General features: G+C 39.3%; 3 protein-coding genes, 1 non-coding gene and 1 pseudogene across 4 annotated transcripts; 3 read left to right on the forward strand and 2 right to left on the reverse strand.

Annotated features, from left to right (window-relative positions):
• Positions 1-17,396: 17,396 nt before the first annotated feature.
• On the forward strand, positions 17,397-19,899 carry LOC133832421 (psbP domain-containing protein 3, chloroplastic-like; annotated as a pseudogene).
• A 9,138-nt stretch (positions 19,900-29,037) lies between these two features.
• On the forward strand, positions 29,038-29,144 carry LOC133813623 (small nucleolar RNA R71). The gene has a single exon (XR_009884631.1). It is a non-coding gene; the product is annotated as a small nucleolar RNA R71 (small nucleolar RNA).
• A 24,970-nt stretch (positions 29,145-54,114) lies between these two features.
• On the forward strand, positions 54,115-62,061 carry LOC133805603 (uncharacterized). Its single transcript, XM_062243785.1, has 4 exons — positions 54,115-54,922; positions 56,136-56,228; positions 56,378-56,445; positions 61,746-62,061. The coding sequence occupies exons 1-4, from the start codon at positions 54,299-54,301 to the stop codon at positions 61,912-61,914; spliced, it is 954 nt and encodes a 317-aa protein (XP_062099769.1). The 5' UTR covers positions 54,115-54,298; the 3' UTR covers positions 61,915-62,061.
• A 309-nt stretch (positions 62,062-62,370) lies between these two features.
• On the reverse strand, positions 62,371-64,074 carry LOC133805611 (wall-associated receptor kinase-like 15). Its single transcript, XM_062243788.1, has 2 exons — positions 63,086-64,074; positions 62,371-62,691 (listed from the first exon to the last, which is right to left on the reverse strand). The coding sequence occupies exons 1-2, from the start codon at positions 63,984-63,986 to the stop codon at positions 62,639-62,641; spliced, it is 954 nt and encodes a 317-aa protein (XP_062099772.1). The 5' UTR covers positions 63,987-64,074; the 3' UTR covers positions 62,371-62,638.
• A 1,542-nt stretch (positions 64,075-65,616) lies between these two features.
• On the reverse strand, positions 65,617-72,042 carry LOC133832427 (uncharacterized). Its single transcript, XM_062262772.1, has 6 exons — positions 71,918-72,042; positions 71,483-71,573; positions 68,031-68,129; positions 67,602-67,832; positions 65,877-65,999; positions 65,617-65,694 (listed from the first exon to the last, which is right to left on the reverse strand). The coding sequence occupies exons 1-6, from the start codon at positions 72,040-72,042 to the stop codon at positions 65,617-65,619; spliced, it is 747 nt and encodes a 248-aa protein (XP_062118756.1).
• Between the last annotated feature and the right edge of the window lie 47 nt (positions 72,043-72,089).

Consider the following 72,089-nt stretch of genomic DNA (forward strand, 5'->3'; position numbering starts at 1 on the left):
GTGCCTAGGTCCCCCGCACCGTCTCGTGAGCCATGCCTCGCAGGCCACACCATGACCGTGCCTAGGTGCCCAGGACCGCGCATCATCTCACAAGGCCACGCCTCTATGGTATAAGCATATGCCCCACTAATCAGGCCCTTTTCTATTTTCTAAGGAAGGTGTCACGAGCAGGGTGCAACTCCCACATGCTTATCTCACTTGAGGCTACAAGTCCTCTTATACTTAGAAAAATAAAAAGGGGCTTGGAACAAGGGTGTATCTTGGATATACGAGAGTAACCTTCAGGTACAAGGCACACGTATGGGAATAGGTTGTACGACTATGAAGAGCACAGAGGCGTAACCCTTACATCCATCCCTGGCAAGTAGTGGAAGTACGAGGAGTGGTGACATGGTCTGCATGTCTCTGACCATATATCAGAGCCGACACCACAACCACCTGTGCCACTACGTCTGATGCCACTTCATTGACACTCATACTAAATAAGTAGTGGAGGCATATTCAGGTACTAAAGTGGAGGTGTTCCCACAGACCCTGACCATGTACCAGAGCCGACACCATGACCTTCTACACTACTACTACCTGTGCCACCACACTGACGATGTACCCATGTACCATATGGTCCCCTGGGACCACAATGTATCATGAGCCATTAGAGCTGTACTATAAATTGATCCTGACCCCTCAAACAAAGGGGTTGGGAAAAATTCTTTTAAGATCAGATTAATCTAAGGGCAATATACGAGTTTTCTTTCTATTTTCTACTTGCAATTTTCCTTCAAGTTTTTATAAGCTCATTTGTGTTCATTAGATATTGATTGAAGTTTCTGAGTTTTCCATCCATATTTCGTTGACAAGTTCTTACCGTCAACATAACGTTTTAGTCATTATGTTTTTAGTCAAAAATTAACGGAGCTTTGACTTATCAAGATATCCATGCCATTAAGACAATGAAAAGGATTAGAGAGCCAAGGGATACAATAGGAGTGCTAGAAATAGTCACTCAAAGATTGGTCAAATTTCACAAGGAGATAATTCACCTTCAAATCACTAGGCAAATTATGATGAGAGCCATGGAACAATATGTCCTAGTAATTAGACTTTTTAAAGATATTCTTTTTGTGGTTTCAAATTTGGAAGCATTATGGGAAACTATAGATGATGAAGATGACTTACCGGTAGCCATGAGATATTATTTTCTTATACTTAGGTTTATCAATAGGTTTGAGATTCAATTCACCAATGAACAAAAGAATAATATCCTAATGAATATTCCCCGTGGTAGTTTCGAGGCTTATGATACTGATGATTATGAGGAAATAACTGATGATATGCTAGAACATCCTGATTTTTAGAAATTTTACCCTAGTAATTATTAGTATAGTTTATTTATTTATTTTGAATTTATGATTGTAATAAGTGAAAATCTTTTTCCAAATGAATAAAGTTGTTATTTTTAATGGCATGTCTGAGTTTGATTTTTTTTACAATCATAATTAATTTAGAAATAAATTCAATAAATAATGACTGAGTTCGATGAGGGTGGATACAAATCAATGAACCCAGTTCTGTATTGAGAGTTTAGGGGGCCATAGTAGTGGGAAATTTTTACTGATCCCAGCCATCCCTCAATATGGTTAACTTTGGAACAACGACAAGTTTCGAGCCTGAGAAATAAGTCATATAGGGTTGTTAGAAACAGACTTAGAAAATAATAAAGATGGCTTAATAGTCTAAGTATAGAAACACACCTTAATTTATAAAGATGGCTTATATAATTTTTTATAATAAATCATAACTGATAGGTCTAAGTTATGTTTCCTTAGACTAAGTTTTGCCTTAGAAACTATTAGGGTAAGTTCTAACGTGTTTTCTCAACTGTTAGAACTTTGCTGAAGATGTCGCTACGAAGGTATGCACGCACGAAGGACAATGCTCCCAGCACCGCCAACGAGACTCACAAAGCCCCTCCAGTCCGAAGAAGGGGAACACGTGGTACTACTGTTGCTGCCAATAGAAATGCACTAACACCAATTGATAGCACCGCTGAGATTATCCGATTACGACAACAAGTAGAAGAACTATTGCAGCAACAACGTCAACTGCCTCAGCTACAGCCTTAGCCGCAACCTCAACCAACGTCTCAAGCACCCCAACAAGGGCAGAATGTAGGATGTCTGTATGGGGGATGGCTGGTGGCAAACAACGCACCTTATCTAGATCAGTACATAAAGCCAGTCTATGAACATTTTCGTAAGCAGCACACTCCAAATTTTGAAGGGACAACCGACCCCTTTGAGGCTGAAGAATGGCTTAGGAATGTAGAGCCTATTCTAGCACACATGAACCTCGGCAACGCGGATCGCATATCCTTCGTTTCCTCTCTACTGAAAAAAGATGCTAGAATCTGGTGGGATTTGGTACATTAGACTCATGATATCACCACCATGACTTGGGTCGGATTTGTGGAGCTGTTTCACAAAAAGTACTACAACTCGGCAGTCATTGCTATGAGGGTGGAAGAGTTTTCCAGTCTGAAGCAGGGAAATTTGACTGTAGTTGAGTACGCTCGACAATTTGATTGTCTAGCCAAGTTCGCACCAGAGTTGGTCCCAACCAATTACTTGAGGGTTACCAAGTTCACCAGGGGACTCAGACCCAAAATTGAGTTAGGAGTCAAGCTTGCAAACCCTGGAACCACTTCTTATGCTGATGTCTTAGAAACGACTATAGAGGTGGAGAGGCTCCAAGAAAATGTTAGTAAGGAGGAGGCCAGCAAGTCTAAACCCAAGCAGCAGAATCAGACTCAAAATGGTCGAAACCACAACAACAACCAGCAAAGCAATAATGGGCGGAAAAGAAAGCATCCTGATAATAAACAAGCCGACGCTGACAAAAGAGCACAGACTAAAAAGGGTAATAATAGGTAGGGTTATGTAGAATACCCCCAATGCTCAAAATGCCAGAAAAGAGATCCTTGGGAGTGTCATGCAAACACCAAAGGTTGTTAGAACTATGGCCAAGAAGGTCATCGAAAAAAGGATTGTCCACAAACAATAAGAAAAGAAGGAGAACAAGATGGTTCAATCCAGAGTCTTCGCCTTGACCCAGGGAGAAGCCGAAGCTAGTAACAAGGTGTCCACAGGTCAGCTTTCTATCCTTAATAATATATGTTGAGCATTGTTTGATTCGGGAGCAACACAATCATATATATATATCTCTTTAGGAATGGTAGAGAAATTAGACAAACCTTGTGAAAGATTTAGAACTAGGTTTGCTACGGAACTGCCTTAGGGCGAAGTAGTTCTATCATCACGAATAGTACGAGGAGTACCGACAAAGTTGAAGGCACGAAGCTAGGAGGAGATCTGATAGAGCTAGAGATCAAGGACTTTGACGTAATACTGGGCATGGACTGGCTAGCGAGGCATGGCGCAACCATCGACTGTAGATGCAAGCAAGTGACGTTCGAAACTCCTGACGGTCAGAAACTATGTTTTATGGGAAAGGTTTCAAGACTGCGGACACCGCTTATCTCATCTCTCAAAGCTCAGAGGATGATAGAGAAAGGATGTCACACATTCTTAGCAAGCGTCATAGATGTGGCACAGGAAATACCATTAAAGGTTGGAGACGTCCGCATTATAAAGAAATTTCCAGAGATATTTCCTAAAGACTTACAAGGGTTACCCCTATCTCAAAGGCACCATACTGGATGGCACCTACCAAACTCAAGGAGTTGAAAATGCAGTTACAAAAGCTCTTAGATTTGGGTTTCATCATACCGAGCCATTCTCCATGGGGAGCACCGATTCTATTTGTGAAGAAGAAGGATGGAAGCATGCGTATGTGTATCGATTACCGCGAGCTGAACAAGGTGAAAATTAAGAACAAGTACCCGCTACCCCGGATCGACGACTTGTTTAATCAACTCTGAGGAGCGACTGTATTTTCAAAGATTGATCTACGGTCCGGTTATCACTAGCTCAAGGTAAAGGAATAGGATATACCAAAGACAACTTTTAAGACTCAATACAGACATTACGAGTTCCTAGTTATGTCTTTTGGTCTTACCAATGCTCCAGCCGCATTTATGGACTTAATGAATCAGGTCTTCAATGATTTCTTGGACAAATTCATCGTGGTATTCATTGATGATATATTGGTGTACTCCAAGGACGAAGTCGAGCACAAGGAACATTTAAGACTGACCATGCTACGACTAAAGGAGCATAAACTTTACGCTAAGTTTAAGAAATGTTAATTTTGGCTATAGCGTTCCTCAGGTAGATAGTATCCAAGGATGGAATCGCAGTAGACCCAACTAAAGTAGAGGCTGTGAAGGATTGGCCAAGACCTAAGAATGCGTCAGATGTTAGAAGTTTTCTCGGGCTAGCAGGTTATTACTAGAGATTTGTAGAAGGATTTTCTAAGATAGCCACTCCGCTTACCAACTTGTCCCGGAAACAAAAAAAGCTCAACTGGACAGATAAATGTCAAGAAAGCTTCCAATTGCTCAAAGATAAATTATGCTCAGCACCAGTACTTTGCGTACCGACACCCAATGACAAGTTTGTAGTATACTGTGATGCGTCCAAGCAAGGTTTAGGCTGTGTGCTGATGCAAAATGAAAAGGTGATAGCCTACGCCTCAAGGCAGCTAAAGGAATACGAGCAATGCTATCCAACACATGATATGGAGTTGGCAGCGGTGGTCTTCGCATTGAAAATCTGGCGCCACTATCTTTATGGAGAATGGTGTGAGATTTTTGTGGACCACAAGAGCTTAAAATATTTCTTCACACAAAAGGAGCTCAACATGAGGCAGCGCAGGTGGTTGGAACTAGTAAAGGACTATGACTACAAAATCCTATACCACCCAGGAAAGGCAAATGTAGTTGCAGATGCGTTAAGCCGAAAGAGTTATGGAAATCTAGCAGCATTATTCGAAATTGAAAAGCCACTTCAGCAAGAGCTGATTAATGCCGGGATAGAAATAGTCATGGGTCAACTAGCTAACTTGTCCAACCAGTCGAGTTTACTAGATGATATACGGATCGAGCAAGGGCATGATGACACGTTAGTATCGCATATGGCTGCAGTAAAAGAAGGCAAGACTACAGATTTCTCTATATCAAGACAAGGGTTCTTGAAATATAAAGGCCGGGTATACGTGCCGAATGACCATGGGATTAAGATGAAGATATTAGAAGAGGCACACACTACCCCATACTCAGTTCATCCGGGGTCGACCAAGATGACTTATGACCTTAAATCACTTTATTGGTGGTCGGGAATGAAGAAAGACGTAGCAGAGTATGTGTCCAAATGCCTAATATGCCAGCAAGTAAAGGTAGAACATCAATGCCCCGCAGGCTTATTGCAACCGCTTAGTATTCCGGAATGGAAGTGGGAAGACATAGCCATGGACTTCGTGACAGGATTACCACGAACAAATAAGCAACACGACTCGGCTTGGGTTGTGGTAGATAGAATCACCAAGTTAACTCACTTCCTGCTTATCAAGACTACGTACATTGCGAACTAGTACGCAGACATTTATGTCCGAGAAATTGTACGACTGCATGGAATCCCTAAGACCATAGTATCTGATAGGGGATCAGTGTTTACATCGAGATTTTAGGGAAGCTTGCAGCAATCCATGGGTACCAAGCTAAGTCTCAGTACGACATTTCATCCTCAAACCGATGGACAGTCCGAGCGTACCATACATATTTTAGAAGATATGTTGCGCGCTTGTGTACTAGACTTCGGAGGATCAAGGAGTAAGTATTTTCCACTTATAGAGTTCTCCTACAATAATAGCTACCAAACAACTATCGGTATGGCACCTTATGAGCTACTTTATGGAAGGAAATGTCGGTCACCGCTACATTGGGACGAAGTAGGAGAAGGGAAACATCTTGGACCCGAGGTTGTTAGATAGGCTCAAGACGCAGTGGAACTGATTAGAAAGCGTATGCTCGCTGCTCAGAGTCGACAAAAAAGTTATGTGGATGCCAAGCGATGACATGTGGATTTCAAAGTCGGAGATCAAGTCTTCTTAAGAATATCTCCTATGAAAGGAGTGAAGCGGTTTGGGAAGAAAGGAAAACTTAGTCCCCGATTTATAGGTCCTTTTGAGATATTGGACAAGGTGGGACTAGTAGTATATAGATTAGCCCTACCGCTAGCTCTAGTAGATAGCCATAATGTGTTTCACATCTCAATGTTTAGTAGATATGTGTCAGACCCATACCACATTCTCAAGTACGATATGTTAGCACTCCAGAAAGACCTCAGTTATGAGGAACGACTGGTTCGCATCCTGGAGAAGGGGGTGAAGGAATTACGGTCGAAGAGTATTTCGATAGTCAAGGTATTATGGAGTAATAACACAGAACGGGGGGCAACGTGGGAATTGGAGGAAGACATTCTAGCACGGTATCCGAAATTGTTTGGTAAGTAAAATTTCGAGGACAGAATTTCTTTAAGGGGGGAAGATTGTAATAATTAAGGTTATTATTTTCTTATAAGCTCCTTAAATATGATCTTAGGTTAGATTTAGTTATGACTTGAGTTGTGGAATAAAGATTGCTTTAAGCTTAAATTATTTAAGTTATGATTTTATGACTTGGAAAAAATTATATTTTGGGTAATTATAATTATTTTAGCATATGATTAAATTAGTGTATAATTTTATTAAGTATTAAATGTACATGTTATTTGATGTATTAAGAAATGAACATGTGGCATTAAACTAAGTCCAAGTATTAGAATTAAAATGAAAACCAAAATAGCTTTGTCTTAGGCTTGGCTCAAAAATAGGAAGGATTTGAATTTTTTTTTTTTAATTTTAAAGATAGGCAAGATTAGATCTATCTGAATTAAGTGACTATGTGTGAAGAAGAGTTAGATAAGTAAATGCAGTTTTCGTAACTTTGGGGTGCTGTAATTTTGGATCTAGTTTTGACATATTTATATTACGCTTTTGGAAAAATAGTATTTCTAAAAATTTGTAGATAATTTAATTAGCTATTCAACGATATACAAATGGTATAAATCGAAATTTCACAGCTCTAGTTACGTTAATTTTACTACAGAAGGGTCCAGAGTTACGAGATATAGGATAGTAGTTTGGACTTTGACTAAAGTTTGAACCAAATGGAGACTGTGGCATACTTGGAGATGATGTAGCAACAAGAAGGGAGTAAGACTAGGCTGGCCAAAACCATATAGTGGAGGGAAGGCTTGATTTTTAAAATTTAAGTTGAATAGTGTGGAGAAAATCAAGGAAGGGAGTTGGGGTTTGAAGCCTATAAATAGAGACTTACCCTTCACCATTTTTCTCACACTCAAAAGCTCTCAAAAACATCTCATATAAAAATCCATAGTCCCAAAATCTCTCTCCATTTTTCCATAAACACTCTACATAGCCATAGCCGAAACACTAGACCTTATAGTGCTCGTGATCTTTTTCTTTTATTTTCTTTATTTTTCCTTAAACACTATTGCCTTTCTAAACCCTATTATAGCCGAAATATTGAACCCCATCAAGCCAATATATATATCCAAAATCTACCCAAGTATCCAAACTGTTGGTGTTGTTGTTGGAGATAGACATTAGAGAGAAGACTCGGGATTTCATCATTTTGGTTCTAGGTTGAAGGTATGAATTTATGAGGTTTAGAAAATTCTTGAAAGTATAGTTTTATTATAAGACTCTAATATAAATATCTTATGTTGTATTTAAGGTTGATTGGACGTTTTCAATAGCAAGCAAACTCTTCTCTTTCTTTTTCTCTCCACACTCAAGGTAAGGAAAATAAGTTAGAATTTATGTGTTATGATTATGTATGTATGTATGTATGTATGTATGTATGTATGTATGTATGTATGCATGTGTTTTATGTTTGTAGTCGCTTGGGAAATATGGTTGCTTAGATAGCAAATAAGTAAATCCAAAGATTTTTATCATTTTCGTAGATTATAGTTATGTCTAAACCTACCTCTAAATAGTAGCAAGAGGACCTAGATGGTTTATCATATACTATATTTGTGTTTAAACCTACCTCTAAATAGTAGCAAGAGGACCTTGATGGTTTCTATCACATACTACGGTAATGAGTTAATGGCCATTAATTTGTAGTCTTATGTTTTATGATTTACATTTTAACGTCATACATTTTATGATTTATGTTTTTATGCCTTATGATTTATGATATGCTTTTAGTAGTTTTCCTTACTGGGCATTAGGCTCATTATTTTTTTTTAGATGTTGTAGGTAAATGAACATGGAAGGTGGGACATATTCTAGGTGGCTTTGGCATGTGTATTGGGCAAGAACTGAATGAATGGACTACTGGGAAAGATCGAGGATGACGTTTTGTTTCAATTATTTTGAATTATATATTTATGTTTTTCCGCATTTAGTATTTGAACAATTAATTAAAGGTTTTGTTTTCCTTTTGATTTTATGTAATAACAATGGGATCCCGTATTTTGGGATTTTCTAATAAAGTTCTATTATTTTATGTATGTATTCGAAAATAATAGTTATGTCTTAGTAGTTTTAATGGTCTGAGGTCTTTAAGTTAGTCAGGTCATTACACAGCTTGAGGTCGTGGTCTCAGTAAGGTAAGAGTTATGCCCTGGTTTTGAGAGAATTTTGTTATGGTTTAAGTGTATTTTTAGGTTTAAACTTTAGTTCAAATTTTGAGTTTTGGTAAGGATATGCATTAGTTTCTAGGGTAATTTTGTTGCTTATGTTGCGTTATTGAGAGTCCTAGAGGGTGAATTCTGATGAGTTTGGCTCAGAGAAAACACAAGAGAAGTGTTGGGAATTCTAAGTTCGCAAGGTCGCGTCGCGGCGCTTTTCTTAGAGCACCACTACATGCATGAACTCAGAGGCCTAGGGGGGTTCGCTGAACCGCCTTAGCACCGTGATGCTGGGTAGGTCATGTCACGACGCGTGTCCGTTAAATTGACTTGGGAGGCTCTTTGACTTGTAAAGGGTCGCGGAGCCTCTGAGGAGCGACGCGACTTAAATAGAGAGTTTGGGCCAATTTGGAATTTTAAGCTCGGGAAGGGTTCTACTACCCGGTTTAGTAGAATTCGAGATCCCGAAGGCTATAAATTTACCTTGAACCTCTTAAATATTCTAAATGATTGATGATTATCCATTATTGCATTGTGACTAGGTTATACCACTAGGGCTCGGGAATAGGGATCGTGTTCGGAATAGCAAACTTGGGATGCCTTCAGAGGACACCGCGCCCGAGGAGTAGGCTCAAGTCCAAAGGCCTCGAATGTTATAGCGCCAAGAATTCCATGACATGGGGAGCTTGGCTAGTCGACGAGTGAAGCACCCTTGGTGTCGCGAGATCCCATAGCCAAACTGGAGAAAACCCAGCGTAAAAAGTCTGGTAACGCGAATTTAGAGATTCAAGTTACCTCCCGAGGACAGCGCACGCCCTTGGATTAATAACAAAATCCTAATATTCGAGATGTGAATGGATACCTGAGTCATTGGTACTTGGACACCCCATTAACATCACCTCTCGAGGACATCGAGCCCGAGGAGCAGGGTTAAAGTCCCTCACTGACTTCTCGAGTAGTGCATACTCGGGGGGTAGGCAATCAATGTGCAAGAACTCCTGAAAGCCTGAGTCTTTGGACTACAGAGGCACAAGGGGGACGACATACCAACTCCACCTCGAGCCGAAGGAGCTTGGAGATGCTGAACCATGTTAGATTAATGCTAAACTTCGCGTTAAAATCACTTCTAGGACTACGAGCCTATAAGTGACTAAACACTTTGAGTTCTTGTTCTCGTGGCATTCGTGTTACGTTGAATTTATAGAACCAAATCAAGTGCTTAAAATTATTTGAGTTCTTTTTCTCGTGACAGTCGTGCTACGTTGAATTTATAGAACCAAATCAGGCATCTAAAATGGTTTGAGTTCTTGTTCTCGTGACAGTCGTGTTACGTTGAATTCATAGAACCAAATCAAGTGTTTAAAATGGTTCGAGCTCTTGTTCTCGTGACAGTTGTGTTACATTGAATTTATAGAACCAAATCAAGTGTAAAATGATTTGAGTGCTTATTTTCATGGCAAGTAAGTTATGTTGAATTCATAGAACCAAACCAAACAAAACGAGACCTAAGAACCAAAGGAGTAAGAGTAGTGCAAGGTGCGTAGTTTTTAAACAGAAAAATAGTTACAACTATGCTCGGGGGCTCGAGTGTTGGTTGTCTATACCCCAAAAAGTTATGGCACGCAGGACTATTTAGTTTAAAAAGAAAAAGTTAGAGACAAGGCAAAGTTACTGGAGGCCTTCGCCTAATGGAACCTCTACCACCAACTCGATCACCGGATTAGCCTCGGGGGCATGACCCTCCGCCAAAGCCTCTCTCTCCTGATCTGCGCGGGAAGTGTTCGCCTTGAGATGTGCCTCAAACTTAGTCCTTATGTCGGGATCCTCTATGAAAGAGAGATCCATGTCTCTATTGCTCTGCCACACAATGAAGAGCATGTCCTCGAACATCACGTTGAGATCTTTGGCCAGTTCTCTGTTGTCTTTCTCCAGCTCATCGGCATGGGCTCGAGACTCCACCCGGCTCAACCGAAGCTCCTCGTAGACTTGGGCGAGTTCCTCCTCCACAATACATGTGCGGCCTGCGACATCTTCCATTAACTTGGAGGATGTCTCCTCCAAGGCAGACAACTTCGACCTCTCAGTGCCAGATTGTTCTGCACCTCTCGGACAGGGGTCCTTGTGTCCTCTACTTCTTTATAGAGTCGCGAATGTTCCTCCAGGGGGACTGCCATCTCCTGGAGTTGAGCAAGCTCCACCTAGACCCGGGCCAAATCTTCCCGAGTCTTCTTTAACTTGAGAAACCGCGTCAGCACTAGGTCCCCGAGTCATTGATTTAGGACCGCAGTCTGTAAAATCAGAATACCAAGTCAGCCAAAAAGATAGAAAATATACACTAAACTTGGACAGAAATCAAGAGACTTACCTTCGTGGAAGAGTGGCGGCTGGTTGCCACCAACGCAAACTCATTGTCACTTCTGCAACAGGCAAAGCTGCTGGTGGGCATCTCACATAAGGACGCAACAAGTCCCTACATGAGCTTCGTGCCGAGCAATAATGCCCTGTCTCCAATTATCCACGCAAGGAGAGGTTCCAGCTCTTCACGAGGAGGAGGAATGACTGGTTCCTTTGGCCAGTCCTCTTGCAAGTATTCAGCCAAGAGTCGGTCATTCTCATTACCCTCCCCAATACAAGCGTTGAAGTACTCGATGATCTCCCTATGCAACTTCGATTCATAATCTTCATAGTGCTCCGGGAAGATGACCAACCAGGGGACCTTGGCTTGCCTTTCTCGGAGAATCCCTCGTCTCGGGGAGAGGAGGTCAATGACCTCACTGGCAATTGTTGCGCTCGGGGTAGAGGCTGTAGGAGCAGCGGCAGAAGGTGCTTGGGAAGTCGACATTGGCGTGGGCACCATTTTTGGAGTTGTCGGGATGTCATTCTCAGAAGGCCCCGACACCCTTTGACGTTTCGAACACACCAAATTAGAAAGGCCCATATTGTCTGCACAAAGGAAATACCCTGGTTAGTCCCGATAAAAGAAAGGAAAACCACAACAAAATAAAACATGTGTAGAAAAGAAAAATAAAACTCCTTGGGAGCCTCACCATGATCAGGCTCCTCGGAATGGAGGACGGTATTATCAAATTTGCGTACTAGTCGACCCATCTCCTGCGTTAAGTTGGTTTCGTAATGACAAAACCAGGAGGCGTGCATGGTCATTGACTCGTCAAGAGGCACGAAGCCTTAAGGGTGCCTCTTCCTTCTCAAGTTGTGGAGGAACACGTCAATGAGATCTTGGTAATCTTGGTACTCCTCCGCGGACCAGCGATGCTCCAAGACTTGACCACTTTTGAGAAAGGAGGGAGAAAATAATGAATGGTCGGGACTAGTTCCCTCCCCTACATGCCTAGGGTAGTAAAGTGTAATCAAAGATTTACCTTGAGGCATGGAAGAAAATTTGATTCTCTCCTCGAGCTCTGCCTCGAGTTCCTCATCTTCCTTTGCCTCCGCACCTGCCTTAACGGCGAGGACGCTCTCCGTATGCTCCTCTCGAAGGCATTGTAAGTACTGATGTTGTGCCTTGGCTGCCATATACTCCGTGTGTATTCTTGTCGCATTCCGAGATTGCTTCAAATCTCGAAATTTGGTTAACACCACCGGATTTATGTTCTACCTCGCCTGCAATAGTCCGTATCGTCTGAGGTGGGCATCGGTGATGAGGAAGTCGAGCTCTAGTTCCTCAGGGCAAATGGATTCCATTGCCTATTGCGATAATTTTGCTATGCAAGTGCACACAGTCGCAAACTCGTAATAAAATGGTAAAACCAAGTATCGTCCTCAAGGACTGATTTACCAATTACCAGTCAATTAATTTCTTGTTCTATTTGATGAATTGAAATTTTTGATTTTTATAAATACAGCAAAAGAAACTACAAATTGCAGAAATAATAATTGAAAATTAAATAAAATAACAACTAATGGAAAAACTCTTAATTTAATCACTGAGAAACAATTAGGATATTCAATCTCATCAACTATCCTCCCTATTATTCCCTAATGCAAAGTGTGAATTCTTCTTATTTTTACCTAATTCAATTAACAAGTTGATACAGCAACCTATACTCATACTATGAATTATAAACTCAACCTAGGTGACAATTTCCTATATTTCTATGGTAAATTGAACCACAAAGGTAGCATTAATCTCAATCAACTTAATAACAGTTACACAATTAATTCAGATACTTTCGTTCTAAATTAAAATTATGTCCAATATAACCACAGCAGAATTAAATCTCACTTCTCAGATTTTGACTTAATAACATATATCTCTGACTAAAGATGGCCAATCAATAATCAATCTATAAGAACATGTCATATGGAATTGAAGAAGATTGAAGAAGAAAGAAATTAAAATTGCATTAGGTCATAACAGAGATTCAAGTGATTCAATTGAACATCCTAAACAAAAAATTAGTTCATAGTCATAGTACTAATCACAACAAAAACTAAAGATAACATCAGGAAGAAAAACATGTAAAAATACTCTAAGCTTGAGCCTTCAAAACCAGCACTTCTCCCTTCGTCCGTACCCCAGTTTTTCTTCTCCTTTTCCTCATTTAAAACCTAGGATTTCAGATTTTAAAGAGGCGGGCCGCGGCTCTCCATACACTATGCCGCGGCCCGTGTCATAATTCCCGGGCAAAAGATCCTCTCAATGCCGCGGCCCTCTGAAGCCATGCCGCGGCCCGCATCACCGCTTTCTGGGCAGAGTGCCCATCTATGTCGCGGCTCTATCTAGCCATGCCGCGGCCCGAAGACTTTCTGAAAAACAATGCTTCTGTTTCCCACCTAGCCGCGACTCCACTTTGCTCATGTCGTGGCTCTTAAGGGAACTCTCAATTCTTCAAGTTTTCATCCCAAAATTTCACCAACACTTCCAAATTGTGATGAGAACCATTCTTGATCAAAATATGATGGAAAACTCAGTTATTTCTTCCCTTTCTTTGGCATTTTCTTCCACATGCTCAATTCTTCCTGACATTCACAATAGACAAACAAACAAAGCATAAACCCGCGCTAAATGAAGGAAAAACGAAATAAAAGACTACTAAAAACATCACCAAAACATAATAAAAACTAGACTCAACAAACTCCCCCAAACTTAACCTTTACTCGCCCTCGAGTAAAGACCAAGTTAAACTAACAAAAAGAAACAAACACAAACTAACAAGCTAAACCATCATTACCATCTACACTGCTTTGCCAAAACTCATGAAATCTCAATTGCAATATTTATAACCAGAATTTCAGCTCAATTGCCTTAAAGTCCAACTTATACAATTCAATTAGGGAAATCAATAATATATCATGAAAATGACTACAACACTTGGATTCTATCATATATGCTCAACTCATTCTAGACAATTCCACAAACCAACTCTACAATATGCTTGTACTACTCGACCTTCTCCACTAATGTCAACAACACATGTTTTGAAATCAAAAGGACTTTCACAGGTTATAGTGTTAGGCTTAGGTAAGGGTAGATGAAATTCTCATTTAGGCTCAGTCATTACCATAAGCATAAGAAAAACCTTGAAACCAACCAAATTTCTCTTTACCACACCAAAAATCACCCTTCTTTTCTTTTTGTATCATTTTTGCTTTTTTTTTTTTTTTTTTTCAAATCACACTCCCCCAAACTTATTATTTTCTATATATATATGATCAAGGAGTGTGACAAAGTGATATTTTTTTTTTCAAAGACTTCTCTCTCTCTCTTCTTTTTGTACAATCATACTATACTCCAATCATACCAATTCCTTACTATTTTTCCTTCTTCTTTCCCACAAATTATATGCTTATGATAACAAAAGGAAAGGAAAACACAAATAAAGAGGTTAAGAAATTTAGGCTCAAATAGTATAATCAAGAACAAAAACCAAGTTTAAGGCTCAAAAAGGGTAACTAAGGACAATTAACTCAAGGTTGGCTTGAAAGGCACAATCGATCCAATAAAATTGCCTAAATCATTTTTCTAAACACATGTCATCAATGATTTCACCTCAAAGGCCAAATAATGCAAGTTCTATCAAAGTCAAATTGTCATTCCACCAACCCTAGTCAAACACATATAATAAGATCCAAAATGTTGCATTTTCGAAACATATTACAAATTTCCCACAAAACTTTTTAAATTCAACTCTAAAACAATTGAACCAAGAACACAGTTGAATTCAATTTCCTTTTCACGAGCAAAGACAAAGCAACTACAAAAAAGAATGATGGCTTAACATTTACACTAACAACACAGAAAATAACACAACAAACTAAACACTAAACTGAACAACGCACAAAACAAAACAAAACAAAATAAGCTCTCCCCCAAACTTAAAATGCACATTGTCCCCAATGTGATAAAGACAAGAACAAGGGAAGAGAACTTACCTGACGCCACATCAGTATGGCGGAAGAGGTGGTGGAGGCGGCCACTGATATGGAGTGTACTGTGGCGGTGGAGTGAAATAATTCTCATCAGCGGAGCTCATAGTCCACCTCGTCACTAACGCATTCAACTCCTCAATGTGTACTCGCCCATACTCATTTTGTTGCACCATAAAATCATTATAGTGCTGATTCTGCGCATGACTCGATTGGATTAAATATTGATTCTGCTGAATAAGGTAATCCAACCTGTCATGCGTACGCTGCGTGTGGTCATCAATCGGGCCACCAATTGCCAAATGCGAATGTGGGTTACTGGGGCCTGTTTCTTCTGCTTCCTCCTCCTCAGCTTGATCAGGGTCCACTGTTTCATCAGCCCGGCTGCGCTTATTTTGCTGGGTAGGGGCAGGCGGCGTAAGAGAAGCCGAAGGAAATGCCGTAAACAAAGTCTAATTAATTTCCCTCATTGGCCTTCGGACTAGATCGCTGTTGAAGACTGGTACCTCATAAGTGTTACAGAGGGTCGAAAGGAAGGTACCATGGGCGACACCAGCTGTGGTATTGAACTTGTTGATGTTGCGTATGCTATAGCGAATAATGTGACCCACATCAACTTTCATTTGAGTCATGATAGCATACACCAACAAACAACGCTCTCTATCAATAGAAGACAAATGAGAAGTCGACAGTAAACGTGCACTGACAAAATAAACCCACGCCTTCGCAATTGGGTTTAGCTGCCACCTGTACAAATCTTTGGGCCTCCCATTATGATAATTGAAACGTGCCCCTTCCATACTCAAAACGGCAGCCACAGCGTCATAGTCTGGCTCCTCAAAGTGGACCAATTGCCAATGTTCATCCTCTTGTGCAGACAATGAGGGAAGACCCAGTAATTGGTTAAATGCATAAGAAGTTGTAGGCACCAGTTTACCCCTGATAAAATTGTTCTGTTCGGCATCTTGATATGAGAAATTGGCAAAAAATTCATATAATTGAGAGCAATTGGCTGGGCCCACATGAGTAGAGTCACAAAGGAAACCCCACTTACGGCGCACTATCTCAGCTTTGATAATGTCATAACCAGGGTTTTGTACAGTAGTTACCTCATTAAGCTCAAACCCCCTTTCCCTTACCACCGATCTCTTATAAATTCTTTTAAATAAATCAGCGGCGTCCTTATTAACAAATAAATTCGTGTCATAATCAGCTGGGGCAGGTGGTGTTGGTGGTGGTTGGGTGCATGATGAGGATGCTTTCTTTGAGGAGGTGCCTCTAGGGGGGTTTCTCTTGGGACCCATAGTTTCTTTCAAACAAGAATAAAAAAAACCCCCAAATAGGTTCTCAAGACTTTGGGCACAATTTCCTTAGGTGTCACTCCCCCAAACTTATGATTAACACAACCAACAGCACAAACACTAATTCTCAGATAAACAATCGACAAAACCCTTAAACTTCTCACAAGAAAAACATAGAACAATCCACAACACCACAATGCAATCTATTCTCCAATCAAAGCATTAGAATAGAGAGGATACACTTACTTGAATAGCACAAAAATTCTTCTTTTGGTCTCCTTGGCTGATGGAAGTCTCGAAAATTAGAGAGAAAAAGAGGTTTTTAGTGTGATGTAGATTGTGAGATTAAGATTGAATGAGACTATGGCTGATTTAGGGCTCTTTATCCCAATTTTCGGACTCGGGCTGCGGCATTACCTTGACCATGCCGCGGCCCGCATAGAATCGCCAGGATATAATGCCGCGGCCCTCTCATACATATGCCGCGGCCCGCCTCGTTATTCTGGAAAAACACTACAACAATTTTTCTCAAATATTACATTAAAATGTAGCATAATTTTAGAAGTGCTATTGATAGGGAGACTTGGAGAAAAAAAGACCCGGGGAAAAAAAAACTTAGGCGGCAAACACTTTTTGCCGCCTGAAATTAACAAAAGAGAACAGAAAAAAAAACTTATCCCTAATCTTTCAGTGCCTCTCTCTCGCTCTCTCTCTACTAGCGTGCCTCTCTCTCGCTCAAATCCCTAATCTCTACCAAAAATCTCTACCAGTCTTTCTCTCATTGCATTCAGTCTCAAATCCCTAATCCCTAATCTCTCAGTGCATTCAGTCTTTCTCTCATTCGCTCTCCCTTGCTCTTTCTCTCATTCGCTCTCTCACATTCTCTCGGCTTTCTAACCCTCGCGCCGTTGAACCACACCACAACCACACCTTGCTGAAGCCTCCCTCACGCCGGTACTCACGTAACTGAAGCATTTGTGAGAAATGGGCTTCTTTCTTTCTATCTCTAATTATTATTAACTTAACTGTTTTTTTTTCTTCTTGGAAGTTTCCAAAATAGGAGGCAAATTTTGGTTGGCATGACCATGAGTTTTGCTGGGTTTTCGTGTAATCCAATTTTGTCCAATGCATTTGCAGAGACCGGTATCATTGCCTTCCCTTCTTCAAAGTTACCATTTTTAGTTCTTAGTCTAAAGTGGGTATTGGGTTATTCTTACAGAAGTGGCAGAGGGTTTTCGTATCTACACTGATGGTGTAAACAAGTTCAAGATATCTGTACCGAAAGGTGAGCTGAAAATGGCTGCTTTTTCAGTTCAGCTTGTGTTGTGTATAATTTCAATTATTTGCTTTTTGTAGGGTGGTCATTGGCTGCAGGTGAGCCTGATGGGTTCAAATCCGTCACTGCTTTCTACCCAGAAGGGAACACTAGCTCCAACGGTATGAATTGTAGTTTTCTTCCTTCATCAACTGATTGATCTCTATGTGTTTGATAAAATGCCTCAATGGGGTTTGGTTTGGTTTCATTTTTCACCACTACCAGTGAGCGTTGTGATTACGGGGCTTGGTCCGGATTTCACCAAGATAGAATCATTCGGCAAAGTTGATGAGTTGCTGAGACTCTGGTGGGCATCCTCAAATTCTGCCAAGTAGTTACATTTTATTATTATTATTATTTATTTTCCTTTCTTAAACTCAATTCGTAATCTTTACGAACAGGTGAGTGGATTGGACAGGAGCTGGCAAAGACCACCAGGTGTGGAAGCCAAACTTATCAACAGTAAATCTTCCAATGGTAAGACTTTATATAATCCAGCATTCTAGTCCTGGTTTTAGCAAACTCTGGTATGGACTATGTGGTATAATTTGAACTGAATCATGTCAGGTTTCTACTACACCGAGTACACCCTGCAAAGACTAGGGGAGACTCACAGATACTTGTTCTCAGCGCTTGGAATGGCATCCAATGGTTGGATCAATAGGCTATACACCATCACTGGACAGGTATTTATAAATGCTCAAGATTTTGTGTTAATTAGGTGGGGTTCGGGTGGGGAAAGGGTGCGTGTATGTACGTGTGTCAATAAAGAAAATTTTGCTATTATTTGTTCTAAAGTGCATTTTAGTTTTTATATGTGTTAAAAGAACCATATTTTTTATTGTGTTTTCTAAAGTACTAAAGTACCATTAACTTGATTTAAAATGTATGTTAAAGTGATATTTGATTTATTTTTAATCATTATGTAACAAATTTTCATTACATGACTGATTATGTTTTATTATTTGACATAATTTTATGTTTTCTTGCATATTGGTTATTTATATTTTCTGTTCTATAATATGTTTGTTTTTTTTTTTTGCTAGAACTTTTATAAATAAACCTTATATTTTCACATTATGGTTGTGTCAAGATCCTTTAAGTGGGCTTTAATTTGTTTGTTTTCCTTAAAGATTATTTCTTTGGTTTGTGTTGTTGCTTTTGTTTTTAATAATTTATTTTGCTGCAGCTGATGAAGGTAAGTCATTTCCCCTTTAGTTCAGGTTTATATAATTTTTTGTGTTGGAATTGTTTCTAATTAAGAGAATACAAAGAGAAAAATTAGAGATGTTTTAAGTGTAAGAATATGGTGCTTAATACTTAATGTTTGTGATTTGAGAATATGGATTTAGATTACCTTTTCTTTAGTCCTTTTGTTGGCTTTTGTGTATGAAATTTGGATTTTACAGATTTGATTTATGCATATTCTATAATATGATTTTATCAGACTTTTATTCATGTGAAAATATATAATATTGATTGTATGGGTTTTGATCATAAATAATGAGATTTTTGTTTGGTGCTGTCATATTGCTTATATATGTCTCTATCTCTATATTTTTATTCTCTTTGTAATATAGTTAAAACTTTTTTGGTAGGCTGCCTCCAAGAGAAGAGGCAAAATACTTGGTGTGCAAGCAATCTCTCACAAGAGACTCTTACTTTTGTTTGCATTTTGCAAGAGGTATGCCTTTTACCTTTGTTTTAATATTATGCAAATGTTAGAGGAGTTTGAATATCTTAAATATTCATCCATAGTGAAGTAGGTTCTGAGATCATTGTTGTGTGTTGTGGTGATAACGGAAGGTTGAGAACTTGTGTGTCTTAGTGAAGTAGGATCTGAGAAATTTGTGTGCTGTGGCGAGATAAGGAAGAAAACATGCATGCGTTTTTGAATTAGTTGAATTGATATTGGCAGATGGTTAGATGCTAGTCTAGGGGAAAATGGTGTTTGCTTTTATATAGACTTATCTAGTATAACTATATTATAATTGAATTGTGTTTGCTTGGTTTGTTTAATGATTGGTACATTAATTAGATTGTTAAAAACATATACTTGTAAATGGTGTAATAATCTTTTTGTATAGTTTTTGAGGTCCTTTTCAGTTGTATTGCAAGCATCTCTGCCCGAGTTGCTTCTCTTTTTAGGGTCCTTTTCCTTCTTAAAGAAACCGAAATATCATTTTGTGTTGGCACTATAACAAAATCGGGTTTTAGAGATGAATTTTTTTCTCGCTAAAGCTTTCTAAATCCTTGTTATATCGAATAACGATAATGAAATTGTCATTAAACTTCCTCGCTAATACTTTGTCTCTATTGCTGAACTATAGAGAGGACATTTAAAATCCTCGCTATTGCTCAGTAATAGAGAGGAAATTTTAATCACTATTTCATAGAATATTAGGTTGAAAAAAGTAGCAAGAAGGGTTTATGATTAGAGAAAAGGCTTTATCCTTGATTAAAATATAACTTTGATAAAAGAATATACACTTTTTTTATGTGACGACTTCTTGTACAAACAAACTATCTCCTATCTTCGTGATGAGGCACACTTAATTTAATTTTACTTTCCTAAGTATATTGCTGATCATAATCTATGTCAAGAATTTTACTCTGTTTGGTTTCTGAAAATACCAAAACAGAATGTAGACCAAGAACTTGGGACAAGTAGTCTATGATATATTCATAAAAAAAAAGTTCCAATCAAATAAAAGTCATGAAATTAGCTTGATACTTTTGAGTTTGAGAACTTAGGATGGTAGTGATCCCCATTCATATGTGTATTTATAACCAATAGTCTTTGATAAGATGTATAGGACAGATATATCTATTGCATTGAAAGGAATGGTCAAGACTATAGCGAAAATTAGCTAGAAGGGGTCAAGTGAGGTATAGTCCTTGTGGAATCACATGGTATTGTCTAACCAGTCATCATTATGGATTCAAAGTTCAGATCTAGCTGCCCTAAAATAAAATACCAGTTCATTTTTCTTGGCCCCCAACCCCAACCCCACCAAACAACCTCAGAACATAAAATTTAAAATTTGTAATAAGATGTCTTAGGCATGTCTAATATCTGAAGGGACACATTTTCATATCAAAATTAGAGTAGCCATAACCATTTAAAATCATTATCTTCTCTTCCAATCTTATTGATGCATAATAGGACATGTCATTATTTGCTAAAATTATGCTTATTGAAGGCTATTTTTCATTATTTACAGGCTGTTTTTTGTCAACAAAATGTAGAGATATATTTTTCAATACCAATATCATTTGTCTTGCCACAAAAGTCACAGCCTCTTTCTACACAAATAAATCATAGCACTAACAAAATTTGGTAGAAAACAATGTAGATCATACTCTTTACCTTCTCTTTTAAGATACAAGAAATTGTTTGACAAAGTTGTAAATAGAAATTGCTCATTTGAATTTATATCTTAGGAAGAATTATGTCTTGGTGTGATATTTATGTTTTGCTTTCTATCTTCATCTAAATAAATATATAAATATAATTGAAATTTGTAACGGCCACAGAAGCCTATGAATAAATAAATCATAGCCTAAATGGTTGTTCACAAGTGTTTATTCGTTTCATTTGTTCCGAAGAGTAATTTTTCTACTACTGTTTGTTCTCTTATCACTTTCTTTAAACATTGCTTTGTAAGTATGCTCCTACTAATTCTATGTTGGCATTGAAAACTTTTGTGTCCAATAATTTCTCTTGATTCTAATTAAGAAACAAGGTTCCATTCATATAAAATTCATGGAAGAAAATTTCCAATGAAATCTTTGATTAAACCATGAGAAATTTTGAATGATTTATATCTTCACTTAATTAGTTCTGTTTTGCTTAAAGCCAATTTTTATTAAATAATATCTCTTGTACCAGCTTCAAAATCCATTGACCTTTTATTTGATTACTTAGAATTAATCATGAATGCAACGAATGAATGTTGATCATAGAGCCATTTTAGATCCCTGATAAGCCCCTCAAAGAAAAACATTGATTCTAATGAATGTTTCTTTGATATTAGTGGTTCACTAAACATTTCATTACCTGAAATACTATCTTAAGTAAATTATTTATAACTGTATTAGTTTGTAAATTCTATTATCAAGACAGAGACCAAATAATATACCATGATAAGGATTCTATGTCATATTTTTATGAAAAAAATTCTAATACATTTTTTCTCTACAATTTCTTACCCTTCTTTCCCTACCCCACCACACCAACTCAGAACAATACAATTGCAATTAGATGTGTTAGGCATGTCCCATATCCACAGGGACACACATTTTCTTATCAAAACTAAAGTAACCCTTGCCTGAATGTTTTCTAGCAGTGTTCACATTTTAAATCAAAGTTCAAGAAGCTTAATAATCTCAACTCAAGTAATTAGGTCATTATTCCTTAAAAGGAAATTATTTCATCAAAATATACCATAAGTGAATGAAACAGTACTAGAATTTTTTGGAATATATAACTTTAAGTAAAGTGTAGTAAACTTCGGAAAGTAATGGAAGAGAACGTGAACACATAGCTCTCAAAATTAGTGGCTAGATCATTTTCTAAACCATTTTCTTTCAGGGTCATCTAAAGTGAATTTGATGTCTTTGAAACAAGATTACTTGGAATGGAGAATGTTACAATGTACCTACATTTGGACTACGTTTTTATTTCTTGACGGTGGAAGAGCTGTGCAGGTAATATTCTCCTTTGTGTCTTCTACCTCAACCACTTGAATCATATGGTTGAGGCCTAGTTGTAATCAACAGCTATTCTAGAGCTTGGATGTAAAATCATAATATCCAAATCTGCATTTTAGGTGCAGCCATGTTTTGAACCCTGTGATTGTTGTAGTGGGTGGCAAGTTTCTTGACAAAACAGTCTTCAAGATAACCCATAAATCTAAATACCACCATTCCAATTATTATATCCACATTATTATGCACTCTAAATATTAGTTGACCATTTGTTTAATTTGAGTGCAAGCTTTCTCCCTGGGCCTGTATATAAGTTGAAATTGTATTATGAATTTAGTTGGGAAATTATTTTAGAAATTCCATGTTTGAGAAACATACATATTTCTCTTTATAAGTCCTCTTAGAAGTATCATATTAGAATTACTTTAATTTGTAGAGCATTTGTCACAATCTATTTGCATGTATCCACAGGGCGCTTTTGGAAAAAATGCTCTAGTTGGATTTGGTTTGACAATACCTTCACTCTATTTATGCTTTGTAATCTTTGTGGTGTTTCATATATAATCTCAACAGAACAATACCTTCACTCTATTGTGACATTTTAATTAATACAAGGCAATTTGGTTCTGTTTTTTTTTTATAAAAGCCCTAGAATTACCACTTTAAGTAATTGCTAGTGTGATTCCATTATTACACTCGAATATTATAGGTGTGTAGATGTGACTGGAGCTTACAGTGCTCTAAAGACGGAGCTTGACATAAGCTTGACAGCAATAGGCCTTTTGTGGACTACAACTGGCTTTATTGCAAAGAGGATTACACATGGACCTGTGGAAGAAAGGGAAACAAGAAAGGGAAACAGGTATATGACGAGTGCACAACAAATGGACTCACAACAAAGACAAGTGCACAAAGGATGATGAATTGAAGGATGGAGCAAGTTTCGTGCATGGTTTACTTTTGTGTATCTTGTAATTTTTTGTTTTTCATTTTTGAAGTAAAAAATGTTCAAGATTATAATACTTTATTATGTTATGCTTTCAAATTTAAGTTAGAACTAAGATCTCATGAAATAGACACATTTAGAGTTTGAATTAGTTATTGTTTAATGTAATACTTATGGTTTATCAATCTATTGAGAATTATATTTTATGATTAATTTTGATTTTTTTTTTATCAAAATACAATAATGAAAATCTTTTAATTAAACAAAAAACTTGTAAGTACCATTATCACAATAAAAAACCTTAATATGTTATGATTTAGAAACATATTATAAGCGTAAAAAATCGTTATGGTTTATATAATATAACAAACTAAAAATGTTATCAAAATAATCAAATGTAACAGTTGAAAAGTGTTATGAAAAAAGTACAAGATTAAATTTCAAATTTATAACCAAAAACTCTATCTAAATGTTATTATTTCAATATTATAGCATCTAAAAATGTGTTATTGAATAGTTTAAGATAACACCGAACATAACATTCAAAAACTGTTATAGAAAAGACTGGACTTTTAATAACAGGGGCTATGTTAGCATTTTCAGAAGTGCTATCAATAGTCCAAGATAGCAGTTTTTAAGTGTTATGAATACTGTTTTTTCTTGTAGTGAAACTGGGGTTCAATGCCGCGGCCCTCCTTATCCATGCCGCGGCCCGCCCCTATACTGCAAAATCCGTGGGCCTCTGGAACCCCCTATGCCGCGGCATCATATGGCTATGCTGCGGCCCTTAAGGATTTCCTATTTTTTTGATTTTTTGAATCTTTTTAAATTTTTTTTATTTTTCACGTTTTTCACGATTCTAAGAGTCCAAAAATAAACCAAATATCCATTGTTTACATATACAAAAGTAAAATACATAGCAAGTAAAACATAGGGTGCCTCCTACAAGCGCTGTCGTTAACGTCATTTAGCCGGACGCTGAACCCCTCTTCAGAGAGGCTTCAGAAGGAGGATAGACTTCGCTTGATCAAAACTACCACCCAAGTAGGGCTTCAATCTCTGACCATTGACTTTAAAGGAATCACCTGAGTGGCCCTGAACTTCTACAGAACCATATGGAAAAACTTGAACTACAGTGAATGGCCCTGACCATCTTGACTTCAATTTGCCAGGAAACAGCCGCAGTCGTGAATTGAAAAGAAGTACCTGCTGCCCTGGTTGAAACTCTTTTCTGATTAAGTTCTTGTCATGCCAAGCCTTTGTTCTTTCTTTATAAATCTTGGCATTCTCATAAGCCTCATTTTTGAACTCGTCAAGTTCATTCAGTTGCAATAGCCTTCGTTCACTAGCGGCACTCCAATCGAAATTCAGCTTTTTCATAGCCCAGAATGCCCTATGCTCCAATTCAACTGGTAGATGACATGCTTTACCAAACACCAACCTGTAAGGAGACATTCCTATTGGTGTTTTAAATGCAGTTCTGTATGCCCAAATCGCATCATCTAACTTTTTCGACCAATTTTTCCTCGAACTGTCAACGGTTTTCTCAAGGATACTCTTGATTTCTCTATTTGAAACTTCAGCTTGCCCATTTGATTGAGGATGGTAAGGCAAAGATTTTCGGTGATAAACTCCATAACGAGCCAGCAATGCATCTAGTTGCTTATTCACAAAGTGTTTCCCTTCATCACTAATCAGAGCTTGGGGAGTGCCAAATCTAGTAAAAATATGTTTATGCAGAAAATTAAGCACAGTTTTACTGTCATTGGCTCTAGTTGCTGCAGCCTCCACCCATTTGGATACATAATCCACTGCCAATAGAATATATTCATTGTTGTAAGACGGTGGAAAAGGCCCCATGAAATCGATGCCCCAAACATCAAACAGTTCCACTTCAAGAATCCCTTGTAGAGGCATTCGTTTCTCCTCGAGATATTGCTAGTTCTCTGACATCTATCACAAGCCTTGACAAAAACATTGGCATCCTTGAATAATGAAGGCCAATAGAAACCACTTTGTAATACCTTAGCCGCTGTTCTTGATGCTCCAAAATGCCCTCCGCATTGTTGAGTATGACAGTGATTAAGAATGGACTGCATCTCTTCTTCAGGAACACACCTTCTGATAATCTGATCAACACAGTGCCTATAGAGAATAGGTTCCTCCCAATAGTAGTGTTTCACCTCAGAAAAGAATTTCTTTAATTGCTGCTTTGACATTTCAGGAGGCACAATTTTTGCAACCAAGAAGTTCACTATGTCTGCGAACCAAGGGATAGCTAAAGTCTCACTTACCCTAAACAACTGCTCATCAGGAAAGTGATCATTGATTTGCACTGCTTTCTTATTTTCAGTCTCCTCCACCTCAAGTCTAGAGAGATGATCAGCTACCACATTCTCGCTGCCCTTCTTGTCACGAATCTCCATGTCAAATTCTTGAAGCAACAGAATCCATCTAATCAGGCGGGGCTTGGCATCTTTCTTTGACATCAAGTATTTTATGGCAGAGTGATCAGTGTAGACAATCACCTTGTTACCAATCAGATATGGTCTGAATTTATCACAAGCAAACACAATGGCTAGCAACTCTTTTTCTGTAGTGGCATAATTCAGCTGAGCATCATTTAGAGTCCGACTAGCATAGTAAATAGACCTGAATACCTTGTCAATCCGCTGTCCCAGAACTGCCCCCACTGCGTAATCACTGGCATCACACATCAACTCAAAAGGCAATTCCCAATTGGGAGCTATCACAATTGGAGCAGAAATAAGCTTTTCTTTCAAGAAATTGAACGCCCTCAAACATTCATCATTAAAATCAAAGACAACTCCATTCATAAGCAGATTCGAGAGAGGCTTGGACACCTTTGAGAAATCTTTGATGAATCTCCGATAGAACCCAGCGTGACCAAGAAAAATTCGAACACCTTTGATTGAAACTGGAGGAGGCAGCTTTTCAATGGTAGAAATTTTTGCTCTATCTACCTCAATTCCCTCACTTGAAATTTTATGGCCAAGAACAATCCCCTCTTTCACCATAAAATGGCATTTCTCCTAATTCAACACCAGATTAGCCATCTCACAACGACGCAGCACATTCTCCAAGTGACCCAAACAGAGGTCGAATGATGAACCAAAAATAGAGAAATCATCCATGAAAATCTCAATACACCGGTCTACCATGTCTGAAAATATGGCCATCATGCACCGTTGAAATGTTGCAGGGGCATTGCATAGTCCAAATGGCATTCTCCTGAAAGCAAATGTGCCATAAGGACATGTGAAGGTTGTTTTCTCTTGATCCTCTGGTGCAATAGCGATCTGATGATACCCAGAATACCCATCCAAGAAACAGTAGTAGCTATGGCCCGCCAATCTATCGAGCATCTGATCAAGGAAAGGCAAAGGAAAATGATCCTTCCTTGTGGCCTTATTAAGCTTGCGATAGTCTATACAAATCCGCCACCCCGTTACAGTTCTTGTTGGAATGAGTTCATTGTTCTCATTTTTCACTACAGTCATTCCACCCTTTTTAGGCACTACTTGCACAGGGCTCACCCATGCACTATCAGAAATTGGGTAGATCACCCCAACATCCAACCATTTAAGAATTTGCTCAAGTACTACATCCTTCATGGCTGGATTGAGTCTTCTCTGGGCCTCTATGGATGGCTTGCTATTCTCCTCCAATAAGATTTTATGCATCACTGTCGTTGGGCTTATTCCTCTAATATCTGCCAAGGTCCATCCAATGGCCAATTTATGCTCCCTTAAAACCCTCAACAGTTTCTCCAATTCTATCTTTGACAGGTCAGCTGACACAATGACCGGTAAAGTTTCATTCTCTCCCAAATAAGCATATTGCAATTGATCTGGGAGGACCTTTAATTCCAACGGTGGTGGCTGCTGAATGGAGGTTAGCGGTTTATCAGTCGCATCCGCTAATTCTTGGAACTTTTTCCAATATGGTAAGAAAGAGTTGATCCAGTTTACACATTCTCTGATCTCAGCATCATCATCATCATCTCCCTCATCACCTAATAATACTGCCTCTAAGGCATCACTGCTCATCCTTCTCTTGGAGACTGCCTTTTCTATCACATCCACACAAAAGCAGCTATCACTAGCCACCGGATACTTCATAGACTTGAAGACATTAAAGACTACCTCATCTCCTTGAACTCTTAGCTTAAGCTCTCCTTTTTTAACATCAATAAGAGCTTGGCCTGTGGCTAGGAATGGCCTACCAAGAATAATGGGGACATCTGTGTCCTCCTCCATGTCCAGAACAATAAAGTCAGCAGGAAATATGAACTTATCCACCTTCACAAGAACATCCTCAATAATACCTCGTGGATGTGTTAACGATCGGTCTGCGAGCTGTAAAGTGACAGTTGTTGGTTTTTCCTCCCCCAAACCAAGTCTTTTAAACACAGATAAGGGCATTAGATTGATACTTGCCCCCAGATCACATAAGGCGTGCTTGCATTCAAACTTGCCAATGGTGCAAGGTATGGTGAAACTCCCCGGATCTCTCAGCTTTTGGGGTAACTTCCTTTGTAAAATCGCGCTGCACTCTTCAGTGAGTGCTACAGTCTCATAATCCTTCATTCTCCTTTTCTTTGACAAAATCTCCTTCATGAACTTAACATAACTAGGCATCTGCTCCAAGGCCTCAGCAAAAGGAATGTTTATGTGCAGCTTTTTAAACACCTCAAGAAACTTAGAAAACTGTTTATCAAGTGTAGTCTTTCTAAGCCTCTGAGGGTATGGAACTCTAACTGGCTGTTCAATAACAACTGGCGGACTCTGTTCTAACTGTTGATGGTCTTCAGTAACCCTTTCTGAACCAGACTGTTCACCCATCTCTTTATTCTGAACCACTGTTTGTGGAGGTCTAGGATGCTCAGTTTGCTTCTCATTCCTCAGAGTAATTGCCTGAACTTGCTCCTTGGGGTTGACTTCAGTGTTACTAGGAAAGTTTCCCTGGGGTCTGTTATTGAGCATATTGGCCAACTGCCCAACCTGTGTCTCAAGGTTTCGAATAGAGGATCTGGTCTCAGTCATAAATTGAGTCTGAGTATTAGTAAGAGTCAACAAAGCAGCTTGAAGTTCATTAGGTCTCTCAGGTTGAGGCATTGATTGTTGAGGCCTAGGCTGTTGTGATGACAAAGCTTGATTCATAGGTGGCTGAGGCATGTTATTCTGAAATTTTCCCTGAAACTGAGGTTGTTGGCCTTGATTATTCTTCCACGAAAAATTGGGATGATTTCGCCACCCAGGATTGTAATTGTTGGAGAATGGATTATTGAGCGGCCTTTGAAAGTTTCCCACCGCTTGAACTTGAGCATGATCCATTGGGGTGTTATTCATACAGATAGGGCACTGATCGACAGAATGAGCACCACCACACATTTCACACCTCACTGCCATCTGAACCGCATTAACAGATACACTGCTCTGTTGCAACTGCTTGGTCAAAGAGGCTACTTGCGCTGTTAAAGCAGTGATTGCATCCATCTCATGCACCCCAGCTACCTTCCTAACTCCTGATGATCTTTCCTCAGACCACTGATGGTTGTTTGTAGCCATGTCCTCCAACAGCTCATAAGCACCAGTTGCGCTCTTGCTCATAAAAGTGCCACCCGCTGCAGCATCAATAATGGTTCTGGTTGTCGGACATAAGCCATTGTAGAAGTTCTGTACTAGCATCCACTGTTCAATGCCATGATGAGGACATCTTCTCAGGAGTACCTTAAATCGTTCCCACGCCTCATATAATGACTCTCCGTCATTCTGGCAAAAGTTATTTATCTCTCCCCTCAATTTAGCAGCTTTGGACGGAGGGAAGAATTTGGACAAAAATTTCTGAGCTAGATCTTGCCAGGTGACAATAGAGTTTGGCTGCAGAGAGTTCAGCCAAAATTTTGCTCTGTCCCTTAGAGAAAATGGGAAAAGCCTGAGCTTGATTGCGTCATCACTCACTCCATTATATCTGAAGGTCCCACATAACTCCAGAAAATTGGACAAATGGGTGTGAGGATCTTCAGAGGGTAACCCATTGAATTGCACAGAAGACTACGCCATTTGTAGAATAGCGGGCTTTATTTCAAAGTTGTTGGCCTCTACAGTTGGTGGGCGTATACTATTTTGTACTCCCGTCAGAGTGGGTAGCACATAATCTCGCAGGCTCCTCTCAGCATTGGTCTGAGCCTGAACCCCTCGTACAACTCCAGGAGTTTGAACATTCCTGTCATCCCTTTCATTCTGTGCCATCTTCACAGATTTCTGGGCCTCTCTCTTGTTCTTTCTGATTTGATTGCAAGACTTTTCAATCTCAGGATTCAGAGGAACAAGTGTGTCATTTCCTTTTCTGCCACGCATATACCAAAATTCACCTGAGATAGATAAATTAAGCAACTAAACAGATTAGAAACAAGAGAAATTAAAATCAAATTAGAATAAAAATTAATTAGACTGATATTGATAATTATTTTCAGTCCCCGGCAACGGCGCTAAAAACTTGTTGCGATAATTTTGCTATGCAAGTGCACACAGTCGCAAACTCGTAATAAAATGGTAAAACCAAATATCGTCCTCAAGGACTGATTTACCAATTACCAGTCAATTAATTTCTTGTTCTATTTGATGAATTGAAATTTTTGATTTTTATAAATACAGCAAAAGAAACTACAAATTGCAGAAATAATAATTGAAAATTAAATAAAATAACAACTAATGGAAAAACTCTTAATTTAATCACTGAGAAACAATTAGGATATTCAATCTCATCAACTATCCTCCCTATTATTCCCTAATGCAAAGTGTGAATTCTTCTTATTTTTACCTAATTTAATTAACAAGTTGATACAGCAGCCTATAATCATACTATGAATTATAAACTCAACCTAGGTGACAATTTCCTATATTTCTATGGTAAATTGAACCACAAAGGTAGCATTAATCTCAATCAACTTAATAACAGTTACACAATTAATTCAGATACTTTCGTTCTAAATTAAAATTATGTCCAATATAACCACAGCATAATTAAATCTCACTTCTCAGATTTTGACTTAATAACATATATCTCTGACTAAAGATGGCCAATCAATAATCAATCTATAAGAACAGGTCATATGGAATTGAAGAAGATTGAAGAAGAAAGAAATTAAAATTGCATTAGGTCATAACAGAGATTCAAGTGATTCAATTGAACATCCTAAACAGAAAATTAGTTCATAGTCATAGTACTAATCATAACAAAAACTAAAGATAACATCAGGAAGAAAAACATGTAAAAATACTCTAAGCTTGAGCCTTCAAAACCAGCACTTCTCCCTTCATCCGTACCCCAGTTTTTCTTCTCCTTTTCCTCATTTAAAACCTAGGATTTCAGATTTTAAAGAGGCGGGCCGCGGCTCTCCATACACTATGCCGCGGCCCGTGTCATAATTCCTGGGCAAAAGATCCTCTCAATGCCGCGGCCCTCTAAAGCCATGTCGCGGCCCGCATCGTCGCTTTCTGGGCAGAGTGCCCATCTATGCCGCGGCTCTATCTAGCCATGCCACGGCCCGAAGACTTTTTGAAAAACAATGCTTCTGTTTCCCACCTAGCCGCAGCTCCACTTTGCTCATGCCGTGGCTCTTAAGGGAACTCTCAATTCTTCAAGTTTTCATCCCAAAATTTCACCAACACTTCCAAATTGTGATGAGAACCATTCTTGATCAAAATATGATGGAAAACTCAGTTATTTCTTCCCTTTCTTTGGCATTTTCTTCCACATGCTCAATTCTTCCTGTCATTCACAATAGACAAACAAACAAAGCATAAACCCGCGCTAAATGAAGGAAAAACGAAATAAAAGACTACTAAAAACATCACCAAAACATAATAAAAACTAGACTCAACATTGCCCAAAGTCTTTCGTCGAAAGATTCAACGAAGGGAGTGCGATGAAACAAACCTGATTAAGACGACATAGACAAGGATGAGTCACGAACTAAACACTATCGTACTAATCTGCGCAAGGACAGAAGTACTTACCGACTATAGCGAAGTCCAAAAGTAATGTGGGGTTTGTCCTTGTCGGGAAGTCGTCCGCCCAAAAGAACTGGTCCTTGTAGGCCTGAGAGTGATTCTAGTTGCCGCACAGGGCTTTGTAGCCTCTCCCTGGGACCGTGTGCTTCATTACGGTGTAGTATCCCCCTTTCCCCCCTTCTTTGTGCATTGGCGAAAACTATAGATGTAAAATATTCCGGATGGGGACAGAGTATGCCAATTATGCCTCTTGTACAATTTTTACAGCCCTGCCAGTACCCGATATCCATTCGGGGATAGTTGGAAAAGAGCTACGCCGAAAAATTTGAGAAAGTCTACATAGTACTGGTGCAATGGCAGGGCTGCACCTGCTTGGAGATGAGAGGCACTCTAGAGCCTGAGCTGATGAATGCTCTCATGCGCCCTCTTGTCCTCCCGAGCTAGGTGCACCAGTATTTGGCTATCGTCCATCCCGTAGTTCTCAAGGATCCGCTGCAAGGCGCCTTTATGTTGTAGTTTTCTCGGGAGGTCTACCGCTTTGAAGCCTATGGCAAGGTAGGGTGAGTCCAAAGGTGTTGGGCTCGTATTGGCCTCCTCCTTTGAGAGACCAGCTCAGAGAGGTCTCGTCTCCATTGGTTATGAGCTCTCCCATACTACCAGAGCTTGGCTGCTGCCAGCCACTTGTTTCCCCTTCTTAAGGCGTTGTTCCACTTCTCGAGACATATGAAGGATTTTGTTGTTGAAGATGTAGAACCCTTGTTGATGGAGCTAATGAAGCTCCTCGAACATCTGAAACAAACACCAAGCAGTTAGCGCCTTGACCCAAAGAAAGTTAGGCCAAAACGAGAACCCCTAAGACAACTGCTCGGGGAAAAAGGAAGAAAGAGAGACTAATGACTTTGGGGTGTCCTTGGAGTCAAGCACCTGGCGCCAGAGACGCCACCGGAAAATATGAACACCATCGAAGATGATGTACATCGCTTTCCAGATTCCGGTCGAAGGCCCAGAATGACGAGAAACGCCCCAAAACACTTCAGAACACCTAAATGAGCCATTTAGGCCATTTTCAACTAAAAATAAGGAAAAAAAACCTCTAAAAGACTCGAAAACAACCCATAAGCATGCATCCTAAATTCTCAAACACGCATGAAAACAGAAAGTCATAGTTCAAGGATACTTACTTGAAATGTAGCGTCAGATTGTGCTGAATCCAGTACAAACTTCGAAGAATTGCTTTCCATTTACATAAAAGTATGAAGCTTCATGCCAGTCGTCTAGAATGGCAAGGGAATTGGAGAGGATGCAAGGTTAGAAAATAGGTTGAGAGCCTGAGAGAGGCTGAAGAGTTGAAAGCACAAGAAATTTGAATTGGGCTAAAATAACGTTGAAAAGTTGATCCTCGACCTTTTATAGTGCAACACTCTGGTTAGCCAAGACTGTTACACTGTGTATTTTAAATAGTGCTTAACTCGCTAAACGAGTCATTAGGCCTTAAACGTGCATCTAAGTGTGATAAATGGTCAAGGGTTAAAAAATTTCGGTCAAAAGGAATGGTTATTTCATTAAAACATTAAACTATACATGTGATCCCATAATAAACGTTTACAAAGTTGTTTACAGTTCCAAAATGGTCATTACAACTCAAAAGTTACAATCCGTCGACCTAAGCAGCAAAAATAGGGTTAAACCCTAGTTCCTCTGAGAAACTTTGGTCGTAGGGGTCAAGTGGCCGCATATGTACACATCGCCACCTAAGCTCTCCAACTCATGGATGGTCGAGATTTTCTTCCCTTTACCTGCACCACGTAGCACCTGTGAGCCAAGGCCCAACAAGAAAACTTATACATGCTCATAAGCAGTGGTTAACATATTTCTAAATCATAATAAACATGCCCAGCAATAATAACCCTACTCATGCATGCATACCATTCATGTAAATGACTACAGTGTCATATGGGACCATGTGCCCTAAATAAATGATTAACTGAATCATATCGGGGCCCGTTACCCAAGTGCATGACTAATAAGTCACTCTAGGGCTCAACGCCTTAGGATCTGGGACTAATAAGTCACTCCAGGGCCCATTGCCCTATTCTCTGTATAACCAGCCTTGCAGCTGGCTCAGTGTTCCTGGTACTTTAGTTTTCCAAGACCATTGGGTCGGACAAGCATATGATGTACTCCTTATTAGATCTAATCATATCGACTAGTGCTTAGCACACTATTGTCACCCGCAACTGATAAGTCAATGCTTTACGACTAGCACTCAGCACTATTGCCGCCCTTGACTAATAAGTCAATATTTTTCCCAAGTATATAATGTTAACATACATTCATCATATAACAAATATCCATATACAAAGCATTCAACATGCCTTAATCAATCATTCATAGGCATAATCATAATCATGCACATTTATAGGGGCCAATTCCCAATTAAAACTACATTCAGCATTCGGGCCAAGCCCTGATCATGTGTATCACATAATAGGTGCAATTTTCTTACCTCAGGCCTGAGTGTAAAATAAATTAAGAACGACCCTCGATCACAATCCTAATCTTGAGCACTTAGCGGTAACCTAGTCATAACCAAATATCGAATCCTTTTAAAAACGAGCAAATAAAGGCTTCCGAACCAAGTCCTAGCCTTTGGGACCTCGAATTCTATCAAACCGGATAGTAGATTCGATCCCGAGCCTTAAGGTTTGAAATCCCGTCATTAAAACCTAATAGCGCCAAAAATGGCCAGGCAGGCCGCGACGCACTTCCCAGAAAGAAAGCCCCCCCCCCCCCCCCCCCCCAGTCGTTTGAGCCCCCACTTAGGCCCTGGGGTTTGCACGGGCTGCGGTGCCCAAGAACACGGCCGCGACGCACCCCTGCGAACCCAACACCCCTGTTTTTTCTTCAGGCCAAACTCAACCAAAAACCATATCAAATCCTTCCCAAAGCCATAACTAAATCCCCCAAACATTGACAACACACTACCAGCATCAAAACCCAAGCTTTAACACACTCAAAACACTATCACAAACTCAAACTCAAGACCTTGAGCCTAAAATCTCAAGAACACCAAAACTAAAACAGAACTCAACCAAAAACAGAGTTTGTAATCCCTTACCTCAGCTGTGAATTGAAGCCTCTTAGCTGTAGCGATTCAATCTTAAACCTCAAGCTTTAAATCCTTAAGTTTAGCCTCAAAGATTCTTTAATTCTCTTCAAAAGTTCAAACCAGCAAGAAGGAAGAAGAATGATCGAGAGAGAGAAGAGTGTTTTGTTATGTTTTTGCTTCCTTCAGCCAAAGGAAAAGGTGACTAAGTCACTAGATTTTTTCCTTAAATGACTAAAATGCCTTTAGCCACCTTCTCTCTCAAAGCCCCACAAGGGCAGCTTTGTCATTCGCCACATACCCCGTTAATCATAATTAACGTCTCTCAATTCCTGTTACTCCCAATGTCCTCAAATAATTACCAAATAATTTCCCATTACCCGCTCAATCCCGGTAATGTACTAAGTACCAAATTACCCCTAGGGTCGGCCTGGGCCCGGTATTTGACCCCGTTATGACTAAACCGCTAACTTGCTTCCTAGGATCGCCTTGTGCCGGGTAACCCAGAAATATCCACATAATAATGTTGTCTCACACATATATCACATATCTGCACACACATATACAAATATGCCCTCAACGGGCCAAAATTACGAAAATTACCTTCTAATAAGAAACGAGCCCACATGCATGGAAATACAGCCATATAATAATATAACTTACATAATCATGCATATAATAAAATAATGACACAATAAACCAATTATTGCCCTCCTGGCCCCCTAATCAAGGCGTTAAGCCACATTAGGGAATTTGAGATGTTACATATAGGTCCAGTGCTTGGGGGTGAAGTAAGTTCACCTCGACCGTTGGATTACATAGGATATAGGTACTCGAAGATCAGAAAGGCGCGAATCATGATCATTGTCATTGGAAAAGATAAATCTCGAGTATAAGCTGAAAGGACACCTAGGGTACAGAAAAGATGTTTCGGGCTGTAGACTTGACACTTCATTAATTGCACAGATTGATGGGCCTAGCAATGGGGATTCAGCACATGGCAGGAGAACTCACAGTGGCATCACCAGAAGTCCAAACGTTTCTATTCGAGGACTATTCGCGTTTTCCCCAGTTTTAAGTCTCCACTGTCTTAGGACGAGTAGAGACTTGGGGGCAAATGTTTTCCGTATTTTCACCCAAGGACACATGGGGACTCGAGTAGGACATGTGGCAAGGACGTATACTTCTACAGATGAGGCCACGCCCCGAGGATCAGCCCTCGTAGGGTTGATCTCTCAGTTAGAGATTACACCCCTCGGATAAAGGTAGGGCATGGACGTCTCTCCGAGGCCATGCCCTGAGAACTAGTTGGCAATCCATGATTTTTTTACCATTAGTTATCTTACAGGCCAAGGACCTTGTCCTCGGGATCTAGAAGATAAGTCAGGTGTCAACCAATGCGGGTTCGCAGCGTCAGAGGATCACCTGAAAACCTTTTAGGCGATCTGTCCATAGTGTTGTCGATTGTACGACTCGAAAATTTGCACTCCCACTATGCCGTCTGACATGGAGATATGTACAACATGCCCTGACAGTACCTGGGGCATGTTCCCCATAAAGTAGGTACCTTTCTATAGTGGGCCTTGCTGATTTCGCTTGGGTCGTGGTCTCTATTCAATGTAGGGCAATGCATTGAATTGGTATTAATCCCCCAATAACGAGAATAATGTATATTAATTATGAATGATTAGTATTAATGACCCCAGTCTCTATAAATAGGGTTGGGAGTCTCATTGTAAAGGTTTCAGTTCAATATTTTTAGAGAACTAAATACTTGTACTTAGAGCAATATAAATGCTGCCTGAGAAAACTCTATTAAAGCTTGCCCTAACAAGCTTCCAATCCTCCTAATACCAAAGACTCGTGGACTAGTGCTCTTTTATAGCTTGAACCACGTAGAAACCTTGGCGTTCTTATTTTTTATTTCTTTAATCTCACGTTTAAGGTTGATAGCAAAAAAGGCAGTAAACACTTGTGGCATTTTTCTAAATAAATAACGATTAGATTTCACATGCCAATGATAGTAGAATATGGCGTTTTACACTATTCGACAACCTTGCTCTATAAAAAATCTCTACCCATACCTTACCCTCTTACCCTATATTTTTGTGTGTGTAGGGTACGGGCATTACCCTAATAGATATAGGGTACCCATGGGTAACCCTATTCTAATAAAATTTAAAATAAAAATATTTGAAAAAAAAGTCAATACACTATACTTATGAATCTAAATGAAATATAGTATGTATTAAGTATTAAGGATAGTAAACACTAATAATATAGAATACCTTATTTATACTTATAAAATTAATAAGAATATAATATAATGTATTAGAGATGTTAAATGCTAATTTGATATATTTCATATCTCACTACAAAAAACAACACTTTTGTCGGCGCGTTTTTGCACTGGACAAAGTTGTCAATGCGATGGAAAATGCTGACGACAAAATTCTGTTGGTAATAAGACTTTTGCCAGTGCAAAATGAAATGCGCTGGCAAAATAACAGTCACCCCGAGGAAAAAGTTTGCACGAAATTGTGACAAACACTTTTGTCGGTGCAATTTTGCGCTGGCAAAGGTGACACTTTTTAGCGGCATAAAATTGCGCCGACAAAGGGTAAGACTTTTGGCGGTTCAATTTTGCGCCAACAAAAGTTTATGTTTGTAATGGAAAAAGTCTATTCATTTTTACCAATAAAGTCTTTTGCCGACACAATTTTGCGCCGGGAAAAGTAATATATAATTATTTTTATAAATTAAAATTAAAATAAAATATAAAAATATTTAAATAGTTTTTATTTAATAATTTTAATTTTCATTGAATTAATTCTTTATTCATTTTTAATTCATTTAGTAGTTATATTAATTTATTTAATAAAAATTCATTTGTAATAATTAAAAATTAAATTATAACTATTAATGTTAATTATCTCCACTAAACATAAAAATATTAAAGTAGCGTAGTAGATTAAAACATACATTGTGTTCTAATAATATAAACTAGAAATAAAGAAAAAATGTCTACCTATGGGTAGTGGTGTGCTCATCATCCCCGCCTTCATCAGCTGCACCATCGTCATCGTCATCTTCATAATAACTGGTAACCAACAATTCATAGCACTCATCCAGCTTCTGTCACTCCATATCTTCAACCAAAAGAATTAAGAAAACATTAATAATTATCTTAAATTAAGGGTGTTTACCGAGTTTTTCAGAAACTAGAATTATAAAAGATAAGAGAGCTTAAAAAGAAAGGATTAGAATAATCACACAAGAGATTTTACGTGGTTGGGGCGTTAAAGAGCCTTAGTCCACGAGTGTGTTGTATTAGAGCTTAAGGAGCTTTAGTAATGGAGTTTTCTCTGAGTTTGAGCAGAGTGTATGCTTACAAGAGAAAAATCGGACCCTTTCCCCAGTGCACAATTGTTCATATTTATAGGCAGTTGAGTGCTTTGGGTTTAGGCTGGATTAATCCGGGCCCAATAAAGGTATAAACACTATTTGCTCAGTGATGGAGGCTTAATACAAAGGATTTTAATAAATAAAATGCACTAATCAGGGCCCATTGGGCCGGCCTGAGCGTAACCACGCTATAAGACTGACAACAGTACTCAACTTTAATCTGGTTTGCGTGGGCTTCTAAGGAGATTCAGGGGACAGGATCCATCAGAATAGTGGCATTACAGTCTTGAAATAATGACATACATTCCATATGTAACCTCTTCTGCAGGTTAGTTATGGGGACAAAACTCTGTGTTTCTTGGGGCAATGTCAGTATCAGGGACAACTTATCACGCCGAACCTGGTCACCTGGTCCGGGTTCATTTACTAACATCCCTCTTTGTTTACCACGACCCTGGTTCGTTTACCAGGATCCAGGTTCATTTGTTGTCGTCTCGATCCATTTTTAGACTTGGAGGAAACAATAACCTTATCGCACCTCTACTTTCTTTCAGGGATAACGCTTGGGCTTTATTGATATTTGGGTCGTCGGGACTCATTCCTTCCTCATCTATTGGGCCCGATCTGGGCCTTAAGTCCCTTCAGGGTGGCCTATGGACTCAATGTGCGGAGCTGCCAATGAAGGGAGGAAATGGGGATAACAGATGGAAATGATAGTCATAATTTCATGACTCTTTGTCTCCCTAATTATCATTATGTGACAATAATATTTGCAAAAATAAATATTTATAATTACCAAAGAAAATGTAGTTAATTATGATTTCTTATTTTTCAAATATAAAATTATGATGTGTTATGCAAGAATAAATTATTATGTCATATGCAATTTTTATTTTTTTCCTTATAAGGAAATTAGTAATATTATATTACAATTAAACTTTTATTTAATAATTTAGTTGATTATTAATGTGTTGACCCTGATTTTGGCCAACTGACACGGAGTCAAATATGCTTGATGTGGACAAATACGTTGAAATGAATGTGATGACAAAAACAATAAAACACACAGGAATTTATAGTGGTTCGGCCCCAGAATCTAGTAATAACCTACGTCCACTTGAACTGTTATTGATATAAGATTCAAAGGAGTGATCAAAGAACTAGGGTTCAATGAGTTTCACAAACCTCTGAAGAATAAAACAATGTATTGAATATGATAACTCTAATCTCAGATAATTAGAAAGCCAAAAAGTCATCTCCCTTGAGCTATCTTTCTCTATTTATAGGCTCAAGGAAGATTACACTCATTTGTTACAGATATTCTTTCCTAAATAATCGGATATTCAGGAAATCATCGGAGACAATCTCGGGATTGACTAAGATCTTTATAAAATTATCCTGGAATACGCGGAATGCGCGACCATACTGGTCACAGGAAAACCTTAACCCCCTATGCTTGCAATATGTTACTGGTCGATACACTAGCAGAATTCCGCCAGGTGTCAGCCACGTGTACAGAAATCACTTGCCACATCATCCGTGCATGTTTTTTGGATAACATTTGCCCCCCAAGTTTATTTATTACGAGCAATAAATAAAATTTTGAGGAAACGACCCTTCGGTTACCCCACCAGATCTGTTAGAACAATTCGTGCAATCTTGGAAAAAGCAACCTGCCCTTGTCTAATCACTACTTTACGGTTCCCAAGTAACCTTTCGACGGCTATCACCCTTCCCCATGCTTCGAAAAAGAGGATTACTCTATTTTAATGCCACAGACAAAAATATATATAGTCTCTTCAAAGTCTCCTTTTTCTTTTTACGCAAGCCATTACTCTTTCAAGAAACCCTAACACCAGAGCCCCCGTTTTCTTCTGGAGACCGTCCTTTACATTTCAAGATTCAGTCCGTGAGTTCTTCGACACCCGAAAATCTTCTCAAATCTCCATGATCTTTATCCTAGTAAGTTTCAGGACTCTTATGCTTTATATTCCTGTCGTGCATGCTTCTGTAGATTGACTATTGAGTTCATCCATTTCCGGGTTGAGATGTATGTCAGGAGGGGGTTTAATGGGTGATACTGTATTGAATGATATTTCTCTGCCATTAAGGAGTTACGAGTTAGTTTGATAGTTGAGATCATGACTTTAGGACGTAAAACCGAAGTAAAAATTCGATTTTTATGCCAGTTGAAAAACCAAGTTTTTCCCGCCCTAAAAGGAGTTGAAAAAGCTTTTTCAAACAACTTTTTACTTTCACTTTTTGATCTGTTTCTCAAATTGTTCGTGCGAAAAATTTAGTTTTTTGTTAGAATGTTGCTGTATAAAAGCTTAACTTTTATACTCGACCAGCGTTATTCTAAAAAACTTTCAGAATTCTTCATCCTCACCTCCCCATTCTTCTGTTCGCAAATTTTAATGCCAGATTTGTGGGGAGGTGAGCGGCCCATTGACGACGATCTTCTTGCCCAGCTTCTCGAAGGCGAAGAACGACCAACCGACCGAGTCCACGAGATTCCATTTTCCAGAGTTTCTTCTAGACCTCAACCATTACCACCTCAAATGGCCCGTTCTAAGTCTCTAGGCAAGAAAAGACCAAACCCAAAAAACAATCTGAATTCTCCTGCCCAGCCTGATTCGCAGGCTAGGGTTCCCTCGACCAGTGGTCGAGAAAATGCCGCCCCAGACCCTCGTATTCAAGTCAGGGCTCGCCCTCAGCATCAAAACCTTCTTGATGTCGAGTGGTATCTCTCCCCTACCAGCCAAGTGACTCCCTGGATGCTTGCCAATTATCGCAGGAAGTATCCTCTTACAGGGGTTAATCTCACAATCCCTGCTGCTGACCAAAGAGCTAACCTGATGGGGGGTGTCTATAGCGCTTGGTCCAGGTACCACATAGAGGCGGGGGCTATCCTCCCTCTACATCCTTTCTATCAGGGGGTGGCCAACTATTTCGGTGTCGCCCCCTTTCAAATTGCTCCAAACAGATATAGAATGCTAGCCGCACTCTATATCCTCTATAAACTCAAAAAATGGACAGAACCCACCCCTCATGAGGTCAACTTTCTCTTCGACCTTAAGTCCAACCCTCAACAATACAGGACGGGCTTCTTCCATCTCTGTCACCAGGAAACTAGCCGAACGTTCCTGAGTGACACTACCCACATTTCCAACGTGGGGCAGTACAATAGAGAGTACTTCCTCACGCCAGACACAACTACGAATAACCTGGCCTTCGCTCGAGGAGGTAAATGCTACTTTCACTGGTCGATACTTTTCCTTAGCACATTCTTCTACACTTCTCTAAAGTATATTGTGCCTTTCAGGACCATGGTTACGTCCGAACCTAACACCGGACATGGTGTTGAGGTCCAACGCACTAGCCAGGATGGCAGATGCTGAAAAAAGCGTTAAGTCCCTGGTCACTGATGAAAATCTGAGGTTATCTGGCCTCCTGGCTACTCGCCATGAAACAAGAGGACTCGTGGTGGCAGATGCCACGACCGAGGGGGATCCCGAGCAGCAACCCCCGACGTCCCCTCCCTGAAGGAGGCCAACGGGGGTTACAATCAGGGAACCCATTGGCATCCCTTCAGCAGAGAGGCCTTCTGCGCCCCAAGGCAAGGGGAAACAAAAGGCAACAGAGTCTGTTATAGATCTGGATGAATCCTCCGACGAAAACGGTATTGTTATCTTGCTTTTAAATAGCTTGCCAATTCCCTATCATTTGTTTGACGGGGAAGGCAATTTTACATATACTCCAAATCTAGGGTCAGACTTCTTCGTGCTAGATATTGAGTGTATGAATAATAGAGTCAGTATTATAGCGACTAGTAGTTGTAGCTCGGTTATTAAACTTTGTAACCTCTTGTCTGATTTGCCATGATTTTTTTATCTGCCTTTATCTTATTGTCTGCATGTTCTTCTTTATCTGCAGAGATGGCTACTCCCAACGTTTTCAATCTGTATCAGACTCAGGAGGAAGAAGAAGTCCCCCTGGTTCGACGGAAATCATCCAGGAGGTACAATGGCGAATCAAGCCAAGGACCCCCGGCCAAGAAGGGTCGAACATATGATCCTTCCAAGGACGTGCCTACTGGACAAGCTTCTGCCCAGCCTTCTACTCCTGCTGAGAAAGAGACTGCCCCTGCTGCTAACCCTCCGCCTGCGGCCCGAAGGGAGCAAACCCCACAAGCAGAGCTTAATGAGACCAAGCTCTCGAACCGCTCCCTGGGATCAGCTAAAGATCGCCTTGCTCAAATCTTAAAGCACGACCGTTGCAGGGAGGCAATGGCTGAAGCTGAGAGCATGGGGGTTGACGAGATCCTCAACAGGGCTCTTAACAAGGTGGCCAATGTAAGTATTTTTCCTCTTGGATTTTACTTCTTCTTTTTGTAATATAGTCTAACTTTTATTTCCTTGACTGCAGGCCATGCTGACAATAACTGCCGCTCGCACCTGTGCCTTTGCTACCATCGAGCAGGCTCGGGCAAAGGTCGTTGAGGATTTTCAGGTGAAAGCCATCGAGGAACTTCAGGCTGCAGAAGCCAGGCACACTGGGGAGTTGGAGGTGGTCACCTAGCAGAAGGATGCTTTGGTGGCAAAGCTGGCGGAGACTGAAGCTTCTCAGGCAGCTTTGAAGAAGAAGAAGGACGACTTCCAGGAGTCCAGTCGGATCCAATATCGTGAAGTCAAGAGGCTTAAGGAGGAGCTCCTTGCTAAGGACAAGACCATAGCTGTTTTTGAGAGCCAGGTGGAGCACCTGAAGCTCACCAATGCTAAAGATCTGGAGAGGTACAAGAATGCGACACTTCAGTGTTTCTACGACTTTTGGAAACACAACCGGAGTGCCAACTTTAACTACCTTCCAAAGGATGCCAAGAACGCTGAGCTGGCCCGCTGCACTGCTCGATTGGCTGCAGAAGAAGAAAGAGCAAAGGTCCCTGCTTCCCCAAGCATCCAGTCAGCCGCTGGCGCAGAGGAAGGAGGAGTTGTTGATGATGCAACCAACCAGAATGCTGAGCAAGACCCTCCTGCTCCTAATGCTCCTTAGACTTTTTTATTCTTTTTCTCTTCTTTAATTACACGACCCACGGGTCGTGATGTAAAGACTAAATTTTTATTTTTAAATTTGCTGCATGGGCAGCAAACTTTCCTTTTACTTTAAACAATTACATCCAAGCAGTACTACTTGGGGTGTAAAAGAATGCCTTTTGACATTATAATATTTTTATCTATTATAACATCTGTTCGCATGACTGAACTTAGCATAGTACTTTGGCTTGATTTAGCAAAATATAAATTTTGAAAAATACTCTAAGTACCGTAGCCTGCTTTCACTCATTTTGTTCATGTGTTTACATACCTCTTGGTATGCTTTGCTATCGATGTACCTTATATGCCCCCCAAGTGATCGAGGAGCTTTAGGTCCTTGGTCACTTGCCTTGACCACGACCTGTGCGAACATTACTACTCGGTAGGAAATGTAACACTTATAATACAGCAAAACAACACACGTAATGAACAAATACTTGTAAAAATAAATTTACAAAGGTTGACAAGAATGACTGGCTACGCACAGTCCCTTCTAATCTCGTATTAAAAATGGACTAAACATGTATTTACGAGTGATCTTGAAAAGATCTTACACTTATAAGCGATTAGCCATACAACGTGGCTAACCCTTTTCCGAAACTTGTAAAAAGTAAAAATTAATACAAGCTAGTCCTTTAAAAAGGACTGTTTATTGGTAATACTTGCGCAGGTGTTCACCGTTCCAATAGCGTGGAACGAGATCTCCATTTAAGCGTGCAAGTTTGTAGGTGCCTGGATGAAGGACTTCTTCAATCTGGTAAGGTCCTTCCCAGTTTGGTCCGAGCATGCCAGCAGTGGGGTCGCGGGTATTTAAGAAAACTCGTCGTAGCACTAGGTCACCGATGTTGAATTTCCTTTCTTTTACTTTTGAGTTAAAATACCGGTTGACCTTTTGCTGGTATGCAGCAACTCAGAGTTGGGCTTTTTCTCACTTCTCCTCAATTAAGTCTAGGGAGTCCATCATTAGTTGGCTATTCTGGTCATGGTCGTATGTAATGCGTCGGTGTTAGGGGGGATCTAACTCGACAGGTAACATAGCTTCATACCCGTATGCTAAGGAAAACGGGGTATGACCTGTCGCCGTTCGATGAGAAGTTCTATACGACCAGAGTACTTCAGGCAGCTGTTCTGGCCATGCTCCTTTAGCGTCTTCAAGTCTTTTCTTCAGGGTGTCCTTAAGTGTTTTATTCACTGCTTCAACTTTCCCATTTTCTTGTGGATGCGCGACTGAAGAAAAGCTTTTGATGATTCCGTGTCTGTCGCAAAAGTCTGTGAATAAGTCACTGTCAAACTGGGTGCCGTTGTCTGAGACAATTTTTTGAGGCAAACCATATCGGCAAACAATGTTCTTGATGACGAAGTCAAGAACTTTCTTGGTCATTATGGTAGTGAGCGGCTCAGCTTCGGCCAATTTGGTGAAGTAGTTGACAGCCACGACTGCGTACTTTACTCTACCTTTTCCCATTGGCAGGGATCCAATCAAGTCTATACCCCATACTGCGAAAGGCCAAGGACTTTGCATCTGCTTTAACTCATTGGGAGCCGCGCGCGAGATCTTAGAAAATCTCTGACACTTATCGCATTTTCACACAAACTCCATTGAGTCTTCGTTCATGGTCGGCCAGAAATAGCCCCGCCTTAGAATCTTTTTCGCCAAACTTTGCCCCCCAGCGTGATCCCCGCAGAAGCCTTCATGTACTTCCCTCATCAGCTCTTTAGCTTTCTCTGGTGTAATACATCTGAGCAGTGGCATGGAATATCCTCTTCGATAAAGAACACCATCGACCAGTATGTACCTAGCAGCCTGCCTTTGGAGGGTTCTGGCTTTATTTCTATCTGCCGGTAGTACACCATTTGTAAGATATTCCAAGTAAGGCGCCATCCATGTGTCCCCCATCCGGATTTCCATATTGGTTCCATCTGCTCGTATGCTTGGCTCGCATAATCTTTCTACTGGCATAATATTCAAAGTGTCAGCATCTTTCGCGCTTGCGAGTTTGGCTAAGGCATCTGCGTTCGAATTCTGATCCCGAGGTATTTGCTGGAGGGTATACTTCTTGAACTGAGCCAACAGATCTCTAGTTTTGTTCAAGTAGGCCACCATTTTGAGGCCTCGTGCTTGATATTCCCCTAGAACTTGATTCACTACCAGTTTTGAATCACTGTAAATATCCATCACCTTTATACTCATGTCTTTTGCCAATCTTAATCTAGCAAGGAGTGCTTTGTATTCGGCTTCATTATTCGACGTTGTGAAGTCGAACCTAATGGCGTAGTGAAATCGATGCCCTTCTGGCGTTATCAAAATCGCTCCCGCGTGAGATTCATTGGACGATCCATCCGTGAATAACTTCCACGAAGGAGCTTCATCTTGGGGCTCATGCGCACTAGGCTTTTCGCACTGCTTGTTGTCTGGGAGCTCAGTGAACTCTGCAATAAGATCAGCCAAGACTTGTCCTTTTACTGCTGCTCGTGGTGAATATGTAATATCGAACTGCCCTAGTTTGACTGTCCATTTTAATAAATGCCCAGCTGCCTCTGGTTTTTGGAGGACTTGCCGAAGGGGCTGGTCAGTTAAGAGTATAATGGGATGGGCTTGGAAGTAAGGGCGTAGCTTCCTTGAGGCCAAGATTAAACAATAGGCTAACCTCTCGATGGGAGGATACCTCAGCTCTGCTCCGATTAGCCTCTTGCTTACATAATAAACGACCTTTTGTATGCCTTCTTCCTCTCGTACTAGTACCGCACTAGCAGCAACTTCGGTAATCGCCAGGTAGATGAACAAAGTTTCTCCTTCGATAAGCTTTGATAAAATAGGAGGTTGCGCCATATGGGCCTTTAAGGCCTGAAAAGCCTGCTCGCAGTCTCCTGTCCATTCGAACTTCTTGTTGCCTTTAAGTAGATTGAAGAAAGGGACGCATTTATCCGTCGACTTGGAAATGAATCTACTTAGGGTGGCAATCCTTCTAGTTAAACTTTGTACATCCTTGATCTTCTCTGGTGATTTCATGTCGATCAGGGCTTTTATCTTGTCGGGGTTGGCCTTGATTCCTCTTGAATTAATGATGAACCCCAAAAATTTCCCTAATCCAACTCCGAAGGAACATTTGAGAGGATTTAGTTTCATCTGGTACTTGTTCAACACATCGAAACACTCTTGTAAATCCTCCCCATGTCCTTCTGCTTTTTTTGACTTTACCAGCATGTCTTCCACGCACACCTCCATGTTTACTCCAATCAACTCCTTAAACATGTGGTTAACCAATCGCTGGTAAGTCGCACCTGCGTTTTTCAGTCCGAAGGGCATTACTTTATAACAGTATAATCCCGTATCGGTCCGAAAGCTGGTGTGATCCTCGTCAGGGTGATGCATACTAATCTGATTGTATCCTAAGTATGCATCCATGAAGGAGAGGATCTCATGTCCTGCAGTTGCATCAACCAGTTGGTCGATCCTTGGGAATGGGAAGCAATCCTTTGGGCAGGCTTTATTGAGGCTTGTGAAATCCACACAGGTTTGCCATTTACCGTTAGGCTTGGGGACCAGTACTGGATTAGAGACCCATGATGGATAAAACGCCACCCGGATAAACCCATTCTCCTTTAATCTTGCAACTTCTTCTTTTAAGGCTTTCGATCTATCTCTATCGAGCAACCTTCTTTTCTGTTGCACGGGTGGAAAACTCTTGTCAATGTTCAGGACATGGCTGATAACTGCAGGATCTATCCCAGCCATGTCTTTGTGTGACCAGGCAAAAACTTCCTGGTTTTTTTCTCAGAAATTCCACTAGTGCATGCTTCGTGGTTGCTTCTAAATTTTTCCCGACTTTTACAACTCTGGTCGGGTCTTTTTTGTCAAGTTGGACCTCTTCCAGGTCCTCGACGGGTCCAACATTTTCCTCAAAATCCCCAAAGCGAGGATCTAAATCCCTATCCTCACTTTGGGCAACACCCTATTTGGTGACTCCATCACCGGATTGGGCTTATGTATCAATAGCCATCTGCAACTTTTCTGGGGGAGTGCTCTTTGACGTTCCCTTCTTGGCCTTTGTGACTGAGGCGTTGTAGCACTCCCTGGCTTCCCTCTGATTTCCCAACACGCGTCCTACCCTTGCGTCTGTCAGGAATTTCATAGCCAAGTGCCATATGGAGGTGACGGCCCGTAGGTCAACCAGCATAGGCCTTCCAATGAAAGCATTGTACGCCGAAGGACAATCGACTACTATAAAAGTAGCGAGTAATGTCCTGGTAGCAGGCGCTGCACCTGCCGTGATTGGAAGTCTGATTGACCCTGCCGGGGCGAGTCCCTCGCTTGAGAAGCCGTAGATTGTTTGGTTGCAGGGCTCCAAGTCCTTAACTGACAACTTCATTCGTTCCAGCGAAGATTTATACAGAATGTTCACTGAACTTCCTGTGTCAACTAGCACTCTCTTCACCATCATATTGGCCATTTGGATATCCACGACCAGCGGATCAGAATGTGGGAACCGGACATGGTGAGCGTCGCCATTAGAGAAGGTTATTTCACCCTCTTCTGACCGAGCCTTTTTTGGTGCACGGTCCTCCACAATCATCATCTCGATGTCCTGGTCGTGGCGCAGAGTCTAAGCATATCGTTCCCTGGCCTTTCCACTGTTTCCCGCGAGGTGCGGGCCTCCACAGATGGTTAGCAATGTGCCAGTTACAGGATCAGGCTGCAAAGGTGGCGAGCGTTGGCGCGTGGGCGCTTGCTCGTTGCCACCCGGAGCTTCTCGTTAGGAATTTCCCGAGGCCCGTACATATCTTCTCAAGTGTCCTTGTCTAATAAGGAACTCGATTTCATCCTTCAGCTGGTTGCATTCATTGGTATTATGTCCGTAGTCGTTATGATAACAACAGAACTTAGTAGTGTCTCTTCTCGAAATATCCTTTCGAATGGGGGCAGGTTTCTTATAAGGCACATTGGAACTTGTGGCCTGATAAACCTCTCCCCGAGACTCAATAAGGGCAGTGTAGTTAGTGAACTGAGGTTCATAACGATTACCCTTGGCTCGTTTATTGTCAGAGGTGGAAGGCTCATTGTACGGCCGTTTCCCCCCATTCTTGCCATTATCGTTGCTGTTCCCATTGCCTTTGCTGTTGCCGTTGGGCTTCGACCCATTGGCGGCTTTGGCGGGCTCAGCAGTCCCCTTATCCTTGCCTGGGGGCTTTCCGTCACTGGCTATGGCATCTTCGAGCTTGATGTGCTGATCAGCTCGATCTAAAAATTACTGGGTAGTCCTGACTCCATGCTTTCTGAGGCTGTTCCAAAGAGCCGTGCAACGCTTAACTCCTGCAGTTATGGCCATCATCTTCCCTTCGTCCCCCACTGTTTTCGCTCCAGCAGCTGCTCGCATAAAACGCTGGACGTAAGTGGCTCTCCATCTTGCTGGCGTATTTCAACCAGCTGATTTGCCTCAGTCGGGTGCACACGACCTGCATAGAACTGTCCGTAAAATTCCTTCACGAACATCTCCCAGGAAACTATACTTGCAGGAGGGAATTTAAAAAACCACTCCTGAGCAGCGTCAGAAAGTGTTGCAGGGAAGATCCTGCACCGAGCGTCTTCAGACACTTTCTGAATGTCCATTTGTATCTCGAATTTATTGACGTGAGACACCGGGTCACCATACCCGTCAAAGTTTGGAAGCGTAGGCATTTTAAACTTGCTAGGAGTTTCTGCCATAGCTATTCTCTGGACGAAAGGAGTGCCCTTTCTCCTATCGTGGTCGATATAAGATGTTCTTCCCCCGACCAGCTGCTGTACTGCCTGGTTGAGGGCATCTATTTGGGTCTGCACAGCGCCAGGAATCGCTAGGACCTCTGGTGCTGGGGGAACATACTCGTCGTGCTGTTCTCGGCGATCGTTGAGTACGTCTCTTAAATCCTCGTCTCTCCTCCGCTGCTCACTAGCTCTGAGCCGGTTAAAGAAGTTATTTTGTCGGGGCTGCCCCCAAGCGTCCCATCTTTCGGGTTGGTCATCCCTAGGTGGTAGGCTTCTGCCCCCACCTCTTTCTTCATTCCTCCGACCGGCGTTTCATCTGCCTGATTCGGCCTCGTTATAATCATGGCCATCTCTGAATCTTGATTGGCTATGATGGGATCGACTGTTCCCCCGATTGCCTTCCCGGGCTAGAACCTCCCGAGCGTTAGAGGGTGGCTTGTGCTGGTCGGTAGGTCCCCGTGCATTATCATGCCGTGGGGGGTTCCAGACCGTAGAACCTAACTCTGAGTTCCTTCTGTTGCCAGAAGGACGCTGTCCTCTGCTCGGAGGGTTTGGCTCGTCGCCCCTATGGCGTCTAGGACTGCGGGGCGGTTGCCTGGCCCTATTCTGCCTTGATTGTGGGGGATTGCCACGATCAGCTTGGGATGGAGGCTGTGCCTCAGGGTCCCTTAGCGGGACATCGTCCTGATGCACCGGTGGCTGCTCGGGCCTTTGGGGGCTCGAGGGCTGGATAGGCGGGCTAGGATTAGGACCCTTTTGGGGCGGCCCTTTGCTGCGAGACAGGTACAGCCTGGTTCCTAGGCAGCTGTAGGGTTGCTTCGAGGGCTGCCACGGCCTCCCTCTGGCAACGATCCATCTCCGCCTGCCTTTCACTCAGTTCCAGGCGCTGTCGTTCAATCTCTTGTTGCTACCGTGCCATAATCTCGGCAACACTTTCCTGGCTGGTCCTCAGATTGGCCAGTTCATCCTGCAATACCCCTAGGGTATTCCTCAGCGTCTCGGAATCCATTTCTTCCTCATCGAATTCCAAATGTGGCTCATCCTCAGTCACGTTTGGAGGAGGAGGAGGCGGGTGAGATGGTGCAGCGCTAGCCGCCTGTCCAGTCTTCTTGGTAGTTTTCGCCATTGATGTTTCAACGATACTGTATCAAGCTCTCAATGAAAGCACCAAAATGTTGACCCTGATTTTGGCCAACTGACACGGAGTCAAATATGCTTGATGTGGACAAATACGTTGAAATGAATGTGATGAAAAAAACAATAAAACACACAGGAATTTATAGTGGTTCGACCCCAGAATCTGGTAATAACCTACGTCCACTTGAACTGTTATTGATATAAGATTCAAAGGAGTGATCAAAGAACTAGGGTTCAATGAGTTTCACAAACCTCTGAAGAACAAAACAATGTATTGAATATGATAACTCTAATCTCAGATAATTAGAAAGCCAAAAAGTCCTCTCCCTTGAGCTATCTTTCTCTATTTATAGGCTCAAGGAAGATTACACTCATTTGTTACAGATATTATTTCCTAAATAATCGGATATTCAGTAAATCATGGGAGACAATCTCGGGATTGACTAAGATCTTTATAAAATTATCCTGGAATACGCGGAATGCGCGACCATACTGGTCACAGGAAAACCTTAACCCCCTATGCTTGCAATATGTTACTGGTCGATACACTAGCAGAATTCCGCCAGGTGTCAGCCACGTGTACAGAAATCACTTGCCACGTCATCCGTGCCTGTTTTTTGGATAACATAATGATTACAATATTTAAAAAAATCATTTATTAATTATAATTAAAGTTTTACTAATTTATTTAGTTAAATTATAATTATTTTTAATTATACATAAACTTTTGTTACATTAACCTATTAATTAGTAAGTAATAACAATTTTATTTTAAAATTATTTTTTTACTAATTAAATTAATTATTATTTTTACTTTTTTAATAATAATTAAAGTTTCACTTATTCATTTATTTAATTAAGTGTCAATATATTTGCACCTAAAATTTGATTAGTACACACCATTTTCTTAAAAATTAATATATGTTAATTTTTTTTCCAACTTGTTCTTATATTTTTTTCTAATTTTGTTCTATTACATATTCTAAAAAATACATAAAAAAATATAATTTTAAATAAAAAAAAATATAAACTTGTTAAAAGAAGTCTAAAAAAATTTGGGCAGCATAACAGCTATATTTTTAACTACCAATTTTTTTTTTAAACCTGCAAATTACACACACAAAAATCCAGAATATACCCAGAACATGGAAAAAATAAAAACATAAAAAATAATAATTTCCTACCAAAATTAATTATACACATAGTTATCTTAGAAAAACATATACAAAACATACATACACATATTTATCTAAAAAATACAATTTCATAAACATATATACCTAAGAAAAATATATACAATATCTATTTTTTTTAATAACACAAAAACATCATACACAAATAATATGATTTTTTAAAACGTATACATATATATACACAGAAAAAAAAACATATTAACAAAAAAATTAGAAAATATATAATTGACAAAAAAAAAAAGATAACAAATATAGAAAATATTGCAGTGGGGGCTCGGCAGAGGGGCAGTGGTGCTCGGGGGCTCCTTCACAGTGACTCTTGGCAATCCCTACAAAAAATAACTTAGCAAACAAAAATATATTTAAACCATTAAAATAAAATAAAAATTAAAAGAAAATACCATGGATGGTGGTGGTGGAGGTCGTATGTAGGGTGGAGAGGGGCGGAGAGGGGCGGAGAGGGATAAAGAGACAGAGAGGGAGAGGCACGGAGAGGGGCGGAGAAGGGTGGGAGATGGGCGGAGAGGGCCATGAAACCAGAGAAAGGGAGAGAGTAGAGAGAGAGAGAAAGAGAAAAGAAAGTAAAATTTCAAAATGGGGAAGAAGGGGTGGGCGGCTGTGTTTATCGCAAAGACTTTTGTCGGCACGTTTAGTTGCGTCAGCAAAAGTAAAAAATTGCACTGGCAAAAGTTGCCACTGTTGCCCTAATTCAAAACAACATCGTTTCATTTAATGAGACTTTTGCCGTCACAATTTTGACTTTTGCCGGCACAACGAAACACGCCGACAAAAGTCAACCCAACTAACATAATTAAAATGTTGGACTAACGTGCCGGCAAAAGTCTTTCCCACATGGGTTTCGAAATGGGCAAGGCAGGAATTTTCCCACTCAACTTTTGCCGGCGCATTTCGCGAAATGCGCTGCTAAAAGTACTTTTCCTGGTGCATTTCGCGAAATGCGCCACTAAAAGTCTATTAATGTAATTTGTTTAATTAGTGTAATTGTTATTCTTGAGTCACATCAGCCATAATTAGACCATTAATTAGGTATGAAATATTCAATAGTTAGCCAAGGTTGCAAAACACTACTACCCCGGGGTGAGATCGACTATGATTCACACCGATAGCAGAACTTTGACAACTAACAGTCAACAAGAGCAATCTTGGTTAATAAAATTGTTAATCTTGGAACATCTCGCGATAAATTAGATTGTTGATTAGGTCTGAAATACTCTATAATTTGCCAAAATAGTAAGGATTTGCTGACATGACAGTTAAAAAATATTTTTTATTAATTAATTAATTTTAGATTAGAAAAAATAATTAATTTTTTTTTAAATAAAAATAAATTAAAATTTATTAAATTATATAAAATCCAATAAATAAAAAAATCAATAAACATAAATAGTTTTTTAGTCAAAATATAATTTAAAAATAAATTGATTAATAAAAAAATATTTTTTAACTGCCAAATCAACAAATCGTTACTATTTTAGATGGAAGGGGAAAAAGTCTACAAATGCTATAGTTTTGAGGTATTTTTGCCAAACAAAAAAATTCTAGAGGCAAAAAGCTACAAGTGCTATAGTTCAGGGGAAAATAACATTTTGTCCATAAATTTATATAAATATACATACAAATTAAGTACAAATAAATATATATAATCGAGTAGGGTAGGGTAGGGTAAGGTAAGGTAATATGGTTTTGGGAGAAAACCTAAGTTTTCAAATTCAGGAGATGAGGGGCTCGGGGGTGATGACTGAGATTTATTATTAGGCGAACAGTTTGCGTCAGTGCAAAATTGACGGTAACAACTTGTTTGCTTCAGTGGGGCACTAGCGCAAACGGTTAAGCAAAACACGCATTTTTCTTAACCGTTTGCGTCAGTACCTAACTGACGCAAACACGTCGTTACCGCCAGTTGCCCATGGACGCAAAAGGTTACATTCACGACATTAGTTGGCCACTGAAGCAAACTTCACCAATTAACAGCGTCAGTGTTACCACTGATGCAAATGCCTTTCTATTTGTGGCAGTGCTCAACTGCTACAAATATTGATTTTCTATCAACGACGTTAGTCAACGGCGTTAGCGTTTGAGTGAGACAAAAAGAATATTTTAGTGTAGTGCCTGAACCTTAATTTATTGGATAATATCTTACCTGATAGGGAGGGGTACCTACAGGTAAATGAATTTTGGAGTAAAATTGCAATCCTATTAGTGAGTTGGGGTGGCAATAGCCAATCCATGCATGTGAAGGATGGTCCAATGGGAGAGCGAACCGAACAGTTGAAAAGTGGTCAAGCACCAACACGTGAAAAATCAGTTTGGTATGATAATAACTCAAATTCTGGAGAGGTGAACCTCCCATTCAAGGTCTACGAGGAAGAGAGTTTTAATTTGCAGCCCATTGTCTTCTAATTCTAAATACTCTAAGCATTGATGAAATTGATGAGCAGCATATTGGATTCAGAATTCAAGAGCTTTTCGTAGCGAAATTCGATCTTAAAATTATCATTTACAATAGATAATTTTGTCATCTTACTACGTAGAAGAGGTTTGGTGACATTAATGATGTGTTCACTTGTACAATTAGGAAATGGGAATGGATAAGAGTGACTCGGACTCTTAGGTTTTGCTGGGAGACGATGCACAATTGTACCCAAAAGGTGGACGTGATGAGATCTTTCACATATAGATATTTTAGCACTTGATGAGTGTAAAACCATGTGATGGTTAAAATATTTTATAAATTATAATGCCTCAATATTTGAAATTAATAATATTATAATTACAATTACAATTACAATTACAATGACCGTGAATCCTTCAATATATCTTAGTGTAAATCTACTAAATTTTTTTGGTGAATATCCAAAAGCACGCGCTTGACTTTTCCTTAAAGCTGGGCCAAAAAGCATGAATTATTAATTAATTTTCATAATTTGTATTACATGGGAAAAGAAATATTTTAATGAAATTAATCCCACTTTTTTGACCTTTAACTTTTTTGTGCCCTGCCTTTAACGACGACAAAATCAACTCACCTTCAATCTCTGTAACACACTGGTTCGTTGCTTTTTCTTTTTTAACGAAATTAATTATAAATTAAATTAATTTCCATTTTTTTAATTAAAACATTTTCGTGCCAAATCCGCAGTCTCATTATACCTGCTTTTTACTCTCCTCTGTTTGTTTATATAATCTTCCCGCTTATCGATATTTTTTCCAAACTAAAAAACAAAACAAACCTCAGAGCTCCAAAAATGGCGTGCTGCTTCAGTTTGACAGCGACCCGGGACTGGCTCTTACGGCGATCGTTCTCGGCGGCCGGCCTAAAGTCATCGACGACCGATCTCGGCGACGGGACTTTCATGCATTGCTGGGTCCCTATCCACCACATCGAGTCTAAGCCTACTCTCCTCCTCATCCATGGCATCGGAGCCAACGCAATGTGGCAGTGGAACGAATTCGTCCCACTTCTGACGCCACAATTCAACGTCTATGTCCCGGACCTCCTCTTCTTCGGCGACTCATACACGATCCGACCCGAGAGGTCCGAGTCGTTCCAGGCCCAATGCGTTGCAGCTGTTATGGATGCACACGGCGTGAAGAGGATGCACGTGGTGGGGATCAGTTACGGTGGGTTCGTGGGGTTCAGCTTGGCGGCGCAGTTTAAGGACCGGGTGGAGCGGTTGGTGCTATGCTGTGCCGGGGTGTGTTTGGAGGATAAGGATATGGATGAAGGAATGTTTCAGTCGAGGACTGTGGACGATTCGATCAGTGTTTTGTTTCCTCAGACGCCGGAGAAGGCCAGGGACTTGATTCAGCTGTCGTTTTACAAGCCCATTAAGGGAATTCCCTCTTTTTTCCTCAGAGATTTCATTGAGGTAATTAGTACTGCTTTGACCCTTTTAACTACCATTTTGGTTAAAACTTCATAGTTATTGGTTCTTTGAATTGATCGGAGAATTTTATTAAAGGAAATTCAGTGCGAGGTAGTAGGTGAAAATAATGATTAGGAGACTAAATTATTACTAATTTTCATTATAGAGTGTTACACGGGTTCCTTGTTCTACTAGTTTACATCAGTTTGAGTATTGTACTATAATGTATTTTATTCAACAAGTTAGTATTTTTGGTGTTTCTTATTACTTACTCGTTTCGCTTTAGGTTGAAACTGTAACTAAAGCGTTTTATATTGCTCTGAAATCTAGTATATGTACTTTTTAAGCCCACCAAAGATATCTATCATAGGTTTCATTCGTGCGGACTACTCTGGGGTCATACCATTTCGGAAAAGTCAATAGTTTCTTCAAACAGCAAAAATGTGGCCTCTATGGTAAAGGAAAAGAATCTGGGCTACACCTTATTTAGTGGTTAAATATAAAAATATGATTTTTCGGTTGGTCCCACTTGAAGAAGAAAAATGGAGATAGAAAAAAGTAATTGAAATATAAAAGGAGAGAGGGGGAGCTGGTGTTTGATCCCATCGCTTAAATTTTGTCAGATCTGCTTTGTTGCTTTATGAAAGTTCGGCAGTAGCTGCTTAAATTATGATCTTATTTTAGCCTATATCTTATTGGACTAAAATAAGATCACAAATATCTTATTTTAGCCTATGACAGTTCGGCAATATATGCAAATTATACATGTATCAAATTATTTCTTTGAGAGATGGTACAAAATATATCTTATTGGACTAACTATCACAGACTTGCTAAGGGAGAGAACAATTGAACCCAGTAACGATTTCAGGCATAAAAGATTCTTCTTCTCTAGTCTATCCTACTTTACTTTTGCTTTAATTTATTAAAGCTGATTGTTTACGAGGACCGTGGAGTGGACCAGAGAAAGCTTTAATTATGCACTATGCTTTTTATGATGGCAACTTGCTCAATCAATTGAAAACTAGTTTTGTTTTTGTTTTTTTAGCAATAGTACAGTATAAGTTGCATTTCTCATATTCCTGTGCTGACTGACTGTCGAGCTTTGAATATGAAACTAAGATATCAGAGCTAATAGCTTTGGCTTGTTGAATGTGATCAATTGTAACAATCCTTATTGCTCTGTCTAATACTTATGAATTTGGTTCCCTGGCAGTACATGTGCACATCATACATTCAAGAGAGGAAAGAATTGGTCCATGCATTACACAAGGACAGAAAAATGTCTGATCTTCCCAAGATCTTACAGGTTATTTTTAAATCTACTATTTTTAAAATTCATTACCAGCTTTTATCTCCTCCTCTTCCTCCTATGGCAATGAATATTTTAACAAAGAAAATCCCAGAAAAGTTCTCTTTCTCAGAATCTTCTCAAGCTATTTTTTTTCCTTTATACAGCCAACTTTGATTATCTGGGGAGAACACGATCGCGTATTCCCAATGGAGCTGGCATACCGATTAGAGAGGTGAACTGAGTTTTTAATATAACAATGTTACTTTTACTTTGATTCTTTATCTAAAATATTTTGCTATATAAACAATCACACTCGATAACATGATACGTTGAGATAAGAATAGCTATATAGCTATGCGCCTAGCTTCCCTTGGCCAGTCCCACTTACATTTGGAATGCTTTGTTGAACACTACGTGAAAACGTAATTACTTTATTATTACAAAAGTAATTACACCAAGACTTGAATATAATGTTTGACCACAACACACACTAAATACTTACACACTTTATTTTGGAACACCCACTAGTGACTTCTCTCACACTCTTTACACACACTTATATAGTACTCACTTAGACTCATTTTTGGGACACTCACTTTGCTACTACCTTGGACACACATTACATTTGTATTTATAGGCTACAAAGGAAACATCTACATCTTTCTAGAATTTTCTAACTTTATAATTTATTTAACTACTTTCTACATTTTTCTAAATGTTGTTAGAACTCTCTATATATTGTCTAATTAGTTCTAAGTTTATTCAAGAACTTTCTAGAATGTTCTATGTTCTTCCTAGTATATTCTAGAACATTCTAGAATTCTAGAGCATTTTAGATACGGTAATGACTTTTAACACTCCCCTCATTACCGAATCTTTAAGCTTCTTCTTGTTTGACGAGGTTTAGTTGAGTTCTGAATTTCGAAAACTTGATTGTGCTTAGTCCTTTGGTGAATATGTCAGCAACTTGATCATCAGTATTGATTTGTTGCATCTCTATTTCTTCTTGAAGCACTTTTTCTCTCAGAAAATGATAATGCACTTCCATGTGCTTTGTCCTTGCATGAAATACTGGATTTTCTGCTAAGCGAATAGCAGACTGATTATCACAATAAAGCGGTATTGCATTGTTTGTAGATTGGTGTAGATCTTTCATTAGTTGCATTAACCACGTACTTTCCTGAGCTGCCATTGCTGCTGCTCTATATTCTGCTTCAGTGGTTGACAAGGACACCGTTGGTTACTTTTTGCTACACCAAGATACAGCTCCAGATCCAAGCTTGAATACATACCCAGTAGTTGATCGACGGGTATCATGATCTCCAGCATAATCAACATCACAGTATCCAACTATCTTAACTTCATCACCTTTCTTATAAAAGAGACCGTAGTTAATTGTATCTTTGACATACCTTAGCATTCGTCGCACTGCTTCCAAATGAGGTTTCCTTGGGTGCTGCATATACCAACTTGCTACGCCAACTGCATACGAGATATCTAGTCGAGTCAATGTTAGATAAATTAGACTTCCAACCAGCTGTCGGTACATTGCTCCATCTTGCAAGTCCTTCCCCTCATGCGCACATAACTTGGCATTAGTTTCCATAGAGTCCTTCCCTTCATGCGCACATAACTTGGCATTAGTGATGATGAGGTCATCAACATATACCAAAACAACTGCGATCTTTGCTTCCTTTACTTTAACAAATAAGCTTAAATCTGCATGTGCCATGACATATCCACTCTCTACTAAGAACTCAGCAATCTTGCCATACCATGCTCGTGGAGTCTGCTTCAATCCATAGAGCGCCTTTTTCAGTTTACAAACATACTCAGGATGAACTTTATCCTCAAATCCTCTTGGTTGCACCATGTATATTTCTTGATCTAGCTCTCCATGTAGAAAGGCGTTCTTCACATCCATCTGCCATAGTCTCCAGTCTTTACATGCTGCAAGAGCCAGCAAGACTCGTACTGTTGTAATCTTGGCAACTGTGCTGAATGTCTCATCATAGTCTAGCCCATATTGTTGAGAGAATCCACGAGCTACTAATCGGGCTTTATAACTCTCAATCGATCCATTAGGACGAGTTTTTACCTTGTATACCCATTTGCAGGAAATGGGTTTTACTTCCTTTGGCTTTGGCACCAGCTCCCAAGTTTGATTCTTCTCTAGTGCACTTATCTCTTTCATAGCTTCTATCCATTTGATATTCTGGGACGCGTCTTCATATTTATCTGGTTCTCTGAACTTTTCTTCTTCGGCTACAGCAGCATTGGCATACTTAGGATTTGGCTTCCGTGCTCTTATTGATCTCCGAGGTTGTGGGCTTACTTCTTCAGCTTGAATATCACTTGCAACGTCTGCTGCTCTTTGATGCACTCCTGATTGCCAGGGACTTTGTGTTGCCTCTTCGTTGTCTTCCTCACTTTGTTTTTCTTCATCCATTTCTGGAGTCGAATGTAGCTCAACAATTTGCTCCCCCATCTTCTTTTGCAAATTGTCTTCTATTTCTCGAGAATTTGGCAACTCTTCCTTTTGTGGTGACCACCATGATGAGGCTTCATCAAATACCACATTCCTTGACGTATAACATTTTCCAATATTAGGATCGCAACACTTCCACCCTTTCCTTTGGCTATCATATCCCACAAAGATACATCGAATTGCCTTCTTGTCAAATTTGCTACGTAGATGACTCGGCACAAACACGTAGCATACACAGCCAAACACTCGAAAGTGACTTACTGCAGGTTTACAACCCCACAGTTTCTCAAATGGTGAAACGAACCCTAACTTTGTTTGGGGAAGTCTATTGATCACATGAGCTGCTGTCTTCATACCTTCTGCCTAAAATCTTCCTGGAACATTCTTCGCATGTAGCATGCTTCGACATGTCTCTGCAAGGTGTCGATTCTTCCTCTCAGCTACTCCATTTGGTTGTCATGTATTGGCACATGTGAATTGATGGCGTATGCGGCACTCTCGTAGGTACAGAGAAAATTCATCTGATGTGTATTCACTGCCATTGTCTGTTCGCAGACATTGAATTTTCTCTCCAACTTCTCCTTCGACTATTTCTTTGAATTCTTTAAATTTTGAAAAAGTTTCGGACTTTTCTTTTATAAAGAACACCCATACGTACCGTGAGAAGACTTCAATGAATGTAACCATGTACCGCATGCCGCTGATCGATGGTTGCTTGACTCGACCGAATACGTCAGAATGGACTAGCTCCAATGGTGCTTTGGCTTTGAACTTTGAGTCTTCATACGGTAATTGACGTGCCTTACCGTATTAGCAGCCAGCACATACAGTCTCTGTTCTAACTTCGAGTTGAGGAAGACCCTTCAGCATAGATTTCTTCATCATCACCTTGAGTTTATGATAGCTGACATGTCATAGCCTTGCATGCCACAAATCTGTTGTTTCGTTCTTTCGAGTCTTGTCTACATAAGCTGACTCTGCTGACATTACATAGACAGACTCTAAACATCGCCCTTTCATCATCGGTGTTCCAGAGATCTTAAGGTCTTGATATATCTTGATATATCTTGACATCATGAGGACCGAATACGACGTGGTGTCCTGATGTCGTAAGTTGTGCTATTGACAGTAAGTTTTTCTTCATTCTAGGTACATGGTAGATATCCTGGAGTGATACTTCCTTTGTACTGAATCGTGGCACTATTTTTGTTTTACCGATATGGGCAATCGGTAATCTTAAGTTGTTGGCTGTCACTACCACGCGACCACCTTTGTACTCGGTCATGTTTTGCAACTTCTCTTTGTCCCCTGTCATATGATTTGAGCAGCCAGCCAGAGTCGATTATCCAATTATTATTGTAGTCGATTGGTCCAGGAGCAGTAACTGCCAGAGCTAATTCTCCTTCCTCCACAACGAAAGATGCTTCAGCATCCCATTCTTCATCGCTTGCTCGTCCTGCGTTTGACGTGACTGCATTGCCCTCTGCTGTTTTCTTCTTGGACCAACAATTTTTAGCAATGTGGCCCTTCTTCCCACAATTGTAGCATTTACCATCACATCTATTGTTACTCTTAAATTGGACACCCCGGTTGTATTTCTTTTGAGCTCCCCCTGTTTGGGAGCTTCCATGATGACCATCTTTGTCATCATATCTTCTAGAACCTTTGCTAGAACTTGGTCGGGGTCGACCTTTCTTATTACTACTAAAGAGTGCTTCTTCGTCACTCTTTATCGAGACTCCAGATAATGGCTTAGCCAACGCTTCTTGGTCAGCTAGTAAGTTTTCTAATTCAGTAAAAGAAGGTTGGGTTGGCCAACCTTGTATTGCGGCAATGAAACTTCTATATTCAGCTTTTAATCCATGAATAATAATTCTTCTAATTCTGGAGTCTGACATACCAGCAGTAGAGTCTAATGCAGAGATTTCGTGACAAAGAGATTTTATCTTGGTAAAGTATTGGCTTATCGTCATGTCGCGTTGTGTGGTAGAGAGAAGCTCGTTCTCTAGAAGTTGCAATCTCACATCATTCTTCTTTGTGAATAATGATGCGAAAGTATCCCATGCTTCCTTCGGTGTCTTCGATTCCCTGATGTGCTCCAACATTTTATCTTCAACTGTGGTCCGAATAGCAAACAATGATTTTTCAGCTTTAATCTTCCATTTCTTTAGAGTAGCTGCATTCTCTGGTTGTGTGACCTCGTTGCCTGTAAAGATCTCCCACAAGTCTTGGCCTTGGAGATATGCCTCCATATGCAACGACCACGTGTTATAATTTTGACAGTTAAGTTCCTTAATTCCACTGACCACTTGAAGGTCTCCCATCGTGGCTTGGCAAAAATTCTATCTTTTCCAAGCAAGCTTGATTTTGACAACAAACTTTGTAGTACTAAACCACACACGATCTCTCGAAGAAACTTAACAAACAATTGTAAGAAAACTCTCTCAATGACAATCTCAAGAAATCTTTTATGATGTGGAAGTTCAGCCAAAGCTGCAACCACAGAGCATACTCAGGATTTCAAAAGATCTCACAACCTTAGCTCTTGATACCAATTGTTGAACACCACAACACGTGAAAACGTAATTACTTTATTATTACAAAAGTAATTACACCAAGACTTGAATACAATATTTGACCACAACACACACTAAATACTTACACACTTTATTTTGGAATACTCACTCGTGACTTCTCTCACACTCTTTACACACACTTATGTAGTACTCACTTTGCTACTACCTTAGACACACATTACATTTGTATTTATAAGCTACAAAAGAAACATCTACATCTTTCTATAATTTTCTAACTTTATAATTATTTAACTACTTTCTACATTTTTCTAAATGTTGTTAGAACTCTCTATATATTGTCTAATTAGTTCTAAGTTTATTCAAGAACTTTCTAAAATGTTCTATGTTCTTCCTAGTATATTCTCGAACATTCTAGAATTCTAAAGCATTCTAAATACGGTAATGACTTTTAACATGCTTTGCTTTGCATTATGACCTTGAAAGAGTTTGAATTTACCCCTTTTGCAGGCATATTGGTGAGAATGCACAACTAGCGGTCATAAAAAATGCAGGGCATGCCATAAACGCAGAGAAGCCAAAAGAGATGTACAAGCATTTCAACTCGTTCCTCATTGGTCCACTCCCTCCTTCTAAGCAAGCAAATGGAAACCACATCAACGGTCACAAGTTGGACTGAAAAGGTTAAAAAGGTGAAGGAGAATCTAGATTTATTAATCCCATTCACCCAAATCATGGATTAAGGTTCAGAAATATTAATGTCTATCTAAATTATTATACTAGAATGTGTGTTACAGAAGAGAAACTTTGAATTAAGACCCATCTCTGCTGGACCGAAAAAGTTGCGGTGTTGGCCACAGAATCTGGTTCTTGATACAAATTGCCTAGACTAGATTAGCAACTTTTTTATGAAGGCAGAAGCTTGGGATGATATTGGCCTTTGTGGTGGTTGTTTTTTGTATTGTTTAGAGTTGATTTTGTAAATTATTTAGTTGTATATGGGCTTTACTCATTGGAGGCCATTTTTATATACTTCTACAGTGTTGTTTATTCAAAACTAATCACCACCACATAACACGATTGGGATACAACACCATACAGCGGAATTTTCTTCTTCTTTTAAAGGAGAAAAGAATGACTAAAATTTGTAATATTACCAATTCCAACTCTGTTTTCATGACATCCTCTACAATAATGTGGCTTAAAACGAAACTTCCAAGTGGATATATACGTTAAAATCCATTTGAGCAGCCGAAGATGCTTTGTGCGTTACTTTAATTTTATCAATTTGATCAATCCATACACATTACATTTCCAAATCAACTACTTTTTGTACAAAAGCCAAATGAGAGTGAAAACAAGCAAATTAAAAGGAAGCCCATCTCCAGACTCCAGCTAATCTCTTAAACTGCTATGAAGATAATCACGCCAGCCAAAACACCATACCAAAATTTCCCTGAAATTTTTATCATAAAAGATAAATAAGCACACTAAATAAATAAAAAATAAATCTCAACAATATAATGTTATATATTCATTTGTTAACCCTTTAATACATAAATATATATAGTAACTTCCACATTAAGTTTCTGCCTTTATATCCACTTAAGAAAAGCTAAGCTTTATTCCCAAAATCAAATTTTATAAGACAAGTTCTGTAGAATTTTGTGCGCATCTATGTACGTAACATTAACGCTTCAATCAAATCCCGAAAGCATCAAACTTTAAAACAAATTTATCTATTATGTACTCCTTAATAAATTAACCCACATACTTATTTTTCCTTAAAAATAATTTTCTTTTATAAAAAATAACAATAATATAAGGTAATATATATAAAAAAAACTTACAAGTGGGTAAAGAAGCGGCCGAACCCCAAAACACATCCTGAGCATAAGGAACAACACCATTATGGCAATCCGTCGTCGTATTGAGTCCATTCTTACAAACACAAAGAAACGAATTATCATGATCATGATCAGTATTAGTAGTAGAATACCCACAAACCCCATCACTTATTTCACAGCTCCTGCATTTGGTTTCCACAACGTTACTCTCCAAAACGCCATTATTATACCTCAAAGCGACGCCGTATTGCCACCTGGCAGGGTCCGTAGCGTAGTCTCCAAGCGAAACGACGGAAGCGAACCCTGAACACTTCATTTGCCGGAGGTTTAGCTCATCTTTGCCGTCCAGATTCGCCGGCGAGTACACGCAGCACGTGTTTGTCGGCGGGAAAAGCGGGAGGCCCAGCCCAACCACGGAGGGACATGTATATATCGAGGCGCAGAGGTGGGAGTTGGGGTCACAGGCGGGTGAGTCTTTAACAGTGAGAGAAGTGGTCGGGGGTTGACAAGAGAGAAGGATGAAAGTTGATGGGCCGAGCTGGAATGGGCCGGGCCAGTCCAGCCCGAAGTTGGCCGGAGAAGGTTGCATGTCGAAGCAGGTGGACATGGATGGTGGGGTGATGGTTAAGGTCGAGGTGGTGTAGGATATGGAGGTGATGGGGTAGGATCCGGTGTGGGTGGTCAGGATGAGGTGGTCGTGGTCTCGGTTGTCGTCGGTGGGTGCACATGTCACGTAGGGTTGGAAACGCGGCGAGCCACAGCCGTAGCCGGTTCCGAACGGGTACTTGACTTGTGTAGACCCGCACATGCTTCGACATGAAGGGTCCGGAGCTAACGTGCGCCGAGGAGTGACGAAGATTAGGAGGAGGAGGTAGAAGAGGATGAGTGAGAGACGACTCTCCATTGTTATTAGCTTATGATAATTAGCTGAGTGTTTTTTGGTATATATTTTTAGGTTTTTGGTAGTAATAGAATTGGCTGTTACATGTGTATGTGTGTGGATATGTGTAAGAAGGAAACCAAATATAAAAGTAATAAGATACGAAGGAAAAAAAGTTGTTTGTCTTTTTTTCTTTTTCCTATTTCTCAAGAAGTGAAATAATATATCTAATGGAACCAATACTATTTTAATCAGCCTCTTGACAATTTCAATCAAGGAATACCTACAATCACTTTTAATATTGTGATGAACCTAAGATATACATATATTTTTTAAAAAGGAAACAATTCCGAAAAAAACCTAATTTTAGTATTATCAAGTGTTTTAAATTAGGGTTAATTACATCTTCTACCGTAATCTAAAAAAAATTTCGTTTTATACGGTAATGTTAACAAATTACAAAAATACGGCATTCACTACTTACCACCCACCCATGTATATATATATATATATTAACCCTTTGTTTTACTTTTTTATTTCAATTTTTAATAAGAATTAGGCATATCAAATAATATAATAATAAAAGTAATAATAATTATAGTTACTACCTTCAATAAAATAAAATAAAATAGAGTAATTTATTTTATTTAAAATAAATATATTTATTAATATTTATACAATTACTCAAAAAATAAATAAATATTTATACAAATTACAAATATATTATTAATTAAAATTAACATTAATAACTATATGTTACAATATATAGTTAAAGATAATCACAATATTATTATTCTTTATAAAAATATTATATATATTTTTTAAATCATAGTTAGTCAAGTCTCAACACTCCATGTTAAACCAAAATCATAATCTAATTCAAGTTTCAAGTTTTGTTACAAAAATATATTTAAAGTTAAAAAATTAGTTTTGTAAATCTTTGTAATAATCATGTTAAATTAATTTATAAATATTTATGTAAATGTGAGTTACAAAAATAAACTTTTTAGTTGTGAAATTAGTTTTGTAAATTGTTGTTACAAAAATGTAAAACTTGTTTAAAGAAAAATATTGTATTTCACCACTATATTCAATAAAGTGTTTTATAAATAATGAATATCTTAAATTTATATTTTTAAGTTGTATAGCATAAATATGATGTTTCATGTAATTTTTTGGTACAATATTGTAACAATATGAAAAAGTATAATAATTTTATGTATATTTTGCTTATGATTTCTTAACTATAAAATATTTTCGTAAATATTAGTTACAAAAATATCTTTCTTAGTTGTAAAACTAAATTTGTAAATTATTGTTACAAAAATAAAAAATTTAGTTACGAATTTGTTTGTAGGTTTTATCTACAAAAAAAAAAAAAAATCTACAATTCTATAACTGATTTTGTAAATATTATTTACAAACACGTAACAGATATTTACAAGTTCGTAACATATATTTACTAGTTTGTAAACGTTGATCACAAGAAATTGTATTTTACAGCTTTTATTTATGATTTTGCCACTCCGTATTTACAATTTTGCCATTCCGTGTTTTTATCCCAAAATTCCGTATTTTTGTAAGGTACCGTATTTTTCAGATTTTTTTTAACTTTTAGTGCATTTTTGTAAATTTCCCTTAAAATTATAACTTTTTAATAAAGCATAATGATAAAAGGCTGTGGAAACATTTTACATAGTTGCTCAAGCATATTAGAACTTTGCTCTCCCAACTAGAAGCAGAAATTACATAAGTTAAATGGTTCAGTTACGGAACCACGCCTAGAGAATAAACTTAATTAGTAAAATCATCACAAATATAAAAATACACTTGACTTGAGTATAGGAAGACTTCATCTTAACTAGAATCACAAGTATTTTTGTAACCATTCTTCCACCAAGTTTGTCGACTCACTCTCACATCTGAAATTACTTCAATGATTAGTGATGTATCTTCTTCTAAAGATGTCACTTTCTTCTTCTCGAAGAAAGTCATGTAGTTGTCTTCTCCTCCTGAAGACACTTGAACATCTTTATCCTAAAGAGATATAAACGAACAATATGCACAAGGTGCTACACTTAGTCTTACAAAATAGAGAAGCTCAATGAGCTTTTACACTTTTGAATTACAAGAAGAAAATAAAAGATACAAACAAAACTCTCAAAAGTGGTAAACCAAATGACTTTTGATTTCTTCATTTTATAGCATGAGGAGACATCATTTACATGTATTAAATGGGAAATTTCAGGTTTTATGCATAATAACATAGTGAATTTTTTTAATATGTCAACATAAAGATTTCGCCCACTAATGTGCATCTACCATATTTTGGACAAAAATACCCCTTTCATTTAAAAATATAAGATTCAACATCACACACATTCTCTCTCTCTCTCTCTCTCTCGAACGACCATCATTCTTGGCATTTTTTAAGAGAAAAAAAATCATGAGTAAGTATCCTCTCACTCTATCTACTTCTGAATTATAATGCCATGGTTAGATTGAGGTTTCGAACTATTCTGGTGTTGAGTGTGGTATTTTTTCTGCATTTTTTATTTGTTCTTCTGATCTGGAAATATGTGGGTTGAAATACCAAATCGATGCCCCATCGATGCTATTTCGATGCTGAGACGAACATATAATTTGGAGATTATTTTCGATGTAATATCGATGCCATGTATGTTGGTATGTTTCAGAATTGAATTGGCATCGATATACCATCAAAATTGCATCATGTACATATGCCAACCAGCAGCATCGATTATGCATCGAAATGTCATTGATGTGGCATTGCAATGCTGATAATATTATATAGGCATCGATTCTTCAGCTCCATATGTAGAAATCATTCAAAAAGATTTTTAGCTTGTGCTTCATTGGTTCCTCCATCAGTGGACACTAAAGTAGGATGCATGAAAGTGTACATGTGTTTCAATCCCTTCATTTGCACTAAATCATCGAGCACCCTACATATACAAAAGTCAATATACTAATAAATTTCGTGTTACACTAATTAAACTATAAATTTATAAACACCATTGTACCTCATATATAATGCCAGCTCAGTCTGTCCAATCATCTTATTGTTGCAAAAGTGGAGGATATCCTCTTTCAATAGCCGAGAATCGTTTGGGAATCCAAATACCCTTTCTAAAATCTGAATTTCTACCACGTGGTCACTTTGCCACCGATCAATAAACTTCACCAAACACGTCAACATTCTTGTCATAGGCACTTCTATAGGCTCCTGTGTCAATGCTTCTATTATTTTCTTTGATTGTCTTGGTTGTTGGCGCAAGTGGTTCTTTCATTTGTTGATTAGTAAGGACCCAATGTTGTGGCCATACAACGTGGTACTTGACTGCTTGACCAACTAAGGTATAGCCTTCCATTGTAAGTGGATGTGATAAACTAGTGTTCTCTTGAATGACTACCTCATCTCTCACACGATAATTTTACAGAGGCAGTTAAACTCATGTACTTAAAAGTTTCCCCTCTGCAACTATATTTTGTGTCGAACCATTATTTTGTAATTAATCTGTAACATTACAAAACAATCAAAGTTATCATTTTAGATAAACTAATTTATTTTTTACCTTATCCAATATATGCAATAATGAGTTAATAGGAAAATATTACCTCATCAGGAAAGTTTGACTGTGGTAGTGGGGTAGCATATGGTGCTAGTGAGGGTGGTGGGTGAGCATATGGTGTCCATGTCGGTGGTGGAAGAGCATATGGTGTCTGTGTCGGTGGTGGAGGGGCATATGTTGCCTGTGTCGGTGGTGGAGGGGCATATGGTGCATGTGGTGTGTTTGAGGCTCCTCCAACACTCGAACCAGATGCATTTGATGATCCAAATGCACTGCTCTATTGAGATTGAATATGCACCATCAATTGGTTTAACTTTTCCTCCTGTTGACGTGCCCTTTCTTCAGATTGGTGCCATTTCTCTTCAAGGTCCTTATAACGAGCATCTTCCACACCTTGTTGTTTATGGTTGAATCTTCTTGGTGGTGGGTTGTGAAAAACTGCACGGAGAACGACATGCCCAGCGACCCCCCTAACACGTCCCCCATGCTCTGGAGTGCCTAATGCCATAGTTAGTATATTATTTGAACCTTCCTCCACCAACTCTCCATCTGCTACTTTTTGCCTGTATTCCGCCTATATACATAAGACAATTAAATAAGCTAGAATTTAACACATACGTTAATCATTGAAATTAGTAAAAAAAAAGTCAAAGAACACTTATAATTCTCTTCACCACCTCTCGAGCTTCTTCGTTAACAACTTCTCCTTTCTTGTTCATCCGTGCTCGTGTCCACTTCTTAGATCTGTCATATTCGGTCAACTCATGACCCAATTCCTGCTACATTTTTGCTCTACCAGTGCATAACCACCACGTCCTGAGTGATGTGAATACTTGTTCTAAGCTCGAGCATCTTGTTTAATTTTCCTCATCTCTTCCCACTCTGGGGTTAGTCTTTTTGCAAAAAAAATTTTCCAATCTTCATGATCATAATACTGATGTAGTCTGATGGCGGTTTGGCAATGATGTAGGATTCAATTATGTATCCCTCAGGTCTACTTCTATTTATAACATAGCCTTTTAAAATCTTCATATACCGTTCAAATGGGTACATCCATCTCATGTATACTGGTCCACACAATCTTAACTCTCTCACCAAATGACTATAACGCCATAGATAGCCAAGACCGCTACACTGTGTATTTATAGAAGTGCAGGACTTGCTAATCAAGTCATTTAGTTAAAAATGTGTCACTGAAACCATTAATGAGCTAGGGTTAAAAAGGTTTTGGTCTCAAAAGATACATTTCATATAATTAAACATTTTACACCAGAGATCCCAAAAGAAACAACGTTTAAAAAGTTACTTTACAAAATTTCCAGAGTACAAACAACCACTAGCCACTCTAAGGGAAAAACAGACATATATGGCTCTCCTGTTCCTGTCTCCTCCTCAACCCTGGCGGCTGAGCAGCTGATCATGTACATTCTGCTCTCAGAGCTATCCGAATCAGGGCCGATCAAGCTTGCCCTTGCCTTTACCTGCACCACGTAGCACCTGTGAGCCAAGGCCCAGCAAGAAAACATAACATTATAGTACAAACAGTGATATCAACTAAATAATCTTCAAAGCATGTTCATACACTTAGCATATCACACTAATTACATAACACATAACCGATAGACATAAGCAAAGAATCAACAAACCAACACTTAGCTATTCTGCATGACAAGTCCACCAATCAATAATAACAATAAAATCACATGATAATAAGGGTTGACACCCTTAGGTCGCACCCTCTGTTTACCCCACTGACTCTGGTTTGATTAAATCGAGCTCAGTGCATAGTAAGCTGTCCTCAGCTACCAGTGGCTGAGCCACGCCCTGTGCGCCAATGTAAACTCCGACACTCTTAGGCCGTTTGTTTATTATTCATATGGCAGAATAACATCCTTCAATAAGCATACAAAATAGGGAGCCCTTAGTCCCATTATCAAATCACAACCGGGTGCAGTTTTCTTACCTTTAGTTTCCAAGTGTACTGGTTACGTGAGATGCCTCTTGAGCACGATCCGTTTCCCGAGCCCCTAGCTTATACCTAGTCACAACTAAGATAAGGGATACCATTAATAATTGTAAAAGGGCTTCTAGATAAGTTTCTAGTCTCCAGAACATCGAATTCCACCAAACACGGTAGTAGATTCGATCCCGAGCACCCTAGGTTAAATTCCCATGCTTAAAATCCCAAAAACCCAAATTTCCTGAAGGGCCGCGGCTCAACCTCCCTATGCCGCGGCATGGCCCCAACCAGAGGCTCATCCATGCCCAGAACCAGACACGGGCCGCAACCCTACATAGCCCATGTCGCGGCCCGCCCTCCCTCTCCAACACTCATCAGCATCAGAGGGCCGCGGCTCACCAAGAACTATGCTGCGACCCGGCCCCTTCGAACCCAGAAAAACCTCCATTTTTAACTCTCCAACCTTACTCAAAACCATCCCAATAATATACCACAATTATCACAAACATTCCTACATGATTTCAGAAGCACAAGCCAGCAGAAACCTAATCTAAAAACTCATTAAAACACCTTTTCAATTTTTGAAACTCACACACTCAAGAACACTAAAACCAGTCATAAAAACTCAGAATTCAAACACTAAATCATGAATTGGAGCTTACCTTGACTGAAGACTCAATCCTCCAAGCAATTACTGAGCTAACACCCAAGCTTTCTGCCTTAATTCAACCTTGAAGTTAAGAACTTAAAAACTCTTAGAATCCAGCCCCAAAACTATATAATCAATTGATCAAAAAATGCATGTCAATGCTTACCTCAGTTCGTAATTAGATTCTTAAGCTTCCACTGAGTTATTCCTCTAAATCTTCCACTCAATTCTCTGTGCTCCAGCCTAATTCCCTTAGCTTTTCTGTAGTTTCCTTGAGAGAAAAAGGGAGAGAGAGAGAAGGGTCGGTTTAGCTTTTGGTTCTACTCTTTTCTAAAGTTTACTAGTTTATCCTTAAGCAATTAAATCAATCCCGAGGCTCGGGGTACCGGAAACGTCCCCGAGGGCAAAATGGTAAAATTCCCCAGTATTCCCACCTAAGCTTCCTAACCTCAAATATATCTCCAATTATTTATTTCCATAACCCGATAACCCAAATAACCACCTAATACCCAAAATACCCCTTGACTTGCTCCAAGTCCAGCATTAGGTCCTGTTGTGACTTCCCGCTAACTAGCTCCCTAGGATCGCCTCAAGTCGCATGCTGCAGATTTACCCACATAATAATGTGGTTCTCACAATTATAGCATATAATCACATTTACATTCATTTAACCATACAAGCATGCTTATCATAAAATCATGCATTACACTAATAAATTCACACATAAACCAATTATGCCCTCCCGACACACTAATCAATGCACACTAATCAAGGTGGTGGAGCCCTTCCAAATTCAAGTTTACCATTGAAGGCATTTGTCCAACTTCAAAATTCACGTTCTTCAGGTAAGAACTTTCAGTGTCCCATATAACAAATTTTCTAGAGTGTTTTGAATATTCAGAATGAGTCCCCTCTTCACAGATGGGACATGACTTTTACCATTTCACACTAAATCCAGAAAGATTACCTAAGGCTGGAAAATCATTAATGGTCCACTACAACATTGATTTAAGATTAAATTTTCTTTCCTATAGGCATCGTAAGCACTAACTCCCTCATACCTCAATGTGCTTAAATCGTCAATTAAAGGAGTTAGGTATACATCAATGTCATTTCCAGGTTGTTTAGGGCTTGATATCAACAAGGTCAACATGGTAAAATTTCTCTTCGTACACAACCATGGCAGTAAATTATAGATTACTACCATTATAGGCCAACAACTATACTTACTGCTAAGGGAGGTGTGTGGATTAATTCCATCAGTAGAAAGACCGAGACAAATATTCCTCAGTTCGTTGCCAAATGCATGCCATTTTACATCAACTTTTTTCCAAGCTGGTGAGTCAGCTGGATGTCTCAGCTTACCATCCTTAGCATGCCAAATTAAATTTTTATCATGATCATCATATCTGTAAAATCGAACCAAACAAGGTATCAGCGATAAATACCATAAAAAATTTGCAGGGAAACCTTTTCTAACCGCATCCGAATTTTTTTTTCTTTTGCCATCTAGACTCGTCATATGTCGGACATGCAATTGCATCAACAATTCTCTTTCGATATAAGATGTAATCGTTAGGACAAGCATGTATTTTTCATATTGCATGCCTAACGGACACAATGTCTTCTTTGCCTCATAAAATGAAGACGACATGTCATTACCTTCTGGTAATAAATCTCATAAAAAAAAAATGATAATAGCTCTATCATTCCCTTATCACTCCACTCATGTTTGACTTTTAAGTTATATAACCTAAGCAGTGCTGATAATTTAGTGAACGTTGTACAGTTAGGGAAAATGAGTTTCTCAACATCTTCAAAGATGGACTGAAATTTAACTGGATCCACATGTGATTCATATTGTGCGTCATCAATCATTTGTGCAATATCATCAACTTCATAATCTACATCAAAATACTTATTAT

This window comes from Humulus lupulus, chromosome 1 (assembly GCF_963169125.1).
Source record: "Humulus lupulus chromosome 1, drHumLupu1.1, whole genome shotgun sequence".
In the NCBI taxonomy this organism is placed as follows: Eukaryota; Viridiplantae; Streptophyta; class Magnoliopsida; order Rosales; family Cannabaceae; genus Humulus; species Humulus lupulus.

Excerpts from the sequence above, each read along its gene's own strand:
- LOC133832427 (XM_062262772.1), bottom strand. The coding sequence starts at position 72,042 with ATGATTGATGACGCACAATATGAATCACATGTGGATCCAGTTAAATTT. Across the intron at positions 71,574-71,917 it reads AAATTATCAGCACTGCTTAG|ATATGATGATCATGATAAAA; the intron begins GTTATATAACTT and ends TCGATTTTACAG. Across the intron at positions 66,000-67,601 it reads AGTCAAACTTTCCTGATGAG|GATAAAGATGTTCAAGTGTC; the intron begins GTAATATTTTCC and ends ATATCTCTTTAG.
- LOC133805611 (XM_062243788.1), bottom strand. The coding sequence starts at position 63,986 with ATGGAGAGTCGTCTCTCACTCATCCTCTTCTACCTCCTCCTCCTAATC. Across the intron at positions 62,692-63,085 it reads GGCCGCTTCTTTACCCACTT|GGAAATTTTGGTATGGTGTT; the intron begins GTAAGTTTTTTT and ends TAAAAATTTCAG.
- LOC133805603 (XM_062243785.1), top strand. The coding sequence starts at position 54,299 with ATGGCGTGCTGCTTCAGTTTGACAGCGACCCGGGACTGGCTCTTACGG. Across the intron at positions 54,923-56,135 it reads TCCTCAGAGATTTCATTGAG|TACATGTGCACATCATACAT; the intron begins GTAATTAGTACT and ends GTTCCCTGGCAG. Across the intron at positions 56,229-56,377 it reads ATCTTCCCAAGATCTTACAG|CCAACTTTGATTATCTGGGG; the intron begins GTTATTTTTAAA and ends TCCTTTATACAG.